General features: G+C 33.1%; 3 protein-coding genes and 1 non-coding gene across 4 annotated transcripts in view; 2 read left to right on the top strand and 2 right to left on the bottom strand.

Moving 5' to 3' along the window:
- Positions 1-5,775, bottom strand: part of LOC130963316 (clathrin light chain 1-like) — a 7,034-nt gene extending 1,259 nt beyond the window's left edge. Inside the window, exons 1-3 of the mRNA XM_057889446.1 lie at positions 5,629-5,775; positions 5,200-5,548; positions 4,717-4,808 (exon numbers count right to left, since the gene is read on the bottom strand). Of these exons, the coding sequence (XP_057745429.1) occupies positions 4,717-4,808; positions 5,200-5,548; positions 5,629-5,736 (549 nt within the window). The 5' untranslated portion in view covers positions 5,737-5,775. The remainder of the gene's footprint in view (positions 1-4,716; positions 4,809-5,199; positions 5,549-5,628) is intronic.
- Positions 5,776-48,584: 42,809 nt separating this feature from the next.
- Positions 48,585-49,003, top strand: LOC130963691 (protein SLE2-like). Its single transcript, XM_057889794.1, has 2 exons — positions 48,585-48,696; positions 48,799-49,003. Exons 1-2 carry the CDS (start codon positions 48,585-48,587, stop codon positions 48,969-48,971), a joined length of 285 nt encoding a protein of 94 aa, XP_057745777.1. The 3' UTR covers positions 48,972-49,003.
- Positions 49,004-51,663: 2,660 nt separating this feature from the next.
- Positions 51,664-52,188, top strand: LOC130963694 (protein SLE2-like). Its single transcript, XM_057889796.1, has 2 exons — positions 51,664-51,815; positions 51,920-52,188. Exons 1-2 carry the CDS (start codon positions 51,698-51,700, stop codon positions 52,090-52,092), a joined length of 291 nt encoding a protein of 96 aa, XP_057745779.1. The 5' UTR covers positions 51,664-51,697; the 3' UTR covers positions 52,093-52,188.
- A 7,451-nt stretch (positions 52,189-59,639) lies between these two features.
- On the bottom strand, positions 59,640-59,747 carry LOC130965064 (small nucleolar RNA R71). Its single transcript, XR_009081121.1, has one exon. It is a non-coding gene; the product is annotated as a small nucleolar RNA R71 (small nucleolar RNA).
- Positions 59,748-72,089: the final 12,342 nt, after the last annotated feature.

Raw genomic sequence — 72,089 nt, 5'->3', positions numbered from 1 at the left:
TATGCTACTTTCTTCTTAATTGTTTCTGAGAGTAAGTGATTTTCTATATTTAGAGTTAAATTTGATTGCAGTTCTGAAATTGGATACTAAAATCCTGCTTGATCTGACATTGCTATTGATTCGTGTTGTTGTTCTAGTTGGAATTCAAATTTGAAATCTGAAATCCCTTTCATAGATCATGTCTGTGTTACCATGGCAGTAATGTAAGTAAGCAAGAGTGTGATCCATAAACACTTCAGCTCATTTTTAACTTTTTTGCATCAAATTAAGAATAAAAAAACCAACACCATAAACATATAAATGTATTAATTAACAGTTAATTAAGACAGCACCGGTGCAGAGCTTTATTTTATTTTCTAAAAATCTATTTTGATAATTATATCGTCATGCTTGTTCTTCTAAAAGCTTAATAGTTGGATAGAGGCATTTTAATGATTTTATAACTAACATGCAGTTTCACAAAGAGTCTATTGAAGTTGAAGCTTAAGCAATGCATATGTTCAGTTACCTTCTTTGAAGTTTAATTTATATTTAATCTTTTTTCAAGAATGGTAGGCAACAATAATCGAGTTCAAGATTAATTGGTCAAAGAGACTTTGATACTATGTCACGAGTTATCTCTCGAAAAGGTTTATTAGTTTAAATTGTAAGCTAAAGTCTTAAGAATGAATTTAGTGTGTAATGAAGTTAGTATTGTTTGCATTCAGCCAGTAGACTATCTCCTATTGCATTTAGATTTTCTTTTTTTAGTTATCTCATGTCAGTAAAATTTTATATAAGTTATCTTCTTTTTCTGTCATACACAAAGTAATTAAAAATTTCTATCCAAATAATGAAATAATATATTTTTTTGTTTAAGATTCTATATTTTTGATCATGTTTATGCAGTATGTGCCCCTTGTAGAAGATTCTGCCCTTGGAATTGTTGTAGACTCTAAATCAGATGTAAGTTGACTTTCTGCTGTTATCTTCTAGCTTTTAAGTCTTTTAATTTGCTAGTCAAACTGCATTTTTTTATGATTGCATATGCCCTCCCACAATCATTTTCCATGCTTCAAAGTTTAATGTGAGTCAATTCTTGAGCATTTGTTTCTAATTTCTGATTGCAAGTCTTTTTAATTAGCTATTTGAAACTTTTTATTTGTTAATTAAGCATGCAAAAAACTAAGCATGCATTTCCTAATTACTTTCATTTCATTCCAATTGAACCTGTTGATTCTTTTGCTAATTTTTTGGTAAAAACTTTTGGGAGGTACTTCTCCTATATTTAGCCTTGAGATTTTATCTTACGTACCTTTTATAGTTGTTATAGTGCTATGGCAAACAAGAAAGACAAAGCTTTAATGTCAATCATCTCAATGAGAGATATCATGTATGAACAAGAAGAGAAAATTGAATTAGGTCCTCGTCAATCCCAATTAATATCATCTGTGAAGAAAAGTAAAGGATTGAAAAGGTGGTTCTATGGTTAATATCATTGGTGAGCTAAAGGATACTGCATCAAACTCTTCACATATTTGGTGGTAGACTACCAGTTATAGTTGTGTCATTGAGGACTTTTATGGTAACACATATTTGGCTTTATCATGTTAACATTCCAGAACTTGGAGTGCTTAGCTAGAGGTTAGCTGCAATCACCAAAAATGTTGATAACTATGAAACAAATCTAGAGCTGAAAAAGATTCGCGAAGAACGCTGTTACTCCTACATGGTTTGTTATGCCAATGTTCATTTCCACAATTTCATGTGCCACACTCTCATTTAGAACTAACTCCTAAACTCAAAACAAATAACCATATGCAAATAAGAATGAATAAAATGCAAAAACATGACTTTATGATCATCTAAATAATGCACGGGTCATGTCAAATATGTGCATCTTGAAATTCTTGCTGTATGTTAATGCCTCTTTTATAGATTGACTTGAGGCACATTTTCTGCAATATGTCTGTGAGGTATGCCCAAAGAAATTTCCAAACTATGAAGAGAAGATCAAAAGCTTCTTTGAAGAGCATCTTCACACCGACGAGGAGATCTGCTATTGTGTTACTGGAAGTGGTAGATGCAATTTTCTTTTTGTTTTTCATTGTTCTCCATCAATACCTAGTGACTTTCTTTACCATGTTTCATTGCTAAAGCCTAAATCTTTACTTCTTCACCTTAGGGTACTTTGATGTGAGGAATTGTAATGATGGTTGGATTCGTGTATGGGTGAAGAAAGGAGGACTGATCATCTTACCTGCTGGAATTTATCTGATTGCTAAACTTTTTGTTGTATTCTTGTATATCCCTTAAGAATTAAGGTGTTGATTTGCTACTTTTCCGTTTCATGCTTGTTCCAATTTATTTTTACTTTTGTTCCTAAAAATTGCTTGCAGAAGAAGAGTAGCATTATTCTAATATGATCATATTATGTGTTTCAATATTTTAGACTTGTTTATAATAATAATAATAAAGAACAAGAATTTCATTTTGTATAACTAAAATTTTCACACTTATGTGTTTGAAATGTTGAGGGTCTTAGAGAGAGTGCCAACAGCACCTAGTGCTCCACCTGCTACAACAACCCAGCCTGCCCAGTGAATATTACAGCTTATGATTATGCCATAGTTGTAATTTGTGTATGATGTTTTTTTTAATTAAATAGTCAAATGTATATATTTTGTGTAGAGCAACAAAGAAATCCAAGAAGTAACAATTAGAATTTCCAGTAAACTAGAAAGATGGTGAATCTTTGATGGTTCTAAGTTCTAGAAGTATACACTCTCATATATTAATTGAATTTGATAATGTAAGTGCAATTTTCTTCTTCATATCTTGGTTACCATTTTCAATGTTTCTTGTAATTCTCGCTTTTTTGTTGAAAATTTTGTATTTTTATTTTCTTTGCTGACCCCTACACTTACTCACTCTCGGCTCGCCATCTTCATTGCCTTTTTCAGTAGTCTTCTGGTCTCATTCTGCTTCCCCTCACTCCATTTCAGCCGTTCTAGTCTCGTTCTTCTCTTGCTCGCCCTCACCGCGCGCTACCCGTCACTGGTTGTTGTCAATTCTGGTAAGATTTGTTCTGCTAGCTTTTATCTTGTGATTTTTTGAATTTTCATGTGTAATTTTCTTAATTAATGACATTTGTGGTGTCTTGTTATTTGCTAAGATGTGGTTGTTAAATACTTAAACTGTGCAGTATCTTTAGTAAAATTTGCTCAAAAACGCAAGAACTATGAGAGGAAAAGGAATGTCTTGTTACAGTTGGAATTAGTTGTCTAATGGCTCTGAAAGTCAAGGTATTGATATTGTTTTCAATTTGTTATTTTGAGTGTGTTCTGCTGAAGAGTTCTTCAAATTTGAGCAATATTGGCAAGGTGTGTGACTTTCCTCTAATAATGGAGAAACTGTCATTCCAACTCTGCTATCTATTTATGATGATTACTTTTTTCTTCCTATGATTTATTTGTAGTTAAGAGAATGTATATCTGCTTTGCAGGGTTGGATTTGTTATTCTCTATATCTTAATAAGTGAATGTTTTTCTTGTCTATATCTTAATAAGAACATTCATTAGGACTTTCATCTCTGCTGTCAGATCCTAGTGCTAAGACACCAGAGGAGGCATTGGTATACATATTTGGCGAAGTTAGAAGAACCACACCATCAATTCTCTATTTACCACAATTTGATGTTTGGTGGAAAGCTGTAAGTGCATATTTTAATTATTTGTATGTTAAATGGAAATGATCTCCTTGCCCAAAATTTATATTTTGTACGCATGTGTTCACTTATGTTGTGGGACTGCTTCAATGCTACTTGAGTTTGATTGGTTTTGTAATCCTAGAGGCTCATGAACAACTCAGAGCTGTTCTCCTAACTTTGCCAGACGAATTGCCATCTAACATGCCTATCTTTCTACTGGAAACATCCTCAGTTGTGCTAGCTGAAGTTGAAGATGTACCACATTCAGTTTTCCCTCATCGTTCAGTGTATGTTTGATCTAATTCACAAAAAAATACTAATTTTTTATATGGAATGTTCATAGAGTTTAAGTGCTATAAGTATTTTTTTTTTCTTTTCTCATTTTATTTGCATCACGAAGAAAATTTGTACAATGATTATTGATTAATGAAAGAGGCTATACAAATTTTATTTTGTGAATTTGTGAATTTAATAAAATATTTCATGTTGTAGTAATTAATTTTAGTATATTTATATTGTGTATAATATAAAATAAAAAATAGTCTAATATAACTAAAAAATGTTACTAAATATCTTTTGTAACATTTTTTAAGTATTACAAAAAATATCTATGGTAATATTTTTCTAAGTGTTACATAAAATATCTATTGTAATATTTTTTAAGTATTACAAAAAGTATCTATGGTAACATTTTTCTATGTTACAAAATATATCTATTATAACATTTCTTTAAGTGTTACCAAGAAAAGTCTATTGTAACAATTTTCATAATATTACTATAAAAGATCTATTGTAACATTTTTACTAAATATTATTAATCTTTAGAAAAATGTTAGTAAAACTCTTTAGTAACATAGAGTATATTCACAACTAGAAAATGGATTAATACAGACAGATTTACAGACAGATTTAGTCTTTATTACAGACGGATTTTTGGTTACCGACGAAATTACCGACGGATTTTGTCCCTCTGTAAAAGTCCCGTCGGAAATTATTTACCGACAGATTTTTTTCCGTCGAAAAATTACCGACAGAATTTCACCAGTTACCGACGAATTTTCCCTCTGTAAATTCTCCATCCATTTCCCGAAGACGATGGACTTTTCGACGGATTTTCCGTCTGTAATTACAGACAAATTTTCAAACGAATTTTTCGTCTGTAATTACAGACGGATTTTCTGACAGATTTTTCGTCTGTAATTACAAACGGATTTTCCGATAGATTTTCCATCTGTAATTACAGACGGATTTTCTGACATATTTTCTGTCTGTAATTTGAACCTTGGAAAATCATCTCACACTCTGAATACAGACAGAAAATTTGTCTGTAAATCCGTCAATAAAGTAAAATAGAATTTTTTTAGATTTTTTCACTGCAAAATAAACTTGTTTTCATACAAAATAAATATAAATTTAATGAATACAAATTTTCATCTAACTTATATTCGAATATTTATATTATTTCAAAAAATAAACAAGTTTATCGTATTATCAAACTAAAAGAAAGGTACTATAATAAACAAGCAAGTCAATATAATTCAAAGCATAAAGAAAATGTATTGATACATCAACTATAATCCTCAATATATTTTTGGAATCCTTGTTTTCTTTTGGAGGCATCATGTGAGATGGAGGATTCTGTTTGAGCTTCAAGATCATTTGGCGCATTCTTGAAAGATCAGTAGGCTTCCCTGGCTTTGGACCCTGAATTACATGACCTGCAGGCTGCTTATTCTCAGCTTCCTTCTTCCTTCTCCTCTTCTCGATGTTCGGAACCTCCGGAGGGATGATCTCAGCTATTGCTTTCCAGTAATGTTTGTCAGCTTCTTTGTGAAATTTTTCTTGGTTAGCCAAGAACAGCTGCACATATTCATACATACATATTCATTCCCTTCATATGCATACAAGTTAAAAGGCATGTCATGTATATGTATATATACCTTTTCTTTATCTCTGTTGTTAGCTTTGGTTGTTTCACAACTGAGTTTCCTCTTCTCATAGAAAGCTTTCTTGTACTCTTCAGCTTCCTTTATGATTTGATTACGCATCTCCTTCTCCTTTTTCTCCTTTTCCTCAAGATGGATTGCATTTTGACTGAAGCCATGGAAATTATTATGTAATCAGAAGAAATAGTAAACGAGTAATGTTTCATCATTGCCTTAATTGGAAAACAAATCACTAACATTTACATCCACTCTTTCAATCAATCCAATTCAAAAATTATCATAACTTCATCAGTTCATACCAAAATTAATGCAGCATATCAAAAACTAGAAGAACCATCGTACGGAATGCATAACTTGCATTAAAACACGTGGAAAAAATAATATATATGAATTTAACTATGTATTTTAATCTGCAAATGCCATTCAAAATTGCAATTACAAATTATTAGAATCAAGTGTTTGTACAGAAACTGATCATTTTTACCATAACTATTATAACTTTTAAAAGCCAAGAAAGTTCAAAAATGTTTGAACATCATAACAAATACTAACCTCACTCTGAATAATTAGTTGGTTGTCTTGATCCATCACCACCAGTATAAGTTCGGGTATCGTACGGACTACCACCCTTCACTTCATTCATCTCGAACATGTCGCCGCCGAATGTATATCCGATTGAGGCAGTCTATCTCTGCTTCCAATTCAGTAGAGAATTAATTAAGACCAATAAGGCAACAAAATATTTCATATAGGTAGAAATATAACTAAGAACATGTAAATTCTAAAATGCAAAACATAAAATCTCAGCTCTTAACTAGAAACGTGTAAATTAAAGTTCAACAGATGTTAGTGTGGTTAATTACCTACGATTGAATTTGTATGAGGAGAGATGTCCAGATGCATCTCATGCAGCCCAACCAAGGCAATCTTCTGAACTCATTGTTTTCTTCTCTGTAAATTTGTGATATTACACACAGCATCCCTTTATTTGTCAAGCCGTAAAACATGACTGGTGTCACATTTACTACAAAATCGTACCGAGTGACATATACCCTAAATTTCAAGAGATGTTAATGTCTGCTTTTTACAAGGAAATGAGTGTAATGTGTAATATCGCCTAATCTCAAGCCAAAAATATAACCAATTGAGTCTTACATGATCAAGTAAGAAAGTGCATGAAAAATTGAAAAATTACCTCACCAAGGAAGAGGGAGGAAAGAACAACAGTGAAAAATGGCTCCATAGCTTTAATTGTGAGTGTGAAAGATACAACAACCTTTCCAAGACTAATGTTGGTTAGAAGATTCCCCATGGTGTGAGCACAACCAGTGGAAGAATTGCTACAAGCTAAGATTGAATACAAACAAAACCAACCAATAAGCAATTTTGAAATCAAAGTGGTACCACACTATATGGATTAAGAGGAATATTTGCATGTTTTGGAATTTCTGGAACACATTTAATGTGTGTTTCATGAGCATTCACATCCACTCATTTTCTATTTTACTTTTTATATAACTTCTAACTATTATAAATGAAAATGAGTGATTGTAAATGTTTCTCGAACATGAACTAGACTTGCTCCAAGAACATGCATGTATTTCTCTTTGAGCCAATAATCTAGTTTGATCCAAATCCAAAATTACCTATGAACGAGTTATGTTTGGTCTGGGATGAAGATTAAGACTCCAGATTAAGTTAATCATCAATGAAGCAAAGCCAAATTGAAATGCTGTAACTGTTGCTGGAAATGGATAGACTTTTAGAACCTAATAATCAACCAGTGTATTGTAATTGAGAACAGAACACCAAAAAAAAAAAAGAATTAAAAATTAAGAAATAAAAACATAATAAACAAAAAAACCCCTAAACCCCATAATTCTTTTCATGAAACAGTCTATGTTTGACTTTAAATATTCAAAATTTAACATAAAAATGTCCTATTCACTTTCACTACTACTACCACAACTACACAATTTCACTAGTATTATACATTGGCAATAACTAACTAAAAGGCAAAATCTTTTTTGAGTGAGAAAATGAAGAATGAACCTGTTTGTTGTAGATGTTGAAGTAAATGTTCAAGAGGTACCAAGTTCCGAACATGGCTCCAAGCTGAAGGGTTTGAATTAAACCAGCTGGTTTGATAGGTTCATCACTCTTAGCTTCAGGAACAGAAGCTGCAGCAAGGACCTTGAAAGATTGAATTTTTGGAGCTGAAATGGGAAAAGGAGGTAACTTTTGTGATGGATATGATAAGAAGGGTCCTCCTCCTCCACCACCATTGATGGTGAATAAGTCAAATATGTCATAATTAATTTTTTATTCAAAGGTATTATTTTGATTATTTTATTTAGCAACACTTAATCATGAAAATTGACACTGCCTTTAGTCTAATTTGTTTCACAGATCACATTTTCATATCTAATTCATTTCTTACATTTCACCCTGCCTTAATTCCACGAGTTCCTAAAGGGAACAAATTTTCAAATCATCTTTTAATTACAATCAAGGCACTTTAAAGAAGGTAAACAAAAACCCATTCAACCTACACTTTAATTCACAAAACAGAAGAATTCAGAAATCAAATGCAGCATCACAATGCATAGCCCTGAAAAGAAGAATCTAACCTGCAGTAACAGTTTCACTGCTTGAAAATCTAACCAGAGAAGATTCTAATCGCTGCACTTCCTGAAGACAAAAATCATTCCAAAATTAAATTGAAACAGGGAGTGAATAAATAAATAAATACATAAGCCGTTTTGAAAGAAAAGCTAGGGTTCGAAGAGACAAACAAATTTACAAAGTGAGAGTAAGATTGATAATATTGTTGCTAGGGTTTGTTGGTTTGTTTAGTGTGTAATGGTTTCGATTCTTGAAGTCATACCTGAACAGAACAGGAACTATAATTTCAAATGAGAATAATTCAAAAAATGAAAGCCATGCAAAACCATACCTAAACCGGTGGATGAAGATGACCAGCGAATGGCCATTAACGAGATCGTGGACAGAGCGATGGAGAGAGCGGCGGCGGTGAAAGAAGCTCCTGTGATGGAGAGAGCGTGGACAGAGAGAAGAAGAAGCTTTGAGAGGATAGGATCTGAGAGGATAGGAAGAAGCTCCTATGACGGAGAGTGTGGAGTGTGAATGCATCGAGAGGATAGGATGTGGGTTAGGGTTAACTCAATATTTTTGACGGAAAATTTTAAATTACAGACGGATTTTTTGTCTGTAATAATTTAATAAAACGCAGCATTTTGTCCATTTAGTTACAGACGGATTTTCCGTCTGTAACTATTTTCCACGAAAAAAAATTAATTTTTCTGACGGAATTATCGACGGATTCTCTTTGCTATCTATAATTTATACTAATTCATTTTTTTGTTTTTCGACAAAAAAATCCCTCTGAAATTCCGTCTGTATTTTCGTGGGATAAAATCCGTCGGAAATATCTGGCTATAATAACTAATTTTCTAGTAGTGATTTAACGTTTGTTAAAATGTTACTAATATACATAGGTAATATTTTAATATGATTTGGTAACATTTTTTAAATATTAATAAAAGTCAAGTATGTAATAGTGCTCATTTGTCAATGTCAGAGTCTCACTTGCCACATAAGAATTAAGAAGTTTTATTTGCCACATTACTCTTTTTATTAACATAAAACATTTTAGTTCACATATGTAATTTTTGTAATATTTTAAATTATTTAAAGATATTTTTATTGGTAACAAAATTTGAAAATATTTTGTCAACAACAAAATATTTCGAATGTATTTTTGGTGGTTTATCATTAAATATATTTTAGGAACATAAAGAGTTTATGAACACAAGGAGAACAAAAGAACAAACAGAAGAATAAATGTAGTTGTCACCCGTGGAAAAGATGAAGGTGTTGTCCCAGAATTATAGGAGTCAGTTTTTATTCTATTTTCTTTGGTGACTTGAAAGAAAATAAACAACAACCAAAAGAAAAAACAAACAAAAAGTTGCTTAAGAAAGACAGTTCTGCTGAATACTGCTCTCAAACTCCTTCCAAGGCAACAGAAGTTCTACTTGGGGAGAAAGGGTCCTCATTGCAGTCTTTGCCATGATATCTGTTACTATGTTTGCGTCTCTCAAGATCAACCGGAGATCAGCACGCCATTTTCAAGACATGATATCTAGGATTTTCAACACCAAAGGATCAATAAAACCAGAACAATCCTATAAATTATTGACAATAATAAAGGCCTCCACACAGTCTGTCTCACATATAATATCTCTTTATCCCGAGTCCCAGGCTAAAAGAAAGCCTCTCCAAACAGCAAACAATTCTCCTTGTAAAATACTATGACTCTCAATTGTTCCTAGACAGCTTCATTGCCACCTTTTCTTCTAATCTCTGCTAACACAGGCAAAACCAACCCGAGCACGATTGCCATGATATATAGCATCACAATTAATCTTAAAGATACCCACCGAAGGGGGAATCCAAGAACTACTAACGATGGAGGGGATAGACACTCGTTGCAATTCAAAAATATTCCGGAGCTCCTTTTCTAGGGACAAAACCATACCAGTCACCTTGTTCGTGGTCCAAGGCTCATGGGGATGAAAGATTTCGTTATTCCTCGAACGCCAAATCTATCAGAGACCAGAAAAGAATCTAAAACTGCGTTGTTTACTATTATGTAAGAACCAACTCATCAAATCCAGTGGTTGACCGTAGATACCCAAAGCTTACCAAACTAACTGGGATTTTGGACAATTCCGAATGCAATGTAAAACTGATTCCTGACCTGAGAAACATCGTGAACAACTATCCATGTGCTAAACGCACCTCTTAAAATGAAATGCAGCAGTAGGAAGAGCCTCCGGAAGACATAGCTAGGCCAAGAATTTGTACTTTTCCGAAACATGTTGACGCCAAAACCAAAGCCAATTTTCCCTATCCTCCCAACTAAATATCTTCTTTATGCGCTACAAATAACCAGCACGAACGTCATAAACCTTTAAAGCCGCACCAGTCCAACACCAACTAACCTCTGAACCAGTTTTTATTTTATTTAAATATATGATAATTATTATGTAAGTAATTTCTCCTCAAATTATTAATAGTTCAAAATATTTTAATTTTGTATTTTATGAATGCTTCGAAATTAAGCAACGCTTTGAATATTGTCTCTCTCATAGTAACTACAAAAAGGATAGAAAATATTGTGAGTGTCTCTCTCTATGTTAACATGATTATTTAGGTGTCATTAATATTTCATCTTTTTACGTCTCTTGTGAAATATAAGGATGAAAATATTTTTTTAATTAAACTTTTTATAATAAATGTTTTTTTGCACTATTTTAATTTAATATATGATATATTTTATTTATTTTATAATTTAAACCAAATCGAATATTTTATTGTGATAATTATATAACACGAGAATCAATTATGTTACAAATTTTTTTATTTAAATTAATTAAATATATTATTTACCAAAATTTATAACACATAAAATATTTATTGATATATGCAATTATATATATATATATATATATCGGATAATGAACTCCCAATTTTTATTAAACAAATGTTCCGAATACACAGTCACTGAAATATGATACAACAAAAATATGATATATTTCAAATGTACCCGGGATATGATACAAAGCAAAAATCGGATACTCGATACCCGGAATACGCCCGTAAAGAGAATCGGGTCATCCGAGATATAAATGCACAACTATATATAATAGGTGCATCCGAGACATGTGAGCCATTTGTTAAATTTTTTAAACTAAAACTTTTTTCTGTATCTTTAGTGAAGTACTTGAAGTATAGATGGCTCTCCCAGAATATATGTGCGATAGGGATATCAATCGGTTAAATGCAACGTGGCATGTAGTCCGAGCATTAGATTTTAAGGATGGTTTCTGTCTCTTTTATGTTAAGTAATTAATTAGTTTACATATTTAGATTTTATTAAGTTAGTTTACATGTTAGGATACTTTGAATTAATTAATTAGAAGATATGTAAGAATATTGACAATTTATATTATTTTGATTTACATAACTTTATTCGACACGTTAGGATAATTCGATCTAAGTATAGATAACGTGTTAGAATATTTGACATGTTAGATTACATTGCTTTGCTTTAATTAATTAGTATCATTGGATTTAAATTAGTTAGAAGATCATTAGTTAGTATAGAATATTCGAAGGAGAATAATTAATTTTTAAAATTTCATGAATTTTTTTATCGAATATTTAGGATATTACTAATTAATATTAATGTTGTTTTATGATTGTATTCATAAAGTAGAATATTTTATTAATGAAATTATTTATGTACTTAACTCTAATATTTAATTACAACAAATATTAGATACCCATGAGATATATATAAGATTAATCTGGAAGATTAATGGTTATTATTCTTGCAGAGGCCTCAGTTGCTTTTACCATGCCGTGTAACATTGTTCATCTCCTCGCCCGATGTCCTATTGCCATACATTAGAGAGGCTAGATTCAGCCATGTAGTAGAGTTAAGGAATTTTATATTTAATATGTCTTGCTCTTTATATTTGTTGAGCGATGGAGGCTAGAGACCTATAATTTTCATTTTCTCTGGGGTGAGATCACCATTACGCCGCAGAATGTCACTTATCATCTTGGTTTGTGAACGGGTGGTGAGCCGATCAGGAATTGTACCAGAGATTTCCAACAATATCATCAGCACCCCACATGGTAGTGGGTTAAAGATTTGCTCAGCGACAAACCACCACTCCAGCCAAAGGACAGGAAGCAGACCTTTGTTTTGAGGATGACCTGGCTGAGAAATAGGGCCTCACACATTTTGCCTTCCCAATCACCACTATAGTAAAAACGCCGAGCACCATCAGATTTACCGGCAAAAAAACGAAATTAATCCACCAGTAATAAATTTGCCGTTGGATTTTGTGTCAGTTCTATCCAACGATATAAACCTCGCTGGTAAATGTTTATCGTCGGGCTTTATTGTTCGCCAGTAACTTATGGCGGATTTAGTTTTTAAGATATGAATATCTGGTGCCAGTAAATTTGGCGCTGAACTGTTTTGTTCCTACATTTTTACCGTCGGATATTTCCGCAGGAGAATCCGACAGTAAGTTCAATTTTTTTAATAGTTTTTTATGACATTAGTGGTGAGGTTCTAAATCTTTTATTTAAGTTTTTGTTGTACAATTAGTAGCCAAATACTAAATATTAAAAGTCAAATATGTTAAATTATTAAGTGCATAAATAAAATGAAAAGTCAAATAATAGAGGATATGATACAATCAAACAGTGTATCAAAAAATCCAAGCCACTAAAAGTCATCGTTGTCGCCGTCGTCATCCCGCTGGTCCTGTTGCTGAGGCAACGGCCTAGCTAGGTGGTGATGTCTGTGCCCCTCCAGTAGTGTCGCTGCCACCAGTGCGCATCTGATCTTTGTATGGTGCCATGTTCCGCTCCATCTGTTGAAGCCGCTCCAGGTCCCGCCTCCACTCCAGCCTGAGGTCATCTGTGTTTGTCATGGGTGAGAGGATCGCTTGATACCTCTCCTCAGACTCTTGCAGCTGCTGAGCTTATTGGTGAAGGCTCCGGGTGAGGAGCAGCACCTGCTCCTGCAAATCCATGCCATCCTCGGAATCGACGGGCCGACTGGTGGCAGAGGCAAATGAATGTATTAACGTGGATGTGCGGAGGTTGTCGGCAAAGAATGATCCAAGCCCGTACACTTGTACATCTCGGATGTGGCCTCACGCCAAATCCTATCAAAATCGACGGCTGGTGCGGCGAAATTGCTGTCGTCGTTTCAAGTACGCTGAGATTGTTGGGTTGAGGCCTCCAATCTCTGCATGTATGAGTCCTGTGTAACACATTTTATTATTAGGGTTGCAGTTAATTCAAAAATGGTATATCACATGATGTTTACTCACATAATGATCCGCGGCCCGCTGATCGGCAAATCTCTCTGTGTTGTCCTTCAACGTGTGGGTATACTTGAAGGTCTCCCCCATCGTCGCCTCATGATCCAACGACTTGGACTATACATTTTGAAACCATATGTTAACTCAAGTAATAATGACATTATATTAATACTAAACGAATTTAATAACAAAATGAAACAAGTTACTTACCAGCCTGGCCTTAGTCTTTTGGAATATTCTAATAAAAAAATGAATATTCTCACCATTAGAATAGAAGACCTAATTGAGAACACTACCATGTTTTCAAAATACCAAAAGAAACCTTGCCATTTTATCCCAAAGTCAGAGAGTCCTAACGCTAGTTCTTCTCGGAGCTCCCGTTGTCCCATCTAGCCGCATTTCTCGTGCCCGTCATCCGTTGCGTTCTCGTGTCGTCGTCCCTCACGTGCCTCATCCACAGGTTGTCCACCATTGCTGGTCGTCTGCCATCAGTGGACCCATCGCCTCACTGCGCCAGCCTTTGTCCCTCCCCTACTGACTGAACTGTTGGTCATCGTCCCCATGTTTTGCCTCTACAATAACAGGTGATATTTTAATTTTTTTTTCCATTTGTTTTCAAGGTTGATCCCTTTAATTTAAGCATATGTAAATTTTTTTGATATATTGGTTTATGAGCTGAATAGAAAAAAATATGGCATTGGTTGAATTGAAATCTTGAATTGATTTATAAATATGAATATCAATTGTAATTTGAACATGAAGCTTCATACTAAAATCCTCAAGGGGCACAGAACGAAAATGATCCAAATAATACAACTGTGCGATCTTCTTTGCAATATACAAACCATTCTACTTACTTCTTGTTTTCAGATTTTTTATTTTTTTATTGCAGAATTTTGTTGGCAATTTAGATGCAAATGTTGCAGATGATCACCTGTGACAAGTCTTTGGGCATTATGGAGAGTTAGTTCATGTGATGATTCCATCCAACAAAAGATGTGGATTTGTGCAATTTGCCGACAGTTATTTGATGTTTGGTACTTTGGTATTTGTGTAACGTTAAGATTTATATTTGTTGTAAACCTTTTGTATCAAATTTTGCTTGCAAGTACTTTGTTGATGTTCATATATTTGATGGATTGGTCCATTAGATATGTATTTCTAATTAAAATTTGTTTTTTGCAAGTTACGTTATTATGGATTTGTTGAATGCAGTAGACTGTTATTTGTTTCTCACTTTTTCTTCATCTTTTCACCTTTTAATTATATTTATCATTACAATCTTTTATTTTATTGTCATATTTTCATGTCTTTTATCTCCTTCGATTAATTTATGTTAAATTATTTTAAAAAAACTCGTGTAAATGTTCATATTTCTGAGAGAAGAAGGCAGGTTGAATAGGCAGGGACAAAAAAAAGGGATAGACGAAGGACTACTGCTACTGCATCTTCACAACCACATATTCTCTACCACACTTGCTGCTACATCTTCACAACCACTACCTACCACATGTGCTGCTGCATCTTCTCAACCACCTCTCATAATTGCTATTTCAGATTCTCAGATTCCAATTACAGCTACTGGTGCTGCAGATTTTGAGGTTTCTATAATAACACTTTCTGGATCTTCACAAGTTGTATAAGAGGAAAGTAAAAGAGTGTAGAAGATGTACTGAGAAGAGAGAAATCTCAGAGAAATATGAACTTAATATAGGTGGAAGACAAATGTATATAAGTAATTTCACAATTCATTAACGTTTTTTTACGTTTAACGTTAACAGGGACTAAATTAAAAAAATTATAATATAGGGACTCAATTTAAAAAAAAAAGTATAGCAATCTAATTGAAAATTCGGTAAAACTATAGAGACTTGCAAAGTAATTAAACCTATTTTTAATTTTAAAAAATAAATTTATTCATTAAAATTTTAAAAGTAAAAGAGAGAAAAAAAAGAAAAAAATAATAAATAAATAAATAATTCGAAATTAAAAAGTTTTGATAAAATAAATAAATTTTTGTAACATAATAATGATTAAAAAAGTGAGAAGTCGCGCTAGTAATAAGAAGAATATTAAAAAAAATTGAGAGGTCTTGCTAGTAAGAAGAATAACCTTCATCAGAAATGGTAAAATGTAATTGTTTTGTGGTTTTTGATAGTTCGTTATTATAGTCTCGACTCCAAAACAGAGAAGAACAAAACAAAGAACCTCATGACTCATAATACGATTCTCGCTCTTTGACATTATTGTTGCCTAGGATTAATCATGGTCATAACATTACACAAACAATAGCAATATACAAAAAAAATACAGCTATATATATTATCACGAGAAATGAAAACATACAAACAAATTCACCTACTATGATCTCTTACATATACTCATTATTGGTGCATGTGGTGCAACACCTTGTTACATATTGTTGCCAGCGTCTTTTGCCAGCCAATACCGAATTTTTTGTTTTGGTGTTAGGTAGGTTGTCACAAATGTTGAAATATGATTAAATCTCTTCGTACTAAAAGATTTCTTGAAGAGGTAAGAATAGATGTTGGCTTAAAACTACTTTCTATACATACTATCAGAATTTGAATTACAAACATTTGTCACCCGTGACGTTAGAGGAAGAGTACTATATGTTGGCTTTAAAGTTTCCGTTTTTGTTGCCTTTATTCTTTTTTTCATGATATTTTTTATTCTAACAAATTGATGATTAATTTATCGTAAATCTAATATTCATTTAACGATCTATCACTAACCAATGATCAATAAATTATTACATAGACAAGTTAAAATTTAAATTTTTGACACTTATTTATGTAGACAAATAAAATGAACTACTCAACTAACCTAAATTAATTCGTTTGTTGTCTTTAGATTATGCAAAGATGATTATGCTCTAAAAGGATTTTTCTTATTGTATTTCGCCTATTATCCTAATATTAGACCACTTACTCATGAATAACCATGTTAGGTGTCTAATGAAAATTAGTTATTAAATTAGTCATCTATATAAAATATATATTAAAATATAAAATATATATTGAAAATAAATTAAACAACATATGTGTATATACATTGATATAAAAAAGTTGATTTAGTGACTTATTTTTTATTTGCATATAGTATTTTTGATCAATAAATACCTGGCTTGGGAAAAAAATGTCAAGCCTCTTGTTTTTTTTTTTGTTTTATTATACTTAACAAATTTAATAATTGTGTCGTGATTATTTTCTAATCAACATTGTTATATATTATAGAATAAACAAATTTATTGATTAATTAATTTATTAAAGATATTAGTTTAATCATAAAATAAAGTTCAATATTTAAGAATTTTCAAAAGATAATCATCACAGTTGTAATAGTTTCACCCTAATATAAATAAATAAAGATTTATCATAATTCATAATATTTTTTTTATATACTTTGAACATCTATTCTTATGTGGATCAAACTCTTGTATAGTAGGAAACTTAATAAAGTAAAAAATAAGAGATTAATTCTCTTAAATTAAGATATTAATGGAACTCCCAAATGTAAAAAATTATAAACTTAATGATGATTAATTTTTTGTTTTATTAATTTATCAATATTTTTAGGACTTTAATTTTGATATATTGATATTGTAAAACGTTTTACACAGTCATATAATTACATTTATTCTTTTGAATAATGACCATTCACACAATCAATATAAATGATAATTATTTTTGCTATATAACTTTATGTAATTATTCTCATCATGCGTAATAACAACCTTGTGATAATTGTGAATACTAATCTAAATTTAATATAATGTCAGTGGTAACACAAAAAAAGTCTTATTATATCTATAATAAAAATGGTTAAACTGTTATTTTATTTTGTTTTGACAAACTTAAGAGTGGTAAGTGATGATGAGATAATTATATGAGATTTTTTTGAAATAAAATAAAAAATAATCATTTTTTAAAATTTGATTTTTGAACTTTAATTTTTTAAATACGATTTTTTTTATATCTAGACCCGACAAATTTGTTCTAAATACAAAAAAAAATCGTATTTAAATAATTAAAATTTAAAAATCAAGTTTCAAAAAATAATTATTTTTTTATTTTATTTCAGAAGAAAACCTAATTCCATGAGTGCAAAAAAACAAGTGTTGGCAAGCAGTAATCATCCATCATTTTTATTTGAAATTTTATGGCGATATATATATATATATATGGCTTTTTTTTTTTAAGCGTATCACTAAAAGTATTGCTTAAAGAGAAAGTGTTACCCTTAATCGTTAACTTGGCTCTGATACCAAAATTTTTAACTTTGAATAAAAATAATTTGTAAATTCTATAATATTGACCATTTCTACTACTTTGATGTATATTTATAACTTTTTAATCTTGTTTTAGTTTATAATATTCTTTTTTGCATGGATTACTGTATATAAAATCTTTTATCTGTTTGTCTTTTTCTTTAATATAATTTCTCAAATCCTCAATAACTTCTTTTATTTCTACACTTTCTCTTGTTTCTAAATATCTGTTTAATTTTTCAATTTCATTCTCCATTTTTTCTTTCAGTAGCTTTAATTCTTTTAAGTCATAATATGATTTTCCAGGCATTTATAAATATTTTAAGTTTAATTCCAACTTGTTTATATTTATTCTTATTTCTATCCTTTTTATTATAAGATCATCAATTTCAATCTGAAGATTATTTAATTCCCTTTTATACTCCTTTATTTTACTTTTTAATTTTCTCGTCCTATTTCTTTTTATTTTATTTTCTGGTTTTTCAATCTTTTTATGCTTCAATATTTAAAATTTCCGCAAACTCTATCATCGATTCATCACTATTTTCTAGAGATTCTATTAATTTTTCTAACTCTTCAACTTCTCTTTTCAACTTGTCATAGATTATTTTTAGGGTTTCAAATGCTCTTTGATTTATTTCAGAAAACTGTAAATAATTCAAACGATTTTCTCTTTCAAAGAGCTCTTGTTTCTTGTCTTGATAAGTTACATATATTTCTTCTTTATTTATTGTCATAGTTTAGTGTTTAGGGTCTCATTTAATTTTTTGACCTTTTTTGTTAGTTCTTTTATTTCAGAACTTTCTTCTTTAATTTTTAACTTAGATAAACTTAAAGGGCTATTAATTTTAGATTCTCTTATTTGAAAATTCGATGAAACTAATTTTCCTGATGGTTCTTTTAGTAATAGAACTGGGTTTTCAATAGCTTTATATTTTGGTATTTCTGTTTTTATAATTTTCTGAAATAATTCATCAACATAAATCCTTTCTCTGTTTTTAAATATTATACTATGATGGCTATTTGTTAAAGCGTAATTTATTGCATATGTAATTGAAAATGGTTCATCATCTTGTTCCATTAGATTCTTTCTGTGAAATTTATAAGCTAAACTTATAGATCTTCCAAGATTTTCAGTTGATAAAGGTATAGCGTATCCAAGATGGGCATTGAATTTAACATTTACGTTTGCCAAGTTTCCATGAACAATTCTGTAACACCCTAACTACCAAAGCTCACGCTTCCGGCTGCGCAACTCTGATAGCTCGGACATTACGACGACACTTATACTATTTAATACTAAAATATGAGCCTGTTTAAAAACTTTAAACCGCAATACCGCTCCCAAAAAAAATACTTTTGCTATACAACGTACATCCATACATACCATACATCTTACAAAAACTCATAAAGAGTACATCCATATATATACATACATATATATATATATATATATATATATATATATATACATATATATATATATATAAGTAATATTACAAACATAATCCAATAAAATTCCTATCCCTCTTACAGATTATATCAAGATAAAGGCGAGGGTATAATAAATAAATAATAATCTAAAGCAATACAAAGCATCACAACAATAACTAAATAAATTCTTCGTAACTTCTGCGCCCATATCCTGAAAGGGGAAAAATGTAAGGGGTGAGAACATCATCCTCGAAAGGGTTCTCAGTAGAGGGTTTTTGGGAATTACTGTAATAGGATACATGAAGATAAACCGTACCAGCAATTAATAACCGTCTTATGCCTCTTTTCAAAAACAACAGTTTACAATAAAAGTAAAGTCATAAATCTTTTCTAAAAGAGGAACCGTTCAATCCTTAAATCATCAAAAGCCTTTCACAAAGGTTTATCTATACTGAACCAAAATAGCCTTTCATAGTGTTCCAAACCAGAAACATAAAACTGGAATCAACCATCGGTCCATCTCAATTCAACCACGGCCCTAGGCCCAAACAATCCAATCCAACAACCAATTACCACAAACCAACAGAGTCCCAGTTGCAAACACAGATAGGAAGTTGCACAAACAAACAGTTACAGCAAGTAGAACAAGTAACAGGTAATCACAAGTAATCACATAGGCAAACCAAGTACAATATGCATACCCAAACAATGTCACATAGATGCATATGATGCATGCCTGTCCCTAGTGGCTGATGATATCATCTGTCGGTTATATAGCCAACCCGACACGTCCTGGTAGCTAACCATGGACAGAAACACCCATCGCGGAGCAAGTAAGTTTGAGCTACAACCCCCTTGCTACTACCCGCTCAACCCAGAGCCAGTGGAATAACCACTACTGCGGCTACTACCCAGGCGGGTGTTTAACAGCTCAACCTGGAGCGAGTGGAATCACCACTACTACCGCTACTACCCAGGCGTCACAGTCTCTAACCTGGAGCAAGTGGGACGAACCACAACCCTTGCTACTACCCAGGTATCACAGTCTCTGACCCGGAGCAAGTGGGACAAACCACAACCCTTGCTACTACCCAGGTATCTCAAGCATATATTCATTCAGTTCTAACCATGGATCAACATCCATCTCAGCCATCCGGCTTAAATTCATAATTCATAGTCAGCCATACGGCCCACAACTCATTCGGCAATCAGCCATAAAACAATACCATACACAACTATTCCGGCTCACGGTTCAATCCAGAACCAGCCAATATTCATAATCATACACAGCCTTTCCGGCCCATAACAAAACAGCACTTCCATATTCAACATCATCAAATTCATAAAACCGGCATTTAAGCCATAAATCACTTTTCTCAAGCCATTTCACTTTGAAATCAAATTTCAACTCTTTTCAGCCTTGGCTTTAAAGGATCTCATTTCTCAAATCATCTCAGGCTCATAAGCCAAATTTTACTCAAAGTGAGTTCCCTTTTTAAAACAAAGCCACTCTCGGCATTCTCTTTCCAAAACTTCCAAGACCATGGCAAGTTAAGGATTTATTTCAAAGCATTCAAAATCACCCATCCAACAATGGGATTTTTTAACAAAAGTTTCTCGGCAGAGTCCCAAGTCTTTAGGGAAGGTCAACCCATATCAATTCCTTAAAATTCATTGAAATTCTTAAAATCATGGATTCTCGTTTCAAGTAAATAAAATTGAATTTACTATATAAAACCGGCCATACAAAATCACAAGTTCCAACCCGGTCCAAAAATCAACTCATTTGAAACGGAACCGGTTCATTTGAATCAAACCACTTTCAGGTTTCTTTTTGGAAGTCATTTTTCTAGCTCTTCCAAAATGCCTCAAACTTAATTACTCAATCAAAAGTCTGATTTCTTTTAAAACCACTAAAAGCTCTTTTTTATATAAAAATCAATATTAGAGCATCATCCTTTCCTTCAGTGATTCAAACTGTACAAATAGTTCATTTCTAAATAAGCCGAACTCAACGCATAAGTTCACTAAATGAATTAAGCTTGAAAACATAAATATTCTCTTAATAAATCAAATAATACAATTTCTCAAATCCAACCCTTTTTAAATAACCTTTCAAACAAGACTAAGAGTTTATAGAAATTTCGGCAGCACCTCCCCTAAAACTTGGACTTTTGCCACCCGGTTCGGGTCCCAACTAAACCGTTCCTCATTCCTTTTCAACAACACAATACCAGAAAATCAATTCAAAATAAGCTAAATCCAACAATCGCCTCAGTGGCGTACCTCAAGGATACCATTTCAAAATCAACTCAATATCAATCGATTTAACTCATCTCCACAGCTTTAAAGAATCGGTTCAGCAATAAATCATTTATCAAAACCAAAATTAATTAAAGCAACCCAGGATGAATTTCAAGAGTATTCTATCTTTCACATCATCAAAATAATTGACTCAATTCAAACCAATCCTCAACGGATTAAACTCATATTTCAAATCTTTAAAGAATCAATTTGGACGGCATTATGTTTCACAAAACCACACAACAATTCGTTCATCATAACCAAATAATAATCCATTCAAACATATAATTACATTCATCCAGGATAATCAACATCACATAAGGCTTATACAATCACCAAATACATTATCTCACATCAGTACCCATATGTAATAATTCCGATATATAAAATATAGTTTTTGAAAAGCGCCCCTACCTCAAAACGCCAACCATAACCCAAACGCCTCATCAAGTCCTTTCCGCCTCAACCCGAAATCATCAACAACCGCAAATCTCAGCTTCACGCCACATCCGCAATAACCATAGCGACACTAATCGCAACATACAATAATCAGGACTCGGCCCCCACGCTATCAGAACTCATGTTCGTTAACCATACACAACAAAATACTAACGCGAGACTCTTCGAACCAAAACGCTTACCAAGACCGAGGGAGAATGGCTGAACCGAATAGCGACGGTCTCCGAACCGATTCGGCGGCAGCCCGGCAGCCACTTCAAGCGACAGCGGTGACCTGAACAACATGTAGGGACAATGAGGTTCCCAGAAACTCAACGGAACTGAGAACCAATTTAAAATCCTTACCGACAAAGCCTTCCGGCGACGGCAGCGGCGTTTTCGGCGACAGAGGTTTATCGGCGCACCCCCATGAGCGGCGACAAGGCCCCCAACAGCAGCTGGGCGCAGTGGCTGGGACACCTCTGCAACGGTTCTCCTCCGGCGGGGCTCTCTCTCTTTTCCTCGCGACAACACCGGCGACGCTGGCGGCGAGCAGGTCAGCGACTGGGTGGCGTGACTCTTTCCTCCCATCGCGGTCATCTCCTTCACCTCAGATCTGCTCTACAACGGTGCAGGGAAGGCGGCGCAGCTGGGCTGGGTGCAGCTTCCGTGGTGATGGCGAGGCAGAATGGTGACCCAGGCTTCACAGACAGCGGCTGAAGGGCGCGGTTTCCATCCTCCATCGCGACCTTCTCTCTCGCCTGGGTTCTGACCCGCGACGGCGGCGGCTTCACGGGTGGCAATGGCAGCAAAAAGGGGGCTTCCTTCATGCCCGCGAGGATGACGACGGCAGGGCGGCAGCTAGACGAGCCGGCGGCGGCGACGCTCCCCCTTCCCCTCTTCCTTCCTTCTCCGGGGATTCCCCACCCCACTCCCCCTTCTGTTTCATATTTCTTCAATAGTTTTGTGTATGTGTTGCATTCCGTTGGAGAAAAAGGGGGAAATGTATTGCTTGCTGCTGGGTGAGGGAAGTTGTGCACGTTGATTGGGAAGGAGAGGATGCAGATGTTGGGTTGTGGGGGAAACGGGTATTGGCTAGGGTCTTAGGGTTTCATTTTTGAAACTTAGGGTTAGGGTTACTTTTGTAATTTCACTTAAAAAAATAGGTAGAATATAGTAATTGAAACCCAAATTAAATCCAACACTATTTGTACATTGAAAATACTTTTTGCTCATCAATTTCACAAATTATTTTCAATAAAATGTCCAATTCTAAAAATTAGAAATAGTATACTTAATTCCTTCATTTTCCAAAATAGCAGTAATAATATTTAAAATATTACTTATCTAATCCAAATCATATAAAATCCTTATTATTTCATAACTATCAACCTTATACTTTAAATATAGAAAATAGTCCAATAATTATAAAATTGGATAATAATCATAACTTATCTCAAATCCAATAAATCAAAACTTGCCTGAATTATCTTTAATAAAATAATTTCTGAAATTAAGGCTATAAATAACTATATGATTTGAGACTTGATCATAATAAGACTTTTCAAAAGTTTTGGGTCTTATATTCTACCCACCTTATAAAAATTTTCGCCCTCGAAAATTGATACAAAACGAAGGAAATTTCATAACAGTTCATTCTTGAACACATTTAAGAAATAAGCAAAAATGTCTCAACATATAAACATATATACGGTTTTCAAATACATTAATTGTCATAAGCATAAGGATGTAAAGGTAGGAGTGTGATTGCAAAGCAAACATTACAAGGTAGGCTCAATGCAAAAGATAACATGGGTCAATCATGCGATAGAAGGGCAAGGCATCAAAGGCTATCAAACAGGATGGAGTTAAAACAACGTGCTTAACCTCCGCACACTAATCTCATATCAACCTCAAAGTTTCAACTTTCCAACTCCATCAAGCACTTTACAAACCCCAAATTCAATCACAAGCCTGGCAACCACAAACCCGTTCGCAAGGAACAAAACGCCCACAACTCATACGTTGCACACCTACCGCTTCAACTTCCGTATACACATCACATCTTAAAGAACTAACGTATCGCGTTACTACGTCTACAAGTCGCACGTGATATCAAAACAATTCTCGAGTCTACTCAGAAGGATACAAGATTTAAAAAGGAGAGTCAAATGTCAAGGATAGTACTCAAAGATTTGAGAGAATGTATCCAATTCCAAATAAACAAGGACACTCAAGCAATGAAGTTTGCTAGACTCAATTCAATTGACAACTTCAAGATAACCCTTGGATTAAGGAAATTCAATAGGATCAATAGGAAGGAGAATCAGCGCATTAGTTTGAAATAATTTCAAGATGAGTCGAAGAAGTAAGAGGTTACAGAAAAGAATATCTCAGACCCAAGCCAAGCTCACAGAACTCAAGAGCATAATTACTATACTTTCGAATACATTGTTCTTAAAAGAATCGAAAACTTATAAAAATATCACTTCGCAGTCTGAAAGAGAAGTTAAACAACAAACATCCTTCAGGAGAGTAACAAAAGCATAAACGTGGCTTTACTTCAATACAATTTCATGTTGAAGTAGATTATGTAGAGTTCCAAAAACAAAATGCACACAAATTTGGCTAAGAGCTAAAATACTTCCTCAAATATTTTAGAAGGATAGTTAAGTGCACAACGTAACCAAAAGCAGTTCATAACAACTCGAAAGTGAAATCAAATGCTTGTTCAAAAATTCCTAAAATCCATATTCAAACAAGCGTGTATAACATTCATAGCGGGGACAAAGGAGGAAGTTAAACTCTTTTTAGAAAAGAAACTCCGAAGTAAAAATTTGTTTACAATTTGGTAAAGGAAATAAGTGGTGCGTTACAAACGAATCGGTTTCCACTAAACAAGGAAACTCTTCAAAACCTCATTTAAAATAGCGCATGCCAATTTTAAAATAATTTTGTCAAAAATTGAACAATGGTTTCAATCCCAATCAAGCAACAGAAAATAAATTCCGTTTAGAATTTCTTCAAAGAAAATTCAAAACTTCTTTAAAAGCTCAAAACAAGACTCCAAAGTGTTCTTGAAATCACCATCTCAAAGGATATTCTAGGAGATTAGAATGTACTTAAAAGGAGTCAAGCCATACAAGAAAGGATCTTAAACCAAAGTAGTTCAAACAAGATTCACTAGGCATGAGTCATCAAACAAGCTTTCAATTGATCCAAAAGAATACAAAAGTCATAAGGAAAAGACAACTCAATCATTAGTAATTTCTCAAGGATAAATCTTTAACTAAAAACTATTGTAGAGAAAATGAGAGAATAAACAATGCACTAATTTGAAACAAATCAAACTGACTCACATACAGATGAGACTCACAGGAAGGACAAACCAAGATTAATGATAATTTAACAAGATGTAAAAGATTAGTTAAAAACAGAATCACGTATGACATTCATAGAGGTGAAAAGCTTAAGAAGAAACGAGTCCGTTCAAAAGAAGAAAGCTATGAGTCCAACATTTTCAAAATAACAATAATGGCATAAACCCTATAGCATGCTGAATCAAACTCAATTCAAAATGAATTAAGTAAAGTTTATCAAACGAAACTCAACGGGGATAAAAATAAAAAAATTCTTTCTTTCCAAAATTTTGAAAAATATCCAAATACATAATCAAATAAAAATGTGCATTGGAACTATAGTAAAATTACTAGAAAGTCAAATTATAATTTTAAAGTAAATGCAGTTCCGTAAACCAATAAAAGTACAGGCGAGATATTAAAAATAAATAGTTGTTAAACTGTGTAAGAAATCTTCAAAGTTTCATATATAGATAAGTATACACCTATTCAACAGCAATTTTTATAAAAATCTCAAAAATTGGCTGTAATCACTGTTAAATAAGAGAAAAATTGAATCAACAATCTCTCTAATAATGAACTCGAAATCCGGAGTAAAAGGCACAGCGCATCAAGACAAGTTCAAAGCTATATCAAAGAATACGTGAGTCAAGAAGAACTCAAACCGAGGAAGATAGATGCAACAAGGATTCCAAACAAGCATATGCAATTAAGATCAATAAAGAAGGCATATGAATAGAGGAATAGAGTTGAAAAATCAAACTACTTTTCAAAGGAATTAGCAAGCAAGAACTTCAATTTAGGACATGAAGGAACAGGTCGACTCGAACGGAATTCAAGACACAACTGAATAGCCTCGAGAAATAGTTTCCAAGTTCCCAAAACCCGCGATCCGCATTACTCAAAACTCGTATATCATCTATGATAACCCATCAGTGCTTTCATAGACATAATTCACTAGTATTAAGCCGGCCAAACTTAATATCAGAAATTATGCAACGCAAGACTAATGGCGTTAATCAATAGATTGTCATGTACATAAAGCTCTAATCATTGTCATTCGACAAGGCCTAATACATGACAAACTCTCAGAGTATGTAATTGAAGCATAGTCAGTCCATTCCTCAGGCTCTACAGGAAGAACTGCTCTGATACCATAATGTAACACCCTAACTACCAAAGCTCACGCTTCCGGCTGCGCAACTCTGATAGCTCGGACATTACGACGACACTTATACTATTTAATACTAAAATATGAGCCTGTTTAAAAACTTTAAACCGCAATACCGCTCCCAAAAAAAATACTTTTGCTATACAACGTACATCCATACATACCATACATCTTACAAAAACTCATAAAGAGTACATCCATATATACATACATATATATATATATATATATATATATATATATATATATATATAAGTAATATTACAAACATAATCCAATAAAATTCATATCCCTCTTACAGATTATATCAAGATAAAGGCGAGGGTACAATAAATAAATAATAATCTAAAGCAATACAAAGCATCACAACAATAACTAAATAAATTCTTCGTAACTTCTACGCCCATATCCTGAAAGGGGACAAATGTAAGGGGTGAGAACATCATCCTTGAAAGGGTTCTCAGTAGAGGATTTTTGGGAATTACTGTAATAGGATACATGAAGATAAACCGTACCAGCGATTAATAACCGTCTTATGCCTCTTTTCAAAAACAACAGTTTACAATAAAAGTAAAGTCAGAAATCTTTTCTAAAAGAGGAACCGTTCAATCCTTAAATCATCAAAAGCCTTTCACAAAGGTTTATCTATACTGAACCAAAATAGCCTTTCATAGTGTTCCAAACCAGAAACATAAAACTGGAATCAACCATCGGTCCATCTCAATTCAACCACGGCCCTAGGCCCAAACAATCCAATCCAACAACCAACTACCACAAACCAACAGAGTCCCAGTTGCAAACACAGATAGGAAGTTCAAGCACAAACAAACAGTTACAGCAAGTAGAACAAGTAACAGGTAATCACAAGTAATCACATAGGCAAACCAAGTACAATATGCATACCCAAACAATGTCACATAGATGCATATGATGCATGCCTGTCCCTAGTGGTTGATGATATCATCTGTCGGTTATATAGCCAACCCGACACGTCCTGGTAGCTAACCATGGACAGAAACACCCATCGCGGAGCAAGTAAGTTTGAGCTACAACCCCCTTGCTACTACCCACTCAACCCAGAGCCAGTGGAATAACCACTACTGCGGCTACTACCCAGGCGGGTGTTTAACAGCTCAACCTGGAGCGAGTGGAATCACCACTACTACCGCTACTACCCAGGCGTCACAGTCTCTAACCTGGAGCAAGTGGGACGAACCACAACCCTTGCTACTACCCAGGTATCACAGTCTCTGACCCGGAGCAAGTGGGACAAACCACAACCCTTGCTACTACCCAGGTATCTCAAGCATATATTCATTCAGTTCTAACCATGGATCAACATCCATCTCAGCCATCCGGCTTAAATTCATAATTCATAGTCAGCCATACGGCCCACAACTCATTCGGCAATCAGCCATAAAACAATACCATACACAACTATTCCGGCTCACGGTTCAATCCAGAACCAGCCAATATTCATAATCATACACAGCCTTTCCGGCCCATAACAAAACAGCACTTCCATATTCAACATCATCAAATTCATAAAACCGGCATTTAAGCCATAAATCACTTTTCTCAAGCCATTTCACTTTGAAATCAAATTTCAACTCTTTTCAGCCTTGGCTTTAAAGGATCTCATTTCTCAAATCATCTCAGGCTCATAAGCCAAATTTTACTCAAAGTGAGTTCCCTTTTTAAAACAAAGCCACTCTCGGCATTCTCTTTCCAAAACTTCCAAGACCATGGCAAGTTAAGGATTTATTTCAAAGCATTCAAAATCACCCATCCAACAATGGGATTTTTTAACAAAAGTTTCTCGGCAGAGTCCCAAGTCTTTAGGGAAGGTCAACCCATATCAATTCCTTAAAATTCATTGAAATTCTTAAAATCATGGATTCTCGTTTCAAGTAAATAAAATTGAATTTACTATATAAAACCGGCCATACAAAATCACAAGTTCCAACCCGGTCCAAAAATCAACTCATTTGAAACGGAACCGGTTCATTTGAATCAAACCACTTTCAGGTTTCTTTTTGGAAGTCATTTTTCTAGCTCTTCCAAAATGCCTCAAACTTAATTACTCAATCAAAAGTCTGATTTCTTTTAAAACCACTAAAAGCTCTTTTTTATATAAAAATCAATATTAGAGCATCATCCTTTCCTTCAGTGATTCAAACTGTACAAATAGTTCATTTCTAAATAAGCCGAACTCAACGCATAAGTTCACTAAATGAATTAAGCTTGAAAACATAAATATTCTCTTAATAAATCAAATAATACAATTTCTCAAATCCAACCCTTTTTAAATAACCTTTCAAACAAGACTAAGAGTTTATAGAAATTTCGGCAGCACCTCCCCTAAAACTTGGACTTTTGCCACCCGGTTCGGGTCCCAACTAAACCGTTCCTCATTCCTTTTCAACAACACAATACCAGAAAATCAATTCAAAATAAGCTAAATCCAACAATCGCCTCAGTGGCGTACTTCAAGGATACCATTTCAAAATCAACTCAATATCAATCGATTTAACTCATCTCCACAGCTTTAAAGAATCGGTTCAGCAATAAATCATTTATCAAAACCAAAATTAATTAAAGCAACCCAGGCTGAATTTCAAGAGTATTCTATCTTTCACATCATCAAAATAATTGACTCAATTCAAACCAATCCTCAACGGATTAAACTCATATTTCAAATCTTTAAAGAATTAACTTGGACGGCATTATGTTTCACAAAACCACACAACAATTCGTTCATCATAACCAAATAATAATCCATTCAAACATATAATTACATTCATCCAGGATAATCAACATCACATAAGGCTTATACAATCACCAAATACATTATCTCACATCAGTACCCATATGTAATAATTCCGATATATAAAATATAGTTTTTGGAAAGCGCCCCTACCTCAAAACGCCAACCATAACCCAAACGCCTCATCAAGTCCTTTCCGCCTCAACCCGAAATCATCAACAACCGCAAATCTCAGCTTCACGCCACATCCGCAATAACCATAGCGACACTAATCGCAACATACAATAATCAGGACTCGGCCCCCACGCTATCAGAACTCATGTTCGTTAACCATACACAACAAAATACTAACGCGAGACTCTTCGAACCAAAACGCTTACCAAGACCGAGGGAGAATGGCTGAACCGAATAGCGACGGTCTCCGAACCGATTCGGCGGCAGCCCGGCAGCCACTTCAAGCGACAGCGGTGACCTGAACAACATGTAGGGACAATGAGGTTCCCAGAAACTCAACGGAACTGAGAACCAATTTAAAATCCTTACCGACAAAGCCTTCCGGCGACGGTAGCGGCGTTTCCGGCGACAGAGGTTTATCGGCGCACCCCCATGAGCGGCGACAAGGCCCCCAACAGCAGCTGGGCGCAGTGGCTGGGACACCTCTGCAACGGTTCTCCTCCGGCGGGGCTCTCTCTCTTTTCCTCGCGACAACACCGGCGACGCTGGCGGCGAGCAGGTCAGCGACTGGGTGGCGTGACTCTTTCCTCCCATCGCGGTCATCTCCTTCACCTCAGATCTGCTCTACAACGGCGCAGGGAAGGCGGCGCGGCTGGGCTGGGTGCAGCTTCCGTGGTGATGGCGAGGCAGAATGGTGACCCAGGCTTCACAGACAGCGGCTGAAGGGCGCGGTTTCCATCCTCCATCGCGACCTTCTCTCTCGCCTGGGTTCTGAACCGCGACGGCGGCGGCTTCACGGGTGGCAATGGCAGCAAAAAGGGGGCTTCCTTCATGCCCGCGAGGATGACGACGGCAGGGCGGCAGCTAGACGAGCCGGCGGCGGCGACGCTCCCCCTTCCCCTCTTCCTTCCTTCTCCGGGGATTCCCCACCCCACTCCCGCTTCTGTTTCATATTTCTTCAATAGTTTTGTGTATGTGTTGCATTCCGTTGGAGAAAAAGGGGGAAATGTATTGCTTGCTGCTGGGTGAGGGAAGTTGTGCACGTTGATTGGGAAGGAGAGGATGCAGATGTTGGGTTGTGGGGGAAACGGGTATTGGCTAGGGTCTTAGGGTTTCATTTTTGAAACTTAGGGTTAGGGTTACTTTTGTAATTTCACTTAAAAAAATAGGTAGAATATAGTAATTGAAACCCAAATTAAATCCAACACTATTTGTACATTGAAAATACTTTTTGCTCATCAATTTCACAAATTATTTTCAATAAAATGTCCAATTCTAAAAATTAGAAATAGTATACTTAATTCCTTCATTTTCCAAAATAGCAGTAATAATATTTAAAATATTACTTATCTAATCCAAATCATATAAAATCCTTATTATTTCATAACTATCAACCTTATACTTTAAATATAGAAAATAGTCCAATAATTATAAAATTGGATAATAATCATAACTTATCTCAAATCCAATAAATCAAAACTTGCCTGAATTATCTTTAATAAAATAATATCTGAAATTAAGGCTATAAATAACTATATGATTTGAGACTTGATCATAATAAGACTTTTCAAAAGTTTTGGGTCTTACAAATTCCAATTATTTGATCTATTGGGTCATCAGTAATTCTTTTGTCACAGATTGCTAAACTTATTGGTGAATTAATTCCTTTCATGTATGTAGATTTGATTAAGACTTGTATAGTACTAATATGAATCCATCCAATTTTACATCTTTTTTGTTGATCCTTAATTTTCTCAATCTGTTTACTCAATTCTTCATCATTTATCAAAGCTATTTCGAGTTTCCTATTTGCAGATTTTATCTTTATAGGGGCTTCAAGTTGAATTTTTTCATAGTATATTATATTTTTTCTATTAAAAACTTCTTTTAAAAGATTTTGTTTATTAAAATTTTTATTTAATTTGAGGTTTAATTCTGTTTTTAGAACAGCCTGTTTTTCATTATCTAATAAAGCAGATAATCTATAATAATCAGATTCTTCCGTTAATTCTAAGCTTTCTAAATAATTCATAACTAAGAGATTAGGATAAAGGCGTACCTTTCTGGAGAAAAACTTCCTTTATTTAGTATATTTTACATAAGATGTTTTTATCTCCAGAGGGGAGATTATAGATATTAACTCCAGAGGGGAGTTTAAAACTATTTTTTCCTAAGGGAATTCTTTTTTTAGACTACAGAATCGCCTCGGCAGCTTCCTCCTTGCTTTCCTAGCATATGAGTACTCTTAGCCTCCTGCTTTCTGTTTTCTGATGCCTTCTACAATTGCCTAAGCAACCTATTTATAATAGTTGGGTCTGATGGACAATTCCCATCCTTACCCTTCTTATGACGTCATTGCTTACGTCATTGTTTATTATCTTGCACCAGCTACATTGTTGGTGCTTTATGACCTAAGCGCTTACGTCACTATGCAATAATGTTGAGAGATGCTTCAGATGTGCTGTCCTCCTCTTTCATTATGTGACCTTCAGATGCGTTATTTTCTTCCTTTATCATGTGGGTTGATTCCGTTTCATTATTGCTTTCTTCAGATAACTCTGAGACACATAGCTGGCACTTGTGGTCTTCTTTGTCTTTTATCAAATAGCAGAGATTCCTCTTCATCCCTTCGGGGAGCTTTTCTAAGAGTCCAGATAAGTTGTAGAATGCTGATTCAAATTCCACTAAGAGTCTCATCTCTCTTTCTTCAATTTCATTCCTTTTACTGGACACAAGCAAAGTATTTCTGCTTTTATAATTGATTCTTGTGTGAGATTCCCTTGTTATCTTTTGAGTTCTTTCGAAGACCCTTGCTAGTGTGCTGGCTAGTCTTCCTTCATGACTGTAGATTGTTAAATCTTGAACTTGATCAATTGGTTGAAAATTTCCTGGGAAGACGGACATGAAGATTACTTGATGTGCTGGAACCAAGCATTCTTCTTCTTCATTAAAAATAGGTTGACTATTCATAAATTTTAGGGATATATCCCTTGGATTTACGTTGTCAATCATATTTTTAAATCTCTTTACTGCATTAATGAATCCTGCAGGAAACTCACTAATAATTTTCAAATCATTAAAAATTAAAATTGTATCAATTAATCCATACTGGAAAAACTGATAGGTGTCAGATGGGGAAGCATCTGGAAATATAACCAGCTTTGTTAGCTGTTCTTTGGCAATAGGATAATATCCCAAGATTGCCCTTTTTTCTTCAGTCCAATTCAGGACTATGTTAAGGGTTTCTCTGAGATTTGATCTACAGACCCTTTTCTTTTCCTTGATTTCAGCTATTGTAGGAATGTTTCTTATTATTCCTGTTCTCTGGGTTTGAATTGGAGCTTTATCTGCTCTTTTTAGGGTTTGCTCTGGATGAAGAGTTTCATATTCCCTGAAAGATTCCTTTGCTTCTTCCAGTGTTAAAAATCCTCCTTTATGAATTATCCTTGATTGATGTGTAAATGGTGCTGCTTTTTCCCAGGCATCATATACTCCTTTCATGGGGCCATTATAAATTACATAATATTTTTTATCTTGGGTGGATTTTTTGATAATTTCAGCAATTGTTTTATTTTCTGGAATTTTTTCTTCACCTGATTTGTCCACCACGCTTAGCTGGCTGAACTCTAATGGTTTTGGTTGTTGTGTTGATTTCATTGCTTCGATGGCCTTCTTGAGGGATTGGATCTGTGTCCTTATTTGCTGACAATGCTTGCATTTTTCGAGTTCTTGTTCGTATTTCTGAATTTCTTGATCTAATGCGTTGTAGACGAACTCCATTCTCTTGTTAATGTATCTGCAATAACATTTTTGTCACCCTTAATATATTCAATTTTTATTGGATATTGTAACAAAAATAATTGCCATCTTACCAATCGTCCATGATTATAATCAACTTTTAAATTATATCGTATGAAACCTGTTAGGTAACTTGAATCTGTCCTTAATGTAAAATCTATGGGTAGTAAATCAATTTTCCATTTCTTAAGAGATTTAATTGCTGCTAGAATTTCCTTTTCATGAGTGGTATATCTCTGTTCTATTGGAGTAAAAGTCCCTGAAATATACCTGCAAAGTAATTCCTTTGGGGAATATTTAGAATCTAATGATTCTTTTTCTTGTTCCAAACTTTTTATAGCTTTCTTAGCTTTTAGACATCCTGACCAGGTTATGTCTGAAGCATCTGTTTCTACCATTAAGTAGTCATTTTCTTCTGGAATATAAAGTTCTGGAAGTTTTTCACAAAGTTCTTTAATTCTTTGAATTTGCATACTATCTTTTTCATCCCATTTCCATTCTTTTTTAGTACTTATTTTTGGAAATAAGCTTTTAGTGTATTCTGTTATATTCTTTAAAAATCCTTGATCGGAAATATAATTTATACACCCTAAAAATTTTTGTAATTATTTTCTATCTTCTATTTTATTAGGAAATAAATTTACCTTTCTAGAACATTTGGTTGAAGTTTTAGCTTACCTTGAGTAGATAGAATTAATCCAAGAAACTCTATTTCTTGTTTTGCTATTCTTGCTTTCTTTTTGCTAAGAACTAATCCTTTTTCTTTACATCTTTCTAAAACTATTAATAATTTTTGAAGATGATCTTCTTTATCCTGTTTTGTAAAAATTAGTATGTCATCAATGTACACTAAAACAAATTCATTTAATTCTTTTAGATTTTCTTCCATAAATCTTTGATAAATACCTGGGGCTTGTTTTAATCCGAATGGTAATACATTCCATTCATAGAGCAACACACTTGTTGATTCTTTTGTTGGGCAAGTAAAAGCAGTTAATTTCTTTGTTTCTTCGTCTAAACGAAGTTGCCAATATCCTGATTTTGCATCAAGAGATGAAAACCAAGTTGCTCCTTTGATTTTTTCTAAAATAGAATCTTTTTTTGGAAGTTTATGAGCATACCAATAGTTGCTTCGTTCATCTTTTTATAGTTAATAACCATTCTTCGTTTTCCCCTTTTAATTTCATTATTGTTTTCGATATAAAAGGCGGGAGCCGCATGAGGACTTTTACTTAATCTTATAATTCCTTTTTCCAAAAGATCTCTACATTCTAATGAGAACTCTTCTCTATCTCTTGCGGAATAAGGAATTCTATTTGGAACATTTATCTCTTTTGTAGAATCTTTTAATTTAATGCTTATTAATTCGTTATTTGTATTTTTAACATCTAAAGGATTTTCAGCACAAATTTCATCCAAAAATTCTTCTATCTTTATTTCAAGATTATTTTTCGGAATATTTATCTGAAAGTATAAATTTAAATAACATGTCTCTAAGATAGAAAATATTTTAAATTTTAGAATCTTGTCTATAGTAGTAGTTGGTATTTTTATACGTTTTGATTTTTGATTTATTGAAGAATCGTGTGGAGCTTTTAAAACTATATATGTTAATTCTTGAATGAATGGATGATATAGCTTTAAAAAGTTATTTCCTATGATAAAATCCATTCCAGAATCTAACATATATATTGATGGGACAATGAACCTATAATTTTGAATAAAAATTTCAACCATCTCTGCTTTTTGGTCAATTTTATGTATTGATTTGTCAGCTATTCTAACTCTTAATGGTTTCTTTAATTTTTTCCAATCAAGTTTTATATTTGAACTAGTAAAGCATTGTGTTGCTCCAGAATCTATGAAAACATTTATAAACTTTTCTGTTATTTTTATAGTAATAAATGTGGCATTATTACTCAGTCTCTGAGTCTGTTTCCGAGACATATTCAAAAATATAATCTAAGTTATCATAAGATTCCTCTAATGGTTCCATGAAACAAGACTTAGCAATTTCTATTTGTTTAGTAAGATCCTTTTTATCCTTCTTTTTCGGGCATTCATTTGCATAGTGTCCTTCTTCTTGGCAATACCAACACTTACAATTTTCTTTTTTATTCAGGCAATAGTCATTTTTTTGTCTTTTGTTTTTATCGTTATTTCTTTTTCTAAAATACCTCTTTTTTCTCCAATTTGGATAGTATTTTCTTTTTCTTTAAAAATTTTTATTAAGACCATATTTTTAGGGTATCTCTTCATTATCCTGACAACAAATTCTAATTATATTCGCAAATCTTTTTTGAGTTGCTTCTTGCATACAACGTTCTTTTATTTCCTCTCTTATTGCAGAGGTTGCTCCACCAAAATTATTTTCAATTGTCCCTCTATTTATTTCTCTTATAAATCTTCCCATTATAAATTCATTAGCAGGATATGGAAGTTTTGTTATATACATACTAAGATAATGATTTTTATCTTCTTCTTTTAATTTGTAATAATGTATTCTATATTCGCATATATAAGATTCCACATTACATAGATCATATATCTGAATATTAGCTAAATGGTTTTTTGTTTCTTGATATTCTTTATTATAGACTTCTTGTTTATGATCTATAATATTTTTTCCAAAAAATTCTTTATATAGAATCATCATTATATATAATATCTTATCATAAGCTGTTGCTTTTGTTGCTAAATCTTCTATTATTTGGTTTTCTATTGATGTCATATAATCTCTTATAGTTCCTTTAGTATGAAACCCTATGTAATTCCAAATATCTCTTTCAGACAATTCACTAAGCTTTGGATTAGTAAAAGCTTCTAATAAAAAGGAATTCAACCAATTTTCGAAAATTTCTTTTTCATTCTTTTTACAGTCTAAGTCAAGCATTCTTTCTCCTTCCATTTCCTGGATTTTAGGGACGTATTTTGATGGTATTTTTGTATATTTTGAATCTTTATTTATAAACCCTTTTTTAAAAGCATAATTATCAAAACCTGTTTCCCATTTAAATTGAGATTGATTATCCTTAGATGTTCCAGCTTCATTTTTAACTTGTATTAGAATTGCTGGTTCTTCGTCACTTGAATAATCTAAGATATGTTCTTCATTTTCTATATTTTCAGAATTTACTAATTCTTCTTCTATTTGAAATTCCTGTTCCATAATATTATTTTCTTGAGCCATTTTTAATTGTTTAAAATTTTAGTGGTGGTTTTACTTTTATCTGTTTGTTAATCTTCTTTGAAATTTTTCTTCTTGGGATTCTCTTTTTTCTTATTTTTTTGAAATTTTATGGATGTTAATATTTCTTCAAGCATATCTACTATAGAATTTAATTGTGGGTTAAAAGTATGATATAGATGTGGGGAATCATTTCCATGGTAACATTTTTTAGAAATTCCGTGTGAAAAATAAGTTTTTTCAGGTTTTTGAAGTCCTTCAATAAAACTTATAGTAAAATAAAGATTTTGAGAAAAATCATTTTGTATTGATTTTAAGAATTCGGTGTCATTACAGTTAACATTAGTTAAAATCATTAATTTTTGATCTATTAATTTTGATAACTTAATTATTTCTTCTCTTAAATCTTCTAATTTACTTTTTTCCATTAGGTGACACTTTTCTTTGTGAAGAGTTACGGTTTTAAGTTAAAAATGCGTAGCTTTAGCCACTACTAGTTACCATAGACATAGCCACCAGAGACTTGTCTTATATATATATATATATATATATATATATATATATATATATATATCTTGACACGTTACTCTTCTACTTGTAAGCAAAGTCATCAATAAATACAAAAAATCTTCTTACGAAGAAAAACAAATAAAAATATCACATGATAGCACGACTTGGAGACATGGACTGTATGATCTGAAAACTTTGTTCTAATCCATAATATAATGTTTAGAAACTAGAGATAATGGATTAAATCATATTGAAAGCGTAATTTTCAAGGGTGTTTTTTTATGGTTGTGCTTTTATTCCTTTGTCAATTTTAAAACTCAAACTTTGAATCTAACTTGGCTTCTATTCTGATAATTAAGTAATTGATTTTAGTTGTTTTTATCTTTACTTAAAAGTTATTTTTGTATTTGTCCATGCACTTTGCTCCTAGTTGAGCATGAATTAAACAATAAAAAATAATTATAAAACTCGAAATACTAATATAAACAAAATTTTACGTACATTAAAAACTCATAAAACTAAGCAATCAAGTGACCATATTATTATTAAAGATATAAAAATAACCCCTACCGTGAAGTTAAACACAATATTATTAAAAATTTAACCATGATAAATCAATCTATTTCATCTAATAATAATAAAATATATCATAAAAGAGTAATTTATCTTTTTTTAGAGAGAGTTAGGTGAAATTTACTTGATCTATATCTATATTTATATTATATATAGTAAAAATATGAGATGAATTATATTTGTATTCAATTTTTTTTAATTTAAAATCTTTTAATTAAATTATAACTATTTACTATCTAATAACTAATTTTAATTTATATTACTTTTATATACATTTAATAAATAAAAAAGTAAATCAATAAGTTTGTTAGTGCTTATTATTGATACAATAATTTATATATAATTGTGATATTGAAAAAGTCGGTGTTCAACTTTTTAACTAAAATATCTATCGTCATATATAATTTATAAAAAATAATTATTTCTAAGATTTTGAATCCAAAATTTTTTAGTTAAATTATAAACCACTCATATCATCTCAGCTAATTCAATAACCTTAATTATTTTAAAACATATTTAATAAATAAAAGAATGAATTAGCAGTCATACTTGTTGATACACTAGTTATATACGATAGGAAGATAAGAAGAATTAATATCTAATTTTCTTTCTTAAAATAATTTTTATTATATATAATTTATGAAAAATATTTTTTTTTTGTATTATTTTCATATCTTGAAGTCAATTACTTAACAAAGTTATGAATTATCATCTCAACTAATTCTGTTTTTATTATTTTAATACATATTTAATAATTAAAATAATTATATTGGTAGATATGTTTATACCTATATTGATACACTAGTATATATTATTATGCTCAGTTGCATCATTTTTGCCGCTATATACTTAATTGCAGAGTGGATAGTCAATAATGACCTTTTCATAAAAATATTACAGTAACTTGCATTATGATAAACACTAATAACATCATCAATCCAAATCACGTACAAGTACAACGGCGTTTAACAATGGAATTGACTAATGCAAGTCAATATTCTAACCATTAATTAACTACTTGCTTCATAAATATGTAGTTGGATATGTTACTTGAATGCACATAATTTAGTCTGCAAATAATTTTTTTTTCCGGAAATTTTTTACTTGACTCACAGAGAGTAAGAAAAAATTAGCATATATACTCTCATGGTTTGATTACTCAACATCATATATATTTATTCCTTCAACATTCCTCAAATAGTACTATGTACTTGAATGATTTTTATTTAAACATCCTAGTTAAATAAGTTTTTATTCAAATATGCTACCTTAATGTTCTAGTTGAATGTATTCATCATTTTCATCACCTAGCTAGCTAGCTAGTAATATTATTTCCAAACAGTCTTAAATATGATATCGTTGTATTTATTATGAACATAATAATTTTGTATATGGTATGTGTACTAATTAGTTTAAAATGATAGCAAGCATTATAGGGATGTCAAGAGAGTTACTTTTAGGAATATTTACTTTTATATATATATATATATATATATATATATATATATATATATATATATATATATATATATATATATATATATATATATATATATATATATATATATACTTTAGATTATTCTATTTTAAATATAGTAGGGTAAACCATAAAAAATAGATTCAAATTATTTTAGCGTTCACAAAAGTATTTTTGAATTTTAATATTGACAAAAATATCCTCAAATAATTTTAAAATTACCAAAATTATCTCATTGTTATCAGAGACATGCTCTGTTAACGAGAGACGTGACATGACTCATTTGTCAATGTCAAAGTTTTACTTGCTATTCTATTTAAATATAGAGACTATTTCGATAAAAATACTAAAAATATTTTTTTAAAGACGTTTATATATGTCATGATATTATTGAGCATCTTTATTAAACCGGTTAATAATTTATTTTTTAATAAACCAGAACAAAATCGGTTTATTATAACAACAATAATAAACCTAATTGTCCGCATTATAATTATTAGATCCGATTTGATCTGATCGATTTACACAATCTAAATCGAATCATGTTTAAATTTTTTGATAAAAAGACAAATATATCCTTAATTTTTGTTTAAAAAAATAAAAAAAACTATAATTCAGTAGGTTATATAAATTGATCGATTTGACCGGATCTGATAACAATTGAATTTATTGTTATTGTTATAAAAAAATAGATTTTATTTTAATTTGTTAAAAAATTAAAAAATAACCAATTCATTATTACCTCCAATAATAATATGACATATAAGTGTTTTTATAAAAAAATATTTTATACGTCATTTTAAAAACATCCTGGTTTAAATATATGATATTAATTATAGGAGTCGGTTTTTGTTCTGTTTAAATATATGATATTAATTATGTAAGTAATTTTTCCTCAAATTATTATTAATTCAAAATATTTTAATCTTGTATTTTATGAATGCTTAGAAATTAAGCAATGCTTTGAATATTCTCTCTCATAGTAACTACGTACTAAAAGGTTAGAAAATATTGTGTGTCTGTATATGTTGACATGATTATTTAGGTGTCTTTAATATTTCATCTTTTTGCCTACTTTGTGAAATATAAGGATAAAAATATTTTCTTTAATTAAACATTTTATACTAAAATAAATGTTTATTTGCACTATTTTAATTTAATATATGATATATTATTTATTTATTTTATAATTTAAACCAAATCGAACATTTTATTGTGATAATTATATAACATGAGAATCAATTATTTACAAATTTTTTTATTTAAATTAATTAAATATATTATTTATCGAAATTCATAACACAAAATATTTATTGATATATGCAATTTTATATATATCGGATACTGAATTCTAAATTTTTATGAAACAAATATTTCGGATACACAGTCATTAAAATATGATACAACAAAAATATGATATATTCCAAATATACTCAGGATATGATACAAAACAGAAACCGGATATTCAATACTTGAAATACGCCCGTAAAAAAAATAGGGTCATATTATCTGAGATATACATGCACAACTATATATAATAGGTGCAACGGAGACATGTGAGTCATTTGTTAAATTTTTTAAACTAAATTTTTTTTTTCTGCATCTTTAGTGAAGTACTTAAAGTATTGATGGCTCTCCGAAAATACTTGGACATCAATCAATTAAATGCGACGTGATACGTGATCAGAGCATTAGATTTTGAGGATGGTTTCTGTCTCTTTTATGTTAATTAATTAATTAGTTTACGTATTTAGATTTTATTAAGTTAGTTTACATGTTAGGATACTTTGAGTTAATTAATTAAAAGATATATGAGAATAATGACAATTTATATTATTTAATTTGATTTACATAGTATTATTCGACATATTAAAATAATTCGATCTAAGTATAGATGACGTGTTAGAATATTAACAAGTTAGATTAGATTGCTTTGCTTTAATTAATTAAGATCAATGGATTTAAATTAGCTAGGATATCATTTGTTAGTATAGAATATTCGAATAAGAATAATTAATTTTTTAAAATTACATGATTTTTTTTTATCGAATACTTAGGATATTACTAATTAATATTAATGTTGTTTCATGATCGTATTCTTAAAATAGAGTATTTTGTTAACGAAATTCTTTATGTACTTAATTCTAATATTTAATTACAACAAATATTAGATATCCATGAGATATAGATAAGATTAATCTAAAAGATTAATGGTTGCTATTTTTGCAAAAATCTCGATTTCTTTTGCCATGTCATGTGATATTGTTTATCCCCTGGTCCGATGTTCTATTGCCATACATTAGAAAGGCTGGATTTGAACATATAATAGAGTTAAAGAATTTTTTGTTTAACAACGCCTTGCTCTCTACATTATTTATTGAGCGATAGAGATTAAAGACCCATAATTTTTATTTTTTTTTGGGTGAGATCATCGTTATACTGCAGGATGTCACTTATCATCTTGGTTTGTGAACGGATGGTGAGTCGATCAGGAGTTGTACCAGAGATTTTCAATAGTATCATTGGCACCCCACATAACAGTGGGTTAAGAATTTGCTCGGTGACAAACCACCACAACAGAAAAAGAACAAGAAGCAGACCTTTGCTTTGAGGATGACCTAGCTAAGAAACAGGGTCTCACACATTCCACCATCCTAATCACCACTACAGTAAAAACATCGAGTACCATTGGATTTATTGACAGAAAAATGAAATTAATCTGTCGGTAATAAATTTGCCATTGGATTTTGTGCCGGTTCTAATCCGATAGTATAAACCTTGCCGGTAAATGTTTATCGTCGAACTTTATTGTCCACCGGTAACTTGCGGTAGATTTCATTTTTAAGCTATGAATATTTCTTGCCAGTTACCGGTGAATTTTTCTAATGGTAAATTTGGCACCAAACTATTTTGTTCTCGCATTTTTACCGTAAGATTTTTTCGCACGAGAATTCACAATAAGTTCAATTTTTTTAGTAGTTTTTTTTACATTAGTGGTGAAATTCTAAATTTTTTATTCAAATTTATATTTTGCAAAATTAGTAGCCAAATACTAAATACTAAAAGTCAAATATATTAAATTATCAAGTACATAAATAAAAGGAAAAGTCAAATAACAGAGGATATCATACAATTAAATAGTATATAAAAAAAACCCAAGTCACTGAAAGTCGTCGTCGTCGTCATCGTCATCGTCATCATCCCGCTGGTCCTGCTGCTGAGGCTGCGGCGGCTTAGGCGGTGATGTCTGTGCCCCTTAAACAGCGCCGCTACTACCAGTGCGCATCTAATCCTCCCACCGCGCCATGTTCCGTTCCATCCGTTGAAGCCGCTTCAGCTCCCGCCTCCACTCAAACCTGAGGTCATCTATGTTTGTCATGCATGAGAGGATCGCCTGATACTCTCCTTAGACTCCTGCGACTACTGAGCTCATTGATGAAGACTCCGGGTGAAGAGCAGCACCTGCTCCTAAAAATCAACACCATTCTCGGGATCGATGGGTGGACTGGTGGCAGAGGCGGATGAATGTCTTAATGTGAATGTGCAGAGGTTGTCGGTGAAGAATGATCCGATCCTGTACACGCGATTCTTGTACGAGTCGGATGCGACCTCATACCAAACCCTATCAGGAACGACAACTGATGCGGCAGAGTTGCTGCCATCGTCTTGAGTACTCTAAGATTGTTGGGTTGCGACCTCCAATCTCTGCGTGTAGGAGTCTTGTGTAATACATTTTATGATTAGGGCTTTTGATATCTTAAAAATGATATATCACATAATGTTTACTCACATAATAATCCGCGGCCAGCTGATCGGCAAATATCTCTATGTTGTTCTTCAATGTGTTGGTATACTTGAAGGTTTTTGCCATCAATGCCTCATGATCTAACGACTTGGATTATACATTTTGAAACCACATGTTAAGTCAAGTAATACTGGCATTATATTAATACTAAATGAATTTAATAACAAAATAAAACAAGTTACTTACCATCCTGGACTTAATCTTTATGAATATCGCTGACCCGTCAGTATATTTCGATAATCTAGCCAATATTCTATTAGCTTTGTTGGTGAGATGGCGACGCTTGAACCCCATTAGTCTCTTAATAATACGTAACGTTCATTATTATTGCAGTAAAAAATAAAAATGAATCTTCTCTATTTTTTCTATTGATATTGTTATTGTTAAGTGTAGTTTTTATTACATAATATATTCTTTTATATTTTTTCTATTTTATTTAAAATAGCATAATAAAAAATTACACTTTATCATATTTATTAAAAAAATGAAAAATTTATTTCCCAAGTACAATTACTATTTTTACTAGTGATCTTTTTAATAATTAACTTCCATATATTTTAATTTTTTATAAAAATTATTTAGGTTGGGTTGATTTTATTAATTATTCTCTTAAAGAAATAGTAATTTTTATTATCTTGGATTTTATAAATTTGGGAAAAAAAGCTGAAAATTAACTTTGATTAGCTACAATTCGTTTAATTTTATTGTAAAATAAATTTAAAGAATCAATTTCCCTTTGAAACAAATTATAGAAAAAAAAATGATTGTATTACTATTATTATTCAAAAACATAAAATTTATCTTTATTATTAAAAAAATAAAATTATTCTTTTAGAAAATACTTGTATGTATATAAGAATGAGAATGTTACACTAAAATTTAACCGATAAATAAAAAATTAATTTTTAAATTTTAAGATATTATTTTGTTCTTATATATTTTTTAGTTAAGAATGAGATTAAAATTAATATATGTTTCAATAAATTAAAATTTTGTGTTAAAATGAAAAAAAATGTGCTTTAAGATTTATGGAGCAATAAAAAAAATTCTAACACATTATAATTAATCATGATAAATATAAATATAATTATTTAAACTAAACATTAAAATTCTAATGTGAAAGAGAAAAAATCTTTGCACTCCATTTTAAGATTGTATTTTCCCTGTAAAATAACAAACTTTGTTTTCTTCTCTTTTAAAAACACTTATCAACTATTTTTTGTGATAGCAAAAATTTACATGTATAATTTTTTTTTCTTTTTTACCATAAAATTCACCATATATTTATTATTTAACTTATTTTAATATATATATATATAATTAATTAATTTAATGATTGATTTTATATATGTATACATATAACATAATTGAATATGAAATAACAATCTGACCAAGGTCGGAGCTTTCACGTATTTGGGGAATGAAGCAGTGGTCCTATCTAGACTCTAGACTTTAGAAAGATATCATTAAAAGGGTAGAGAGTTAAAACATTAGATAACAATTGAATTCGGTCCAGTTCCACTTAGACTTTTAATTACTATCCAAGTATTCAATGAGTTTTCCTTGAACTTTCCTCAGCGCTAAAATAGTTCCACCGACGTTTGGAAGTTTATATTGATGATGCTGTCAACTTATCAAAAATGGAAAACTTGATCATTATTGAGACATTGAATTCGAATTTCACTATGATTTATATAGTAAAGTGAATTGATTGATGAGATGAGAACGAACTTTCAAATAAAAATAATAAGTTGGCAAATGTTCACATTATTGAGAAACTTTGATTGAATACAAGAAACCGCGTCCTAGATCAATGAAAAAATTGTTATGCGTAACTCTAGATAATTCACAAAATTTTACAGAAGAATAATGTATATACTCAATAAATTAATTGAAGACAACAAAATACAAAATATTAATGTAGAAAAAAGGAGAAATAGAGAGGAGAATAAGAGGAAACAAAAATACGAAAAGATTTTCAACATTTTTTGTTGTAACTAAAATAAAAAGAGAAGAGCGGATTATAAGAATAAGAGAAAGAGCAATGTTAGGGGGCTAGCAATTTTTGTGATTGGTAATCATCAAATAGTTATTAATGATGATTTAATGGTGTAAAATTTGTGTGAGATTTCATCCAATAGCTCATTTTTTCTGCTGGTTACATACTGGCCAAAATTCAATAAAATTGCTGGTTCATAGACTTTTTCTTAAAAAAATATTTTTTGTTCATACAACTCACCCTAAAGGATTCATCTAGTGTCTTCATTGAGACTGAATGCACATATAATTTTTAATGAGACACAATATATGCCACTAGTACAAACCTCAAACAACAAGAGAAATCCATATGAAGGCTAATTGGAAGACGAAAAATTTGGGCCAACAGAGACAAAGAGGAGAATAAGAGAAAATCTTTTTCTAGAGCTCCACTTTTGCGATTCAAAAGGAAAAAAAAAGGAAGAAAGATAGCAAGGCATATAAATCATTAAAAGCCAAAAAGGATCCAATTTGATTAAGTAGGGTTGCTAGTAGTATTACTGGCACCTACATCACGGTATGATCATCCTGTTCCGTTTCAATCCAAACGAGTTGACCATTTAATCGGGTAGAATTGGAGTTGTGGGCTTAGGCTCCGTACTCCGAAAACAAATTGAGGTTGGAGTATTGGACTAAGACCATCTCTAGTAGTGAACTCATTCTATTTCCTATTTATAGTCCACCTGTCATGAAAAGTAACTCCACGTCAGCTTTTGCATCATTACCAGTAAATAGGAACTCAAAAAATCTCTCTCTCCTCCATTAGAAGGAACTAACTTTAGTTCCTATTGTGGTCCCACATAATTAATTAATTAAAGTAATTAAAATTAATATAATTATTATTTTTTATAATAATATTATTTAAATTTATAAATTTAAAATAATTTAATATTATAAAATATTAAAATAAATAACTTAAATTTGGTTAGTATTTTAAATTTTATAAATAAAAATAAATAATCCAACTAAAAATTATTTTATAATATGTAAAAATTAAATTTATTTTTTATGTAAAATAAATTTAATTAATTATAATTTAATATAACAATATAAATAATATTTGATATTGATTTAACATAATTATTTATATTAATTATAATTTAATATAACTAATTATTAAATAATTAATATAAATAATTAATTAAATAGATATATAAATATTTAATATAATAAATTATTATAATTATTAATAAATTGATTATAATTTAATTATTTAATATATATTTAATATATTTTTATTTTTTTTATTAACTTACCACATGACATGATTTTATTGGTTGTTGCAAGTCCCTATTTAGAGGGACTCTCAACCTTGATCCACGTGAAGAGTCTTCCTTCCTTTTTCACTCCAATGGTACTTGAGTTCCCATATGTCAGAAGAGGAACTCTATTTCTTAGCATTGGAGTTGCTCTTAGACTATCTCCAGTAGGGAACTCATCTCAGTCCCTATTTATGGCCCACCTGTCATAAAAAGTAACTCCACATCAGCTTTTGCGTCATAAACAGTAAATAGAAACTCAAAGCATCTCTCTCTTCTCCATTAGGAGGAACTAACTTTAGTCCCTATTGTGGTCCCACTTAATTAATTAATTAAAATACTTAAAATTAATGTAATTGATTTTTTTAATAATATTATTTAAATTTATAAATTTAAAAATAATTCACTATTAAGAGATATTAATATTAAATAAATTCATATATAACAATAATACACAATATATAATTCGGAATTACACTAATTTATAATTTTGTGTTTACAACTGCTAATTTTAATAATATCGTTAGCATTTTAAATTTTAAAAATAAAAATAACTAACTCAACTAAGAATTATTTTGTAAGGTGTAAATAAATTTATTTTTTAATGTAAGTAAATTTAATTAATTATAATTTAATATAATAATATAAATAATATTCAATATTAATTATGATATAAACAATTAATATAAATCATTAATTAAATAAAAATTTAATTATTTAATCTAATTAATTATTATTTAAATAATTAATATAAATTATTAATTAAATAAAAATATGATTATTTAATATAATTTTTATTATAATTATTACTAATTTAATTATTATTTTATTATTTAATATAATTATTTAATTATTTCAGATTTTATATTATCATTTTTTTAAAATAACTTGCCAAATGGCAAATTATTATTGGTTAATTTGAGTCCCTATTTAGAGGGACTCCTTCATCTTAAGACCCGTGCAGGAACTCATTCCTTCTCTCCTCCAATGATTAGAATTCCTATGTGTCAGAAAAAAGTAAAAGAGGAACTCACCATTGTAGGTGCTCTAATAGTTCTACACGTCTAATCAAAAAAGATTTGAATTCAACATTTTATGTTTGGCAAAAATATTTATTACTGTTAGATTAGTAATTTCATTGGTTAATATAATATATAAATAATATTTGATATTTGAACCATAGAAAGATTAAATCTTGTAGTTAATAAAAAATAAATTGAGAGTAAAACTGTAAAATGGTAAATAAATTTTTGACGATTTATATTTTAAAATTTAGAGAGATTAGTAAGGGGTGTTCATGGATCAGATCTGATGTGCATATTTACGGTGTTTATCTAAATCCAATCTAAAAATTGCTGATATGGATTTGATCTGCAAGTCTATCGGATCAGATTGCTTTTTATGTTTTATTTCAACTAAAAATTATTATATATGTTGTATTATTTTAATTTATTATTTAAGAATAGTATGCCTAATATTATTTTAAAAGTAAACATATTTAAAAAAATAGAAAAAATGAATTTTATTGATATTTTTTAATAAAAATAAGTTTTTAAAAATATTTTTGTATTTTGCAGATATATCTAATATCCGATCCGATCTATAAATATGCAGATCAGATCAAAATTTTGGTTATATCCAATCTAATCCGCATTCATCCCTACAGATTAGTATTTAAAAAATAAAATTATTAATAAAATTTTTACGGCACATTATTTTTAAATTACCTGTATAACAAAGATTAAAAGGTCTTAATTTTAAACTAAATTATATTTATTTTTTATAGTAACTTTTTTTTTTCAAAAATTAATCTATTCAAAAATTTAAATGTTAGATGAAATTTATTTATCACTTTACTCATAAATTTATTTGTTACTAGTCGTGTCAAGTAAGGTGGAATTGAAAGATTGAGTACGAATTGAATACAAATAGTTCATATGTTAAGGAAGTGAATTTGCAAGTGTTATGAAGGATAAGGTTGAAGGTACTTTTAAGATTTATTATTTTATTTTATAACACAGATTAATTGTAGCACATGCCAATCCTACTTGAAAGAATAAACAATACAATGCGAGAAATTAGTTAAAAGCAAATAGAAACTAAAGAAACTTATCAGAAACGTTGTAGAATACAAATCCTGAAACCGAACAAAGAGTACATATTCATATTAAAAGTTCGCTATGCGTGTCACTCTCAGAGTTGCATTGCGTGTTTTACTCATGTTTTGCCACGAGTGCACTGCACGTGTCCATGCATGGCTACATTCACTATTCCTTTCTAAATAGTTGTCACGTTCTTGATTTTCCTCTCTTACTATCACTTAATTTTAGCATTAACTATGTAACACAAATTTGTTGCCTATATAAAGCCTCAACAAGAACTATGTTAGCATATTGAGCAAAAAATTACAAGCATAGGTATAAGTTACAAGCATGGCATCTAAGCAACGACAAGATCTTAATGAAAAAGCAAAACAGGGAGAAACTGTGGTCCCTGGTGGAACTGGTGGCAAGACCCTTGAGGCTCAGGAGCATCTTGCTGAAGGTTATTAATTATTATTATTATAATCTCAGTAATAATGTTAACCTTAAATGATTATAAATAAATATGCAATTATATAATATAAAAATGTTGTTTAACTGTCAGGAAGGAGCAAGGGAGGGCAAACCAGGAAGGAGCAGTTGGAAACAGAAGGGTACCAAGAGATGGGTCGCAAGGGTGGATTAAGCACCATGGAGAAATCTGGAGGAGAGCGTGCTGAAGAGGAAGGAGTTGAGATTGATGAGTCCAAGTTTGCTACCAAGAACCAAAACAAGTAGTACCATCATCTTATTATAATCCTAATCATGTATGCTAGCTTCTAATGTATGTGTGCTTAATTTATTAGCACTAGGTAGTAATTAGGTTAGGGTTAATATATAACAAGGTATTTAGGTCCAGTGTTATTAGTGTCTAGAGTTCTTTAATAATAACTAGCTAGCTAGCATATATTGAGAGGTTATGCTTGTTATTACTAGTGTTTTAGTTGTTAGGCTTTGATGGTAAGAGTATATGGTTTGTCTGTAATGATGTGTTTAATGATGTAATGACAAATCTAATATTTTCCTTTAGAGGGTTGAATCGTGGTTCATGTTGTAGCATCATAATGCCATTACTTATGATGGGTGCAAATATCATTTCATCTTTAATATTAAACTAGCAAAGTATTGCGACCAAAACATTAATTTTGTAATGTTTTGTCATGTATTTGGCAAAATAAAATTATTAATCTTTGCCGTCTAATTCTAGTAGATCTGTCGGGCTGTGTGTTAAAAATATTAGATGATTTTAACTTTTGACTGAAGAGTAATGAGACAATAGTGTTTGTCGTTAGCACACTCTGTGCTATATAAACTGTGCCGCTTGCATTTCTGCATATCCATGAAGTAATCGAATCAAAGTACAGCATGTTGTCCCTTCTTAGTTCAAATCGTGTAAACTCAATCTAACTCATTATTTTGAGGTCTTGTGTTAGAAGAATATGATTGTTTTGGGTACTCTTCTATTTTGGACAAATTTGCAAGTATCATCTTCTATTACAGTTATCATGTTTCATAATTAATACTAGAAATTTTGAGAGGAAATCAGCCCATCGAAACAATTTTTTCAGAATGGTGCCTATTTGGTTTACTTTTTCCATTTATGGGTATTGGCCATGCAGCCGGAAATACACTAATTTTAGATTAATTTTAGATTAGATTTTTATAAAATAGAGTTAATTTTTTATAAAATAGTATTATACATATAAAACTTGATAAATTTTATCTCATCTTTTCAAAAATAATATGTAAAATAACATGTTATTTTATTTAATAATTAATTATATTTATTATTTGAGTTAGTTTAATTTAATAAAAATTAATATCTTAATTATAATAGAATTATTTTATAATTAAATTATTATTTAAAATAAATAATTATATAATTTTTTGTCAATTTACTTTTTACTTAAAAGAACACTTTTGAATTTTCGTTACTTGGAGCAGATGCATTATTTGTTATCACTTAACAAAAAAAATTATATTAAACATATGCATTATTTTTTATCTATCTATAAAATGTGTATTTTGTGAAAGTAAAATTAGTCATTTTTTAATATGTTTTTATCAAATTATAAATCGTGTAAATTTTTAAATAAAAAATTAGTTATTAATATTTTAAAATAATATATAATTATTTATTTTAAATAATAATTTAAATTATAAAATAATTTTATTATAGTTAAAATATTAACTTTCATTGAATGTTGAATAACTCAAGTTTGAAGTATAATTAGTTATCATATATTGACACATCATACAAAATAAATTACATATTATTTTAAAAAAGAGTTAGTAAAATTTACCAAAAATTTTTTTTATAAAAGTTGTTAGGTAGACAATAATTTTTGTAAATAATGTGAATAATAAATTTTAAAATTGACTCAATAAATAAAAAAATACTCCATCCTAAATTACTTCCTAAACCTTAACATTATATAACTATTTTCATACCTTATAAGGGTTGTCATAACTGTACATGAGTAATAGAAAAAAATATCTATCCCTTACAAGGGTTATCCCTTAACACATACCTTAGATAACTATTTAGATAACTATTTTTTATAAGGGTTGTCATAACTGTACATGAATAAATAGAATAAAAAAATAACTATCTAATTAAAAATAATAAATATAATCATCTCTATACTTATTTATATTGTTTAATATTCTCGTTGTTTATATCTATACTTTTCTTTTTTATAAAACAAGGATGTCGGGCATACACTATCATATACCTTCCTTTTTATTCCGTTTAATTCAGATATCCTATTACAACCAGTTTAGGTGGGAAAGAAAACTGAAAATTAATAGGTTAATGATTTTGTTTTAAGAATCGCAATATAAATGTTGGATGAAATTTGTTTATCACTTTACCGGTAAATTTATTTGTTACGAGTCATGTCGAGTAAGATGGAATTAAAAGATTTAGAGTACGGATCGAATACATATAGTTCATATGTTAAAGAAGCGAATTTGCAAAGTGTTATGAAGGCCAAGGTTGAAGGCACTTTTATCACACAGATTAATGGTAACATATGCCAATCTTACTTGAAAGAATAAACAATACAATGCTAAAGAGAAATTAGTTAAAAGCTAATAGAAACTAAAGAAACTTATCAGAAACACTCTAGAATATAAACCTGCCAACCGAATAAAAAGTACATGCTCATATTAAAAGTTCGCTGCCTTATTCCGAATAAATAACTGGACGCGTGTTATTTTCGGAGTTACGTTACATGTCTTACTCATATTTTGCCACGCATGCATCGCACGTGTCCATGCATGGCCACGCTCACTGTTCCTTTCTAAATAGTTGTCACGTTCTTGATTTTTCATAATTTTAGCATTAATTATGCAACACAAATTTGTTGCCTATATAAAGTCTCATCAAGGACTATATTAGCATACTGAACAAAAAGTCAAGTATAATCAACGACATTATTACATAGATATAAGTTCTAAGCATGACATCTAAGCAACAAAGCCGACAAGAGCTTGATGAAAGGGCAAAACAGGGAGAAACTGTAGTCCCTGGTGGAACTGGTGGCAAGACCCTTGAGGCTCAGGAGCATCTTGCTCAAGGTTAATTATTATTATTATTATTATTATCTCAGTAATAATGTTACGTTGAATGTATATAAACAAATATGCAACTATATAATATAAAAATGTTGTTTCACTGTCAGGAAGGAGTAAGGGAGGGCAAACAAGGAGGAAGCAGTTGGGAACAGAAGGGTACCAAGAGATGGGTCGCAAAGGTGGATTCAGCACCATGGAGAAATCTGGAGGAGAGCGTGTTAAAGAGGAAAGTGTTGAGATTGATGAGTCCAAGTTTGCCACCAAGAACCAAAACAAGTAGTACCATCATCTATTGTAATCCTAATCATGTATGCTAGCTTCTAATGTTTGTGTGCTTAATTTATTAGTACTAGGTAGTGATTAGTTCAGGTTAATATATATAACAAGGTATTTAGGAGTTACTAGAGTGTCTAGAGTTACAAGTGTCTAGGGTTTTCTAATAATAACTAGCTAGCTAGCATATGTTGAGAGGTTATGTTTACTATTACTAGTGTTTTAGTTGTAAGGCTTTGATGGTTGGAGTATATGGTTTGTATGTAATGATGTGTTTGATGATGTAATGACAAATTTAATATTTTCCTTAATGCCATTAGTCATGATGGATGCAATTATTATTTCATATTTGCTACTAACTAAACTGGTGAAGTCTTGCAACCTAAACATTAATTTTGTAATGTTTAGTCATGTATTTGGCAAAATAAAATTATTAATTTCTACAATAATACTTCTAATTCCTGGTAGATTTGCTCAACTGTGTGTTAAAAATTGATAAGAAAATTTTAACTTCAGTTAACTGAAAAGTGACGAGACAAAAAAGTTTGTCATTGGCACATCTTGCGCTATATAAAGGGCCGCTTGCATATATAAAGCATATCGATGAAGTAATGGAATCAAAGTATTGCACATTGTCCCTTTTTTAGTTCAAACCGTGTAAACTCAAACTAATTATTTTAAATTTTTGTGCTGGAAGAATATTATTATTTTGGGTTCTCCCTGGGAAACTAATTATTTTAAATTTTCTAATTATTTTAAATTTTTGTGCTGGAAGAATATGATTATTTTTGGTTCTTCCTGGGTAACTCTTGGTACAATTTTAGATTTAATATCTAAAAAACCAAATTATCAAACCACTTCTAGAACTAAATTTTTGGAAAGCCTGTTTGGGCCACAGAGATCAGAAAATTAAAATTTTGGACAAAATTTGTAAGTATTATGTTGTACAACAGTTATTGTGTTTCATAATTTATATTAGGAATTTTGAGAGGAAATCAGCCCATCGAAAAATTTTCTATGCGAAGGTGCTAAGATGGTGTCTGTTTGGTTTACTTTAGTTTTTAATCTACAGCCATGTATGGATATCGGCCATGTCAGAAGGAGACACTTTTATATTTTTATAAAATACAGAGATATAGTTAATTTTTTATAAAACACTACTATATATATAAAATTTGGTAAATTCTATTTGATTTTTCTAAAATAATATATAAAATAATGTTATTTTAATTTAATAATTAATTATATTTATATTTAAATTACTTTAATTTAATGAAAATTAATATTTTAATTATAATTAAATTACAAAATAATTTTATTATAATTAAAATATTAATTTTTATTAAATTAAAATAACTCAAATTTTAAATATAATTAATTATCATATTAAAAATCTAATTAAAAGTTGACATATTATAAAAAAATAAGTTACATGTTATGGAAGGTGTAGTAAAATTGTCGGGCATACACTGCTATCTTCTTTTTTATTCCGTTTAATTCAGATTTCAAGCAGGATTAATTTTTTTATTCCGTTTAATTCAGATTTCAAGCAGGATTAATTCATATGTTGTAATTAAATTCGAATCAAACCATCTTATTACAATCACTTTGGGTGGGAAAGAAAACTGAAAATTAATAGATAAGTGATTTTTTTTAATCAATTTTGGGAAACATAGCTCATAATTGGTTTCAGCCTAAATGTAAAGAAGATTTAGGATAAAATTATCAATGAAGGTTCAACAAATCATCTTTTTTTTGGTGATATCAATCATCCATTATTGCATGTGTATCAGAGGTCCTTGTTGCTTCAATTCAAGAACAACTTCACGTTCGACCATCAATATTTCACCAAGTTGAAGACATGGAATCAAAGTATTGCATGCTGTGATTGGAGTGGCGTATCTTGTGATCATGATGCTCATGTAATCATGTTATTGCTCTTGATTTGAGTGAGGAAGGCATCCAAGGTGGATTCGACAATTCAAGCAGCCTTGTCAGTCTCCAACATCTCCAGAGTTTACTTCAATTCTTCCATTCTATCCAAGTCCAACAAATTGGAGAACTTGACTTATTTGAACTTGTCACATGCTGGTGACAGAGGAAAATTGTCGGCAAAAAATTTCACAAAAAAATGTCACGTTGCAATTATAATTTTAAACCAACAAATTATCCTCCATCAATGTTTAAATTGTTTGTCACTTAAGCAAATCCAATAAAATTAATCGAAGTATTTAAACTTCGGGTCGTCTCTCAAGGAAATGCAGGGAAGTGTAGTTTGTTATTGGTTATGAGAAAGTATATTTTTGGAGTTTTTAAAATAAGGAACAAGAAAATATAGATTGTGAGAAAAATAAACTAATAACTAAGAAAGCTCCTAGCAAGGATTGAGAATTAGAAGTCCTATCCTCATTATCATCGTCAATTGTGATGGTAAATGTGAATTGTCTTCACTTAGTTAATCTCTAACCAATGGAAGAAAGTCAAGTGCATACAATCAACTTGAGTTCACAAGTCCTAGTCAACCCATAGTGAAAGACTAGATTTAGTGAAGTTCAAGCTAACCGGCAATCTTCAATTACCATTCAACAAGAGACTTTGACAATTCAAGAGTCTCTAATTGATCAATCCAAGTCAAAATGTACCAAACTCAATTCATAAATGAGAAGTTAAAAACATAGCAATTTTAAGAAAAATTCGACAACATTCCGACAGTAAATTGAATGTTCTCGGATTACAAACAAGCAACAAACTCAGTTCATATGAATTCAAAATCATTCCAGCATGAACAACAACATAAGAATTCATAGACTAAAGCAATGAAACAGAATACTCAGCCCATAAACACCAACCAAAATTTGCATACCAATCAACAGAAATGACCATCATCATCATATTCACAAAGCAATGAAACACACACCAATTCAGACAGCATGAATAGCAAACAATTATACCTAAATTCAATATCCACGCCAGATTCTTTAACCACATACATTCTAATCTAGCTAAACTTAACAAAAATCTGATTAACAACTAATACTAATATGAGAATCAATTAAAAGGAAATTAAAAAAAGAAACATAAGTTAAAATAACTATAGGAGATGAAAACTAGAACCTGGGAAGATGAACAGGAAGAGAATGAAAAACTGAATGGAATGAGTGGTGGAATAAGGAATTGCCAGTCCAGTAGTGGCAATAGTGGCGGCCCGCGGTGATGCTAGCACGGCGATGGAAGCAGAAACAAAGAACGGTGCAGAGTAGGGGCACCAAGAGAAAGAGGCAATGGAGAAAGGAAAGAATTGGTGGTGGTTGATGGTGGTTAGCCGGCGGTGAAGATGGCAGCCGTGGCAGTTGTGGTGGTGGTAGAAAAGGGAGGACGGAGAGAGAGAGAAGAGGAAGAAAGAGGAAAGAAAGGTAAGAAAGAGGTTGGCAGCAGGCGGTAATGGGTCGCTGGCGGTGATGGGAGGTAGTGAGAGGCAGAAGCTTGATGGAGGTTATGGAGTTTCTGGTTCTTGGAGGGAGAAAAGAAAGAGACGTTGAGGGTGAAAGGGGACGCGAATGAAGCTAGGGTTCTCGCGTTAGGGGGTTAATGAATTCAAATCCACACGTGTGCGTAAGTGATGTGCGAGCGTGGAAAGGGTGAAAATGGTGGCGACGCGTACGCGTTCATCACGCGTAGGTGTGAAAGAAGAAAAAAGAATATTACGCGTACGCGTGGAGGAAAATTGTGCAAAATGCACAGTTTCAGCATACTTGTTGCACAACTCTCTGGAATTTGTATTGTGGTAGCATTGAGGTACGATGCGTACGCGTTAGTCACGCCTACTGATGAGCGGATAATTTATACGCTTTTTGGCATTGTTTTTAGTATGTTTTTAGTATCTTTTAGTTAGTTTTTAGTATATCTTTATTAGTTTTTAGTTAAAATTCACTTTTCTGGACTTTACTATGAGTTTGTGTGTTTTTCTGTGATTTCAGGTATTTTCTGGCTGAAATTGAGGGACCTGAGCAAAAATCTGATCCAGAGACTGAAAAGGACTGCAGATGCTGTTGGATTCTGACCTCCCTGCACTCGAAGTGGATTTTCTGGAGCTACAGAAGCCCAATTGGCGCGCTCTCAACGGCGTTGGAAAGTAGACATCCTGGGCTTTCCAGCAATATATGATAGTCCATACTTTGCCCAAGATTTGATGGCCCAAAACCGGCGTTCAAAGTCACCTCAAGAAATTCCAGCGTTAAACGCCGGAACTGGTACCTAATTGGGAGTTAAACGCCCAAACTGGCATAAAAGCTGGCGTTTAACTCCAAGGAGAGTCTCTACACGAAAATGCTTCATTGCTCAGCCCAAGCACACACCAAGTGGGCCCGAAAGTGGATTTTTATGTCATTTACTCATCTCTGTACACCCTAGGCTACTAGTTTTCTATAAGTAGGACATTTTACTATTGTATTTTCATCTTCGGACATTTAGTTCTTAGATCATTTGGGAGGCTGGCCTCACGGCCATGCCTAGACCTTGTTCTTATGTATTTTCAACGGTGGAGTTTCTACACACCATAGATTAAGGTGTGGAGCTCTGCTGTACCTCGAGTATTAATGCAATTACTATTGTTCTTCTATTCAATTCCGCTTGTTCTTTGTCCAAGATATCACTTGTTCTTCAACTTGATGAAGGTGATGATCCGTGACACTCATCATCATTCTCACTCATGAACAAAGTGACTGACAACCACTCTTGTTCTACAAGCAATCAAAGCTCTAGTGAATATCTCTTGGATTCTTTAACCGGAATCTTCGTGGTATAGGCAAGAACTGATGGCGGCATTCAAGAGAATCCGGAAGGTCCAACCTTGTCTGTGGTATTCTGAGTAGGATTCAATGATTGAATGACTGTGACGTGCTTCAAACTCCTAGCAGGCGGGGCGTTAGTGACAGACGCAAAAGGATCGATGGATTTTATTCCGGCCTGATCGAGAACCGACAGCTGATTAGCCATATGCTGTGACAGAGCATGGGAACATTTTCACTGAGAGGATGGGAGGTAGCCACTGACAACGGTGAAACCGTACACGAGCTTGCCATGGAAAGGAGTAAGAAGGATTGGATGAAGACTGTAGGAAAGCAGAGAGACGGAAGGGAAGGCATCTTCATTCGCTTATCTGAAGCTCTCACCAATGATATACATAAGTATCTCTATCTTTATCTTTATGCTTTATTCATCATCTATACCCATTTGAGTCTGCCTGACTGAGATTTACAAGGTGACCATAGCTTGCTTCATACCGACAATCTCCGTGGGATCGACCCTTACTCACGTAAGGTATTACTTGGACGACCCAGTGCACTTGCTGGTTAGTTGTGCGAAGTTGTGTTTATGCCATGGTATTGAGCACCAAGTCTTTGGAGCCATTACTAGGGATTATTTCGTGTATTAAAAAATATTGATCACAATTTCGTGCACCAAGTTTTTGGCGCCGTTGCCGGGGATTGTTTGTGTATGGACAACTGACGGTTCATCTTGTTGCTTAGATTAGGTATTATTTTTCTTCAGAGTTCTTAAGAATGAATTCTAGTGTTTCAAGGTGATGTTCTTATCATCACCAAAGCTGATTGATTATCATCAATTTAGCTCTTGAATGCAATGTCCTGCTGAAGCTTAGCTAGCTATGTCTAATTCCTTTAGACTAAAGCTTTAGACTAACATTGCATGATTCCTGGAATTCTCATTAAGAATTTTGATACCTTTATTTTCTTCTTCCACTTAATTTTCGAAAAATCCAAAAAAAAAAAAAATTACAAAATCATAAAAACAAAAAAAAAATTATTTCTTGTTTGAGTCTAGAGTCTCATCTTAAGTTTGGTGTCAATTGCATGTTTCTATTCTTCTTGCATTTTTCAAATTCATTCATGTGTCTTAAGGATCTTCAAGTAATTCTTGATGATTTCTTACTCTAATCTTTGAATTCTCTTGACTTGAGTGTTTATGTGTCTCATATGCATTCTCATTAGTGTCAGTAGTATACAAACTGCTAAGTTTGGTGTCTTGCATGCATTGTTATTTGATTTTAGTTGCATTTTGATTATTAAAAAAATCCAAAAAAAAAAATTTATTTGTGTCTTTTCAAGTCAATAATACAGAGAATTGAAGATTCAGAACATACTGCAGAGGAATTATACAGAAAAAGCTGGGCATTCAAAATGCCCAGTGAAGAAGACAGACTGGCGTTTAAACGCCAGCCAGGGTGCCTGGTTGGGCATTTAACGCCCAAAAGGGTAGAGTTTTGGGCGTTAAACGCCAGAATGTGCACCATTCTGGGCGTTTAACGCCAGGATGGCACAAGGGGGAAGATTTTGTTTTCAAATCAAATTTTTTTCAAGTTTTCAAAGTTTTTCAAAATCAAATCTTTTTCAAATCAAATCTTTTCAATCAAATGTTTTCAAAATCAATTTCTTTCCTTTTTCAAAGATACTTGCTAACAATTAATGATTTGATTGAACATTTCAAGTATGTTGCCTTTTCTGTTGAGGAAGGTTTAATGTTTGAATCATATCTTTTCTTGTTAGGCAAGTCATTAATTTTTAAAATCAAATCTTTTAAAATTGTTTTCAAATCATATCTTTTCAATCATATCTTTTTAAAACCAATCATATCTTCTTAACCACATCTTTTTCAAATCAGTTTTCAATCATATCTTTTTAACTTCTAATTTCAAAATCTTTTTCAAAAATTACTTGATTTTTTTTCTCTTTTACTCTTGGTTTTCGAAAATCAATTAAAGTTTCTCAAAATATTTTCAAACTTACCTTATTTTCGAAAATTACTTCCCTTCTTCTCACATCCTTCTATTTATGGACTAACACTATCCCTTAATGCAAAATTTGAACTCCATCTTCTTTGATAAGTTCGAATTTCCTACTTCTGCCTTCTATTTTTCTTTTCCTCTGACACCTCAAGGAATCTCTATACTGTGACATAGAGGATTCCATATTTTCTTGTTCTCTTCTCTTTCATATGAGCAGGAACAAAGACAAAGGCATTCTTGTTGAAGCTGACCCCGAACCTGAAAGGACCTTGAAGCGAAAGCTAAGAGAAGCTAAGGCACAACTCTCTGTTGAGGACCTGACCGAATTCTTCAAAGAAGAAGAACACATGACAGCCGAAAACAACAACAATGCCAACAATGCAAGGAAGGTGCTGGGTGACTTTACTGCACCTACTCCCGACTTCTATGGGAGAAGCATCTCTATCCCTGCCATTGGAGCAAACAACTTTGAGCTTAAGCCTCAATTAGTTTCTCTAATGCAACAGAATTGCAAGTTCCATGGACTTCCAATGGAAGATCCTCATCAGTTTTTAGCTGAGTTCTTGCAAATCTGTGACACAGTCAAGACTAATGGGGTTGACCCTGAGGTCTACAGACTGATGCTATTCCCTTTTGCTGTAAGAGACAGAGCTAGAATATGGTTGGACTCACAACCTAAAGATAGCCTGGACTCTTGGGAAAAGCTAGTCAATGCCTTCTTGGCAAAGTTCTTCCCACCTCAAAAATGGAGTAAGCTTAGAGTGGAAGTCCAAACCTTCAGACAGAAGGATGGAGAATCCCTCTATGAAGCTTGGGAAAGATACAAATAATTAATCAGAAAATGTCCCTCAGACATGCTTTCTGAATGGAGCATCATAGGTATTTTCTATGATGGTCTCTCTGAACTATCCAAGATGTCTTTGGATAGCTCTGCTGGAGGATCTCTTCATCTAAAGAAGATGCCTACAGAAGCTCAAGAGCTCATTGAAATGGTTGCAAATAACCAATTCATGTACACTTCTGAAAGGAATCCTGTGAACCATGGGACTGGTCAGAAGAAAGGAGTTCTTGAGATTGATACTCTGAATGCCATACTGGCTCAGAACAAGATATTGACTCAACAAGTCAATTTGATTTCTCAAAGTCTGTCTGGAATGCAAAATGCACCTGGCAGTACTAAGGAAGCTTCATCTAAAGAAGAAGCTTATGATCCTGAGAATCCCTCAATGGAAGAGGTGAATCACCTAGGAGAACCCTATGGAAACACCTATAATTCTTCATGGAGAAATCACCCAAATTTCTCATGGAAGAATCAAGAGAGACCTCAACAAGGTTTCAATAACAATAATGGTGGAAGAAACAGGTTTAGCAATGGCAAGCCTTTTCCATCATCTTCTCAGCAACAGACAGAGAACTCTAAGCAGAACCCCTCTGACTTAGCAACCATGGTCTCTGATCTAATCAAGACCACTCAAAGTTTCATGACTGAAACAAGGTCCTCCATCAGGAATTTGGAGGCACAAGTGGGACAGCTGAGTAAGAAAATTACTGAACTCCCTCCAAGTACTCTTCCAAGCAATACAGAAGAAAATCCAAAAGGAGAGTGCAAAGCCATAACCATGGCCGAATCTAGAGAGGGAAAAGAGGAAGTGGACGCCACTGAGGAAGGCCTCAATGGGCGTGCACTTACCTCCAATGCGTTCCCCAATGAGGAACTATGGGAATCTGAGGCTCAAAATGAGACCATAGAGATTCCATTGGACTTACTTCTGCCTTTCATGAGCTCTGATGAGTATTCCTCCTCTGAAGAGGATGAGTATGTCACTGAAGAGCAAGTTGCTAAATACCTTGGAGCAATCATGAAGCTAAATGACAAGTTATTTGGAAATGAGACTTGGGAGACTGAACCTCCTTTGCTCACCAAAGAACTGGATGACTTGTCTAGGCAGAAATTACCTCAAAAGAGACAAGATCCTGGGAAGTTTTCCATACCTTGTACCATAGGCACCATAACCTTCAAGAAGGCCCTGTGTGACTTAGGGTCAAGTGTGAACCTCATGCCTCTCTCTGTAATGGAGAAGCTAGGGATCTTTGAGGTACAAGCTGCAAGAATCTCACTAGAGATGGCAGACAACTCAAGAAAACAAGCTCATGGACTTGTAGAGAATGTTTTGGTAAAAGTTGAAGACCATTACATCCCTACTGATTTCATAGTCCTAGAGACTGGGAAGTGCATGGATGAATCTATCATCCTTGGCAGACCCTTCCTAGCCACAGCAAAGGCTGTGATTGATGTTGATAGAGGTGAACTGATCATTCAAGTGAATGAAGAATCCTTTGAGTTTAAGGCTCAAGGATATCCCTCTGTCACCATGGAGAGGAAGCATGAAGAGCTTCTCTCAAATCAGAGTCAAACAGAGCCCCCACAGTCAAACTCTAAGTTTGGTGTTGGGAGGCCACAACCAAACTCTAAGTTTGGTGTTGAACCCTCACATTCAAACTCTAAGTTTGGTGTTGGGAGGTTCCAACATTGCTCTGAGAAAATGTGAGGCTCCAAGAGAGACCTCTGTCAAGCTACTGACATTAAAGAAGCGCTTGTTGGGAGGCAACCCAATGATTATATTTTATATATTTTCTTTTGTTATTTTATGTTTTTTGTAGGTTGATGATCATGAGAAGTCACAAAATCCATTGAAAAAGCAAAAACAGAATGAAAAACAGGAAGAAAAACAGCACACCCTGGAGGAAGAACTCACTGGCGTTTAAACGCCAGTGAGGCTAGCAGTTGGGCGTTTAACGCCCAGTCTGGCACCATTCTGGGCGTTTAACGCCAGAAAGGGGCACCAGACTGGCGTTAAACGCCAGGAAAGGGCAAGAACCTGGCGTTAAACACCAGGAATGGGCACCAGCCCGGCGTTTAACGCCAGAAATGGCTCAAAACGTGATTTTGAATGCCATTTGGTGCAGGGATGACTTTTCCTTGACACCACAGGATCTGTGGACCCCACAGGATCCCCACCAACCCCACCACTCTCTCTTCTTCTTCACCCATTCACCAATCACCTCAATACCTCTTCACCACTCACATCCATCCTTCATAAAACCCCACCTACCTCACCCTTCTTCCTCATTTCTTTTTCTTCTACTCTCTTCTTTCTTCTTTTGCTCGAGGACGAGCAAACCTTTTAAGTTTGGTGTGGTAAAAGCATTGCTTTTTGTTTTTCCATAACCATTTATGGCATCCAAAGCTGGTTCAATTGAGAAGGCATGACCTCAAGCCCATCACTAAGAAAAGGATGGAGCAAACAAGAGACCCCTCTCATCAAGAGATCCCTGAGATGCCTCAAGGGATGCACTTTCCTCCACAAGACTATTGGGAGCAAATTAACACCTCCCTAGGAGAATTGAGTTCCAACATGGGACAACTAAGGGTGGAGCACCAAGAACACTCCATTCTCCTCCATGAAATTAGAGAAGATCAAAGAATCATGAGAAAGGAGCAACAAAGACAAGGAAGAGACATTGAGGAGCTCAAGCACTCCATAGGATCTTCAAGAGGAAGAACAAGCCGCTATCACTAAGGTGGACCCGTTCTTTAATTTCCTTGTTCTTTGTTTTTCTGTTTTTCGAAATTTTCATGCTTATGTTTGTCTATGTTTGTGTCTTATGATCATTAGTGTCTTAGTGTCTATGCCTTAAAGCTATGAATATGAATCCATCACCTTTCTTAAATGAAAACTATTTTTATTACAAAAGAACAAGAAGTACAGGATTTCAAATTCATCTTTAAAACTAGCTTAATTAGTTTGATGTGGTGACAATACTTTTTGTTTTCTGAATGTATGCTTGAACAGTGCATATGTCTTTTGAATTTGTTGTTCATGAATGTTAAAATTGTTGGCTCTTGAAAGAATGATGAAAAAGGAGACATGTTACTGAGGATCTGAAAAATCATAAAAATGATTCTTGAAGCAAGAAAAAGCAGTGAATACAAAAAAGAAAAAAAAAAGAAGAGAAAGAGAAAAACGAAAAAAATAAAAAAAAAGGGGAGAAAGAAAAAGAAAAGAAAAAGAAAGAAATAAAGTTGTGATCCAAGGCAAAAGAGTGTGCTTAAGAACCCTGGACACCTCTAATTGGGGACTCTAGCAAAGCTGAGTCACAATCTGAAAAGGTTCACCCAATTATGTGTCTGTGGCATGTATGTATCCGGTGGTAATACTGGAAGACAGAATGCTTTGGGCCACGGCCAAGACTCATAAAGTAGCTGTGTTCAAGAATCATCATACTTAACTAAGAGAATCAATAACACTATCTGGATTCTGAGTTCCTAAAGAAGCCAATCATTCTGAACCTCAGAGGATAAAGTGAGATGCCAAAACTGTTTGGAGGCAAAAAGCTACTAGTCCCGCTCATCTAATTTGGAGCTAAGTTTCATTGATAATTTGGAGTCTATAGTATATTCTCTTCTTTTTATCTTATTTGATTTTCAGTTGCTTGAGGACAAGCAACAATTTAAGTTTGGTGTTGTGATGAGCGGATAATTTATACGCTTTTTGGCATTATTTTTAGTATGTTTTTAGTATCTTTTAGTTAGTTTTTAGTATATTTTTATTAGTTTTTAGTTAAAATTCACTTTTCTGGACTTTACTATGAGTTTGTGTGTTTTTCTGTGATTTCAGGTATTTTCTGGCTGAAATTGAGGGACCTGAGCAAAAATCTGATCCAGAGACTGAAAAGGACTGCAGATGCTGTTGGATTCTGACCTCCCTGCACTCGAAGTGGATTTTCTGGAGCTACAGAAGCCCAATTGGCGCGCTCTCAACGGCGTTGGAAAGTAGACATCCTGGGCTTTCCAGCAATATATGATAGTCCATACTTTGCCCAAGATTTGATGGCCCAAAACCGGCGTTCAAAGTCACCTCAAGAAATTCCAGCGTTAAACGCCGGAACTGGTACCTAATTGGGAGTTAAACGCCCAAACTGGCATAAAAGCTGGCGTTTAACTCCAAGGAGAGTCTCTACACGAAAATGCTTCATTGCTCAGCCCAAGCACACACCAAGTGGGCCCGAAAGTGGATTTTTATGTCATTTACTCATCTCTGTACACCCTAGGCTACTAGTTTTCTATAAGTAGGACCTTTTACTATTGTATTTTCATCTTCGGACATTTAGTTCTTAGATCATTTGGGAGGCTGGCCTCACGGCCATGCCTAGACCTTGTTCTTATGTATTTTCAACGGTGGAGTTTCTACACACCATAGATTAAGGTGTGGAGCTCTGCTGTACCTCGAGTATTAATGCAATTACTATTGTTCTTCTATTCAATTCCGCTTGTTCTTTGTCCAAGATATCACTTGTTCTTCAACTTGATGAAGGTGATGATCCGTGACACTCATCATCATTCTCACTCATGAACAAAGTGACTGACAACCACTCTTGTTCTACAAGCAATCAAAGCTCTAGTGAATATCTCTTGGATTCTTTAACCGGAATCTTCGTGGTATAGGCAAGAACTGATGGCGGCATTCAAGAGAATCCGGAAGGTCTAACCTTGTCTGTGGTATTCTGAGTAGGATTCAATGATTGAATGACTGTGACGTGCTTCAAACTCCTAGCAGGCGGGGCGTTAGTGACAGACGCAAAAGGATCGATGGATTTTATTCCGGCCTGACCGAGAACCGACAGCTGATTAGCCATATGCTGTGACAGAGCATGGGAACATTTTCACTGAGAGGATGGGAGGTAGCCACTGACAACGGTGAAACCCTACACGAGCTTGCCATGGAAAGGAGTAAGAAGGATTGGATGAAGACTGTAGGAAAGCAGAGAGACGGAAGGGAAGGCATCTTCATTCGCTTATCTGAAGCTCTCACCAATGATATACATAAGTATCTCTATCTTTATCTTTATGCTTTATTCATCATCTATACCCATTTGAGTCTGCCTGACTGAGATTTACAAGGTGACCATAGCTTGCTTCATACCGACAATCTCCGTGGGATCGACCCTTACTCACGTAAGGTATTACTTGGACGACCCAGTGCACTTGCTGGTTAGTTGTGCGAAGTTGTGTTTATGCCATGGTATTGAGCACCAAGTCTTTGGAGCCATTACTAGGGATTATTTCGTGTATTAAAAAGTATTGATCACAATTTCGTGCACCACCTACGCGTGGAAGGCCAGAAATGAAAATGACGCGTATGCGTTAGCGAGGCGCACGCGTGGGTAGGGTTGTGCGCCTAGCACCTCACCCGCATGGTTCCAGCGCAACTCTCTAGTTTTTGTACCAGAGGTTGTAGCATTCAATATGACACGTGTGCGTCGGCCATGCGTACACGTGGGATATTTTTTTATTTTTTATTTTTTGAACCAACAAGCTATCAAATTAATGCCAAACATTATTAAACAGGTGAAACCACAACTTAAACCAAATAAACCCAACTAAAATTGAAAATTCAACTTATTACCAATATAAATAAAAGAGAAAATAGGAAGAATTTACCATGGTGGGGTGTCTCCTATCTAACACTTTTAGTTAAAGTTCTTAAGTTGGACATTTGGTGAGCTCCTTGTCATGGTGGCTTGTGCTTGAACTCATCTTGAAATTTCCACCAATGCTTGGACTTCCAATAAGCTCCAACATTTCCAAGTAAATTCACCAAGCCTTGATGAAGTTATTCACAAGCTTTGAGCTCCCAAAATTGATCATCTTGTATGCCGGGATCCCAAATCTTGTTTCTACACCCGTCTTTAAGTGGATCGTCATTGTTTCAACCGAGTGACAAGCAATCCAAATTCTCAATGAAGTACCAAACTCTTCTCTTATATCCAACCAATTGATCACTAGTCCAACCTTTGCATCTAGTTCTTGAAATCTTAACCTTGATGAGTCTTGATTTACAACTCAAACCACTAAACATCCTTCTCTTATGCTTCATTCCACAAAACCTCCTAAATTGACCATCCATTTCAAGCTTACCATACTCAAGTGGGACAATAAAGCTTAAAGTGTGATAAGTTTTACCCACTCAATTGAAGGAGTAGATGGCAACCTAGGTAGAGAAGTTTCCAACGATCTTGACAAAGCATATTCAACTCCCATCCAACCTTGCCGAAGAACTTCCACCTCAATGTTGCTTTCAATTTCATCGAGAGAAGGTTCTTCAAATCCAAGGGATTCACTTGTGGATGCAAATTCATCACTAGGGGAACTTGATTCATGATCATCATCACTAAGGGAACTTGCCTCTTAATCTATTCCATCCAATTCTTCATAGAGAATATGCCTTGGAAGTTGTACACCTTCTTTCTTAACCCCTTTTTCCAGTCCAATGGAGAGGAATTCAATTGTAGATAGAAATTCATCAATTATTGAATCCATCTCTTGATCAACCTCCTCAAAGTCTTCAACCATGATATGCTTTGGAGGTTGTACACCCTCCTCATTATCAAATTCAAACTTCTTGGAAGGAAGCTCTATGAGGTTCCCATGGACTCTCAACATCTCCCAAGTCTTCAATCACCTCTTCCTCTTCAATAATTACGACTTCCTCCAATTGTTCTAGTACAAAATCACATTCCTCATTTCTACCAGAACTTCTAATCTCTCCTTCATGCTACGCTCCTCATTAAATTCTCCACATGCGGACATGTGTGTACTTTGAGTGTTGAAGCGTAGAAAGACTAAATTATTTACTACCTCGGTCAAGGTAGCCACGAATTCTAGTGTCTTCCTTTGAGTTTCACGTTGCTCATGAAGTAGTGAAGCAAAAAAAAATCATCTATTGGGACTTGGGGTGGATAGGAGGGTTCGTTAATTAGGAGAAATGACTCACAATAGGAAGGTGGTTCATCTTGATAAGGATATAGAGATTGTGTATAGTGAGGTGATTCTTGGGAGTAATTGAGGTGGTTCTATGTATGGTTCATATGGCTCATAAGGTGGTTGGTATGGTGGATATGTATTAGGGTCATATGGAGGTATTTGGTGGTATGAGCCTTGTGAGTATGGTTGGAGATTATATTGAGGAGGGGGTTCAAAAGCATATGGTGGTGGTTGTTGGTAGTCACAAGGAGGTCCACCATAACCATTGTCTTGGTATGCATCATGGGATGGCTCTTGATCATAATGCACCGGAGAGGGTTGTTAACATGGAGGTTGTTCATAAGCTTGAGGCTCCTCCCACCTTTAATTGTCCCATCCTTGATACATATTTTCATTGTAGCTTCTAGTTATAACCGAAGAGAGAGAAAAAAAAGGAAGGAAAAAGGAAGAGGGACTTAGTGAGTCACGTGACTCACCCCCCATCCCCAACCCCAGTTATTTTCTCCCGAAACCCTTCCCTCTCTTTTCAATTTCATTTCTTCTCCCTTCTTCTTCTTCTTCTTCTTCTTCTTCTTCTTCTTCTTCTTCTTCTTCTTCTTCTTTTCCATCTTCTCACATTTTCTTCTTAAAATCATACACTATCATTAAACCCACTTCTTTCGTTTTACTTCCTACTCCTTCTCTTCTCTATTTTATTCATTCAAATTTCATTTATCATAACCCTAAATCATGGAGTTTCAACTTGATTAGTGAGGAAGGTATTTAACCTTTGAGTTTCAATTATTATTGAGGCTTCAAGGTAACTCTTTGACTCAATAATTAGTCATATCCCCAACTTTTGTCATCTCTATATTTATGGATATGTATAAATCCGAATTAGGGTTATTAGGATTAGGAAAATTTGGGGCTTTTGGTCAAGATGAGTAAGATTATGTTAATTGATAATGTTAGTAGCTCACAAACATCATTATTGTCATATTTTTAGAGTTGTAGAGTTATTGAACATCATTTGGTAGCTCGTTGGCGTGCTCAGAGTTGCTTCCGGTTCTTTGAAATCAAGTTGTGAGTGGATATTATATCTATAATTGTTTTTAAATATATTATTATCAATATTTTTGTTGAATCATTAATTTTGGAGTTTGAAATAAACATTGATTTGTGAAATTTACAATTTTATAAAAATACACACAAGACGATATTTATATATTTTGTAAAGCATACATGTTTTCTTATTTGACTTTATTAAATTTTAATTAAATTTTAGTATGCATTCTTATATATATTTTTTATTTACTATGAAAATTTAGTAATATGTTATAATTATTAGAGATTTGTTATAAATAATTTGGTTTGGATTGATTTGGGAGACTCTGACTAAAAAACCGTAGTTAACGACAGTTATGACGTTAACTTATATGCATCTAACTCAGACCTCAACTAGCAGGGGCGTTGCTAGCCCAACGTGTAGGCCACACATTGGGTCTGTTATACCGTACGGGCACACTAGAGGAAAGGGCTACCCTTAGAGGTGGAGCTGCCCTAGGTGTGTAATATTTGATTTGATTTGGCTTCTGGAATGAGAACTCCCATTTCAGTTCATCCGCTTAACTACTTATCTATTTGTTTGCATAATTAATTAATATAAATTTTTCATCTCTGAAAGGAAATATAATTTTCAAGGTAAATTCTGTATTGTCTCGTGTGGGTTATAGATGTAATGTTTGCTCACTGAGTTGCAAAACTCACCCTATTATATTCCCATATTTTTCAAATACAGGAGTCATCCCAGGTTCCATTCCACCTGCCCCTCAGTAGATCTTAGTCATTTTGGTGAGCCCTTCTTCTTTCCAAGGGCTAAGTAATTATGTAATGGAACCTTTACTCAAAATTTAGATTATGTCACAGGCAGAATTCTCGTGTGGGTTATGTTATTTTGAATTTTAAACTATTTAAATAGTAATTCTAATTTGATTATGTAAGACTTATGAATTTAACTATATACTCTAGTTATCAACTTGATATATATATATATATATATATATATATATATATATATATATATATATATATATATATATATATATATATATATATATATATCTGTGTGTGTGTGTGTGTGTGTATTTTGGATATATTTGGTTGTGGATATAATTGGAATATGTTGTATTGTTGTCTTTGAAAATGGATGTTTATTATTGATACAGGAAGATACTTTTTATATGGGTAAGGTCCTAGAAACAGAGGAGATTCTGTCCATTTTTCTGAAAAATTAGGTTGTTTGGCTTGTTGAAAGACCTGTCCCTTGAGCGCCAGTTATGGCTTGGTTCGGGTCATGACAAAGTGGTATCAGAGCTTTAGATTTTCCTGTGTAATATGGAGCAAGTGTTCTTTAGTAAGATCACAATTGTGCAAATGGAAGCCGGCCCATTTTCACAAAGTGTGACATTACTAGAGGCCTGTAGGAAGTTGTCCTCAATCTTTTGGTCTCAAAATTCTTTGTGTTTGTCCTATTATCTTTTGAACACCATATACGTATGTCGTTGGTAATCCAATCGCTTATTTACTCAATAGGTGGAAGATGCCACCTAAGAAAAGACGTGGGGGAGCTGTTAATGCTCCTGATACTTGCTGAATCCAATAGGGCAGTTTCTCCGCCACTTGGAGCGCTTCGACAAAGGCCAAGGAGCCAAAGGATAGATGATAGGCGCGAAAGAGAGAACCTCGCAGTAAGAGAGGCTCAACCGGACTTAGCGGTTGAATTAAGGAGAATGAATCAAACCTTTAATGCGGTATTACAGGTCCTAACAAATCAAAATAGGGGCGGAGCAGGAATTCCTAGTATGCCAAATCCTCAGCCTCATAGAGTTCATCAATTATTTGGGGATCAAGAGCCACCAATTGAAAAGTATTTGAAGTTGAATTCGTCCACTTTCAATGGAGATTCATTGGATGAAGATCCACAACAATATCTAGAGGATGCAAAGAAAGCTATTCGAGCTCTCAAATGCACTAAAGAATGGGCTGTTGAGTTAGTATCCTACAACTTGCATGGTTCAAAAAGATATTGATATGAGTCTCTTCTTGTGAGCAAAGAAGCAGCTGTACTTCCTCCTCCTTCTTGGGAAGAGTTCACTGAAGAGTTTCTCGCTCGATTTTATCCAGCTAATAAGCAAGCAGAAGATGCAATTTCCTTTGAAAGATTAAGGCAAGAGAATATGACAGTGATTGAGTATGCTAAGGAGTTTACTAGACTTTCTAAGAGTGCTCCGTACTTGGTGAATTCAGAAGAGATGAAAGTTCATCGTTTCGTTCGTGGATTGGCAGAACCTATGTTCACTACTCTTATGCATGAGGTTGGACGCATGTCTTTTAAGGATGTCCTAAACTCTGCCTCTGGAATTGAAGCTGGGATAGCGGAGAGAAATGCTTTTAAGGATGTTGGTAAGAAGCTTAAGATGAAGGGACAATTTTCTGGTGGAGCTAGTTCAGAAGGATTTCAGTCTCATCATGGTCAGACTAATCAGCAAGGTTATTCGGGTTATCGAGCTTGTCCTCAAACATCTTTCGGTGGGGTTGCTTCTTCTGGATCTGTTCCTATGAGTGTTTTGAGTCAAAGACCTTTTGTTGGGGGCACCCCTCAATCTAGCGGACATGGTTCTAATCAGACAAGACCAACTAAATCTTACTGCCAACAGTGTGGGATATACCATTCCGGTATATGTTTTAAGGCTATTGGTGCATGTTTTGGTTGTGGTCAATCTGGTCATCTTAGGAGGGATTGTCCAAATCCTAGATGAGGCTTTGCTCCAGATATTGCACGTCCTACAACACCAATGCCATCATCTTCAACTATGTCTATTAGAAATTCTTCTGGTCCTAGTGGCTGAGGAGCTGGTGGCAGGGGTCAGACTTATAACAAAGGAGGGAGTCAAAGAGGAAGAGGTCAGACACGTGTGCATTCTTTAACACGTCAAGATGCTCAAGCTTCTAATGCTGTTGTAGCAGGTACTTTACAAGTTTGTTCTTTAAATGCTCGGGTGTTATTTGATATAGGTTCTCATTATTCATATGTATTTCCACATCTTGCATCTCGTTTCGATAAACAACCTGAACTGTTATCCCACCCATTTCATGTTGGCACTCCACTTGGAGTCTCCACAGTGGTTCGAGTCGTGTTTTGGTCTTGTGTTGTTAGAATTAATACGGTCAAAACCTTAGCTGATTTGATCCTTTTAGAACCAATGAAAGATATTGATGTCATCCTAGGCATGGATTGGTTAGCAGCTTGTCATGCTGATGTGGGTTGTTACTCCAAAACTATGAAGTTTGACATACCGGGTATCTCACCTTTTGTTTTTAAGGTTGATGACTGTCCCACTTTAGCTAGATCATCTCATCTATGAGTGCTATGCAATTGATGGATAAGGGAAACCAAGGATTTCTGGCAGTTGTTAGAGATGTTGTTGCCGAAGCGCCTAGTCTTGATTAGGTTCCTATTGTTAGAGAATTCCCTAACATGTTCCCTGATGAGCTACCAGGGATGCCGCCTGACCGTGAAGTTGAGTTTTCCATAGAATTGGCTCCGGGAGTCCAACCTGTGTCCATTCCTCCCTATCATATGGCTCCAACTGAGTTACGAGAATTAAAAGTTCAATTAGAAGATATGATAGAGAAAGGATTCATTCGTCCTAGAACTTCTCCGTGGGGAGCTCCTGTTCTATTTGTAAAGAAGAAGGATAGAACGATGCGACTATTTGTAGATTATCATCAGCTCAATAAGATAACTGTTCGTAACAAGTATCCATTAACAAGGATTGATGATTTGTTTGATCAACTTCAAGGAGCTACCTGTTTCTCGAAAATCGACTTGCATTCAAGGTACCATCAATTGAAGGTAAAAGAGGAAGACATTCCAAAAACTGCTTTTCGTACTCGCTATGGGCACTATGAGTTCTTAGTAATGTCCTTTGGTCTGACGAATGTGCCTGCAGCTTTCATGGACTTAATGAATCGAGTCTTCAAACCTTTCTTAGATCCCTTTGTTATCATTTTCATCGATGATATGTTGGTGTATTCGAAAAGTGCTACCAAGCATGAGTGTCATTTGAGGATTGTGTTACAAACCTTAAGGGATCACAAGATTTATGCTAAGTTTTCTAAATGTGAGTTTTGGCTTGATCAAATGACATTTTTGGGGCATGTGGTATCAAAAGATGGAATCATGGTGGATCCAAAGAAGGTTAAAGCCGTTCAAAAGTGACCAAGGCCTACTACAGTGACAGAAATTTGTCGCTTTCTAGGGTTGGCTGGCTACTATCGGCGATTCATCAAGGACTTCTCGAGAATTTTGGCACCATTAACCAAGTTAACTCAGAAG

This window comes from Arachis stenosperma, chromosome 2 (genome assembly GCF_014773155.1).
Source record: "Arachis stenosperma cultivar V10309 chromosome 2, arast.V10309.gnm1.PFL2, whole genome shotgun sequence".
NCBI lineage: Eukaryota > Viridiplantae > Streptophyta > Magnoliopsida > Fabales > Fabaceae > Arachis > Arachis stenosperma.
The sequence above is the reverse complement of the archived record's forward strand: the minus strand, read 5'-3'. Positions and strand labels throughout refer to the sequence as shown.

Excerpts from the sequence above, each read along its gene's own strand:
- LOC130963694 (XM_057889796.1), top strand. The coding sequence starts at position 51,698 with ATGACATCTAAGCAACAAAGCCGACAAGAGCTTGATGAAAGGGCAAAA. Across the intron at positions 51,816-51,919 it reads TCAGGAGCATCTTGCTCAAG|GAAGGAGTAAGGGAGGGCAA; the intron begins GTTAATTATTAT and ends TTTCACTGTCAG.
- LOC130963691 (XM_057889794.1), top strand. The coding sequence starts at position 48,585 with ATGGCATCTAAGCAACGACAAGATCTTAATGAAAAAGCAAAACAGGGA. Across the intron at positions 48,697-48,798 it reads TCAGGAGCATCTTGCTGAAG|GAAGGAGCAAGGGAGGGCAA; the intron begins GTTATTAATTAT and ends TTTAACTGTCAG.